At 34.0% G+C, this 72,089-nt stretch overlaps 2 protein-coding genes across 2 annotated transcripts; both read left to right on the plus strand.

The window, feature by feature from the left end:
* The first annotated feature begins 13,769 nt into the window (after positions 1–13,769).
* Positions 13,770–14,160, plus strand: LOC131076664 (glycine-rich protein 5-like). Its single transcript, XM_059212739.1, has 2 exons — positions 13,770–13,820; positions 13,906–14,160. The coding sequence occupies exons 1-2, from the start codon at positions 13,770–13,772 to the stop codon at positions 14,158–14,160; spliced, it is 306 nt and encodes a 101-aa protein (XP_059068722.1).
* A 20,783-nt stretch (positions 14,161–34,943) lies between these two features.
* On the plus strand, positions 34,944–35,321 carry LOC131076673 (glycine-rich protein 5-like). Its single transcript, XM_058013975.2, has one exon. The coding sequence runs from the start codon at positions 34,944–34,946 to the stop codon at positions 35,319–35,321; it is 378 nt and encodes a 125-aa protein (XP_057869958.2).
* The last annotated feature ends 36,768 nt before the right edge of the window (positions 35,322–72,089 follow it).

Raw genomic sequence — 72,089 nt, forward strand, 5'->3', positions numbered from 1 at the left:
TTTCGCCTGCTCAAAAAACCGTCAATTGCTTGCAAGGAAAAGTTGCAAGATTGGCTAGAATTGATTATGTTCCTTGTGTGCACAAACCGATGTCGTGAGCATGTTCGGGTGGGCAGGTTTACGCTAGGCATGGACCTTTCATGCATCCCAAAGCACCAAAACGTCAAGAGTCATACCCTAACGACACAATGTAGAAGTTGCTTGACAACTTTTTTGACAATTTTTTTGACAACAATGACAATTTTTGCTCAAATTGTATCTAGTCTCAATCTATCACCCCTATGACCCGATAATGACTCAAATAATTATCCATGATTATACAAGAATCAAAATATTCACAAAACATTGTCACATATTATTAAAAAATTTGCCTCTAAATATTGTCAAATCAACTCTTGGCTATTTGATTATACAAAAAATTGTCTTACAAATAATCTCATGGGCTTTTATACAAAATTTGGCATTACAATATATGCGATTCAGCTCATCGCCATTTTAATATACAAATCATCTCATGGGCTTTTATACAAAATTTGGCATTACAATATATGCGATTCAACTCATCGCCATTTTAATATACAAAATTTGGCATGTACATATGTACAAATCAGCTCATTGCCACTTAAATATACAAAATTATGCCCCTAAACATATAAAAATCAGCTCATGGGCATTTATATATACAAAAAATGAATATAGAACAAGTCGTCGATGATTTATACAAAATTATCAAAATCATTCTACTCTAAACCGTAGAATCAATCAAGTGAGCCTTCAGGATCGACTCTAACCCGTATTGTGTCAAGTATTGCCTCGTGGTCAGATTCACCAACTTTCCATAATACTTGTTATGAGGTCTACCACGATACTTCATCAAATGAATATTTGTTGCAACAACAAGGTTAGAGAAATGAAGAATATGTTTGTGTGTTTCAAATTCCTCGAACAACCAAACATCATAATTCTTGATAGGGTATCTCTGAAGCCATGTTCCTGTCACGACAACAGACCCTATTGGGTACTCAATACCCTCTCCGTCAATGATTGTGGTTGTCAATTTTCTTTTAGGCTCAACACAACGACACAAATAGTAATTTGTTCCTTCTGCATTGTTCTCTTCTGCAAGAACTGCATACACATGACCTGCATTTTATAAAGTGTTAATTAATACCAAAAATAAAGTATGATGTACAACAAAATGAACCAAAAAGAATAATTGCAAAAAAATTAACTCAAAAAATCACCTGAATCCACTAGGCCGGATACATGGTCAAAATCCACTGATGTCTCCATCTAGCTCAATTGTAGTGCTTTGGGAATTTGATATGAATCAATGGGAACCAACGGTCTACAAGACCATTTGTCAACCCACTCTTTTGATTCAGATTCTTCCCACAAACAAAACATGCATGAAGAGCAAAAACATACCATCTGTGTCATATAAATTACTAGTGAACTTGAATTTGAACTCATAAATGAGTGCATATCACTCGATCCCGCAACTGTACAACAATCTAGATAGTTTTCAATGTTATATTCAGTAATCAACCAAAAATATCTACAAACCAATGATGTACCTGGATTACCTGGACCCATCATAGACTTACACCATTGCACAATTGTTTCTGCATCTACCAACTCAGCACCACCTTCATACTTCAATTCTTCCCTTGCTAGGGCTCTTTTCACACATGCTCCTACACCATCGTGCTCTCCCTTACCATGTCCAGCCTCAGTGAAATTCCAAAAATGTTGTACACCGCTTGTCACATGCATCCTTGTCAGCCAATAAAACATCCTTCCATTCTTGAATTGTGCAATGCAATTATCTGACCATATTAAGTGTTGGTTGTATCGTATGTTCCTTTCCCTTAAACTATCATAGAAAACTTTAAAGCATCCTTGTACAAACTCCGATGAATGAGTACGATCATCACTTATATAGAAGTGATACTCTCTTACAACATTTCTATCCTCCTCTGTGCTATCATCTGCTATGGGCATTAGGTTCAAATGGTAAATTATCAAATGTTTCTTCTTCAATTGTATTAGGTGCATTACATTCGTTTGGTAAATCGAATTGAGATGTTGAGGTTGACATACCTTCTTCTCCCATTGTTCTTATGTCACGCAATTTCTTCATGTACGCTGCCTTTGTCTTTCCTTTTGAGCCTCTCATTGTTCCATCGTTCCTCGCCTGTTCTTTCCCATGGTTGAGATCGGTTGACCTAAATAGAATCATATTACATATATATGTAAAGAAAAGTTCATAAATAAACAAACAACCATAAATATGCATCTTATCACTATTTTTTGGAATCAAACTATTAAACAATCACAATTCAATCATTTGAAACCATGCAAAAACAAAAAAATACTTAAAACAACAATTCAATCATTTGAAATCATGCAAAAACAAAAAATTCACTTACTTTTATGTATACAATAGTGATAGAAGTGTAGACATAGTTCCAATGGGGCCTTCAACGACCTCAAAAACTTCTTTTGAGGCCGTTGAGGCTCTTGGGCAACTAAAAATATGTCTATAAACCACATATGCGCTACATTGATAACCACATACGCGCTATTAGACCATAAAATGTTGACAAGCCCAACGATATTCTTTTTTCCCATTATTGGCTGATAAGTAGCACATACGCGCTAATAAGCCTAAAAATGTTATCGCAGGGTATCGAATAATGTGAATAGTACCCCGTACGTGCTTATGAGTAATAAGTACCACGTACGCACTACTAAGCCTTAAAAAATTTATGGCAGGGCAGGGAACTAATAGTTTCAGTACCTCGTACGCACTCTTGAGAGAGGTAGAGGGAGGGAGAGAGACACAGAGAGAGAGAAGAAGGGGTATGGAGGAAGGGAGAGGGTGAGAGAGAGAGAGAGAGAGAGAGAGAGAGAGAGAGAGAGAGAGAGAGAGAGAGAGAGAGAGAGAGGAGAGAGAGAGAGAGAGAGAGAGAGAGAGAGAGAGAAGAGGGGGGTGGGAGAGGGAGAGGAGAGGGGAGAGAGAGAGAGAGGGAGAGGAGAGGGGAGAGGGAGAGAGAGGGAGAGAGGGAGAGAAGGAAGGAGGGAGAGAGAGAGAGAGAGAGAGAGAGAGAGAGAGAGAGAGAGAGAGAGAGAGAGAGAGAGAGAGAGAGGGAGAGGAGAGGGGAGAGGGGGAGAGAGAGAGAGAGAGAGAGAGAGAGAGAGAGAGAGAGAGAGAGAGAGAGAGAGGGGGGGGGGGAGAGTAGGGGGAGGGAGGGAGAGAGGGAGAGAAGAGGGAGAGAGGTAGAGGAGGAGGGAGAGAGAGAGGGAGAGGGGGAGAGTAGGGGAGAGGGAAAGAGGAAGTGTCTTAAGGGGTCACAGGATACCATATGACCTCTTAGGAAACAATACGACCTCTAATGACACCTAAGGGAGAGAACATGGGGGGAAGGGAGAGAGAGAGAGAGAGAGAGAGAGAGAGAGAGAGAGAGAGAGAGAGAGAGAGAGAGAGAGAGGAGAGAGAGAGAGAGAGAGAGAGAGAGAGAAGGGAGAGGTAGAGGGAGGGAGAGAGGGAGACAAGAGGGGGGAGGGAAGGTGGAGAGAGGGAAGGAGGGAGAAGGAGAGAGAGAGGGAGAGAGAGAGGGAGAGAGAGAGAGAGAGGGGGGGGGGAGATTAGGGGGAGGGAAAGAGGAGGGGTCTTAAGGGATCACATGATACCATATGACCTCTTAGGAAACAATACGACCTCTAATGACACCTCTAATTTCTTTAGGTGACAGGCGTTGTGTAACAACATGGGAACTCTCGCATACCCACCACTATCATTCTACATGACATTATTTGTGTTACTCTCCCTCTTTCTCTTCCTACCTATTGTTTTCTTCTGAAAAACATATTGCAGGTAGAGAGAGAGGGAGAGAGAGAGACGGGGGAGGGAAGGTAGAGAGAGGGAGAGAGGTAGAGGGAGGGAGAGGGAGAGAGAAGAGGGGGGGGTGGGAGAGAAGAAGGGGTATGGAGAGAGAGAGAGAGAGAGAGAGAGAGAGAGAGAGAGAGAGAGAGAGAGGGAGAGGGGGAGAGTAGGGAGGAGGGAAAGAGGAGGGGTCTTAAGGGGTCATAGGATACCATATGACCTCTTAGGAAACAATACGACCTCTAATGACACCTAAGGGGTCATATGGTGGGCTAATAAAATGATATATTAAATTTAAAGTTATGAATAGAACATCATACAATGAGACTCCAAGCGAACAAACAACGAGGATTCACTAAAAAGCAAGTGTAAGAGCTTGACCTAACCCTAAGAGTACTGCCTAAGTTCTAAAACATATGATGATATTAAATTTGCAAGGTTATAAGACTGATCTTGATTGTGACTATAGGAATTACACACTTGATTTCTTTCATCGGTATGTACCATTCCAAGCTGTTTGACAAGTGATGATCATCATATACTACCACTGCCATGCATAAAACAAACTTTAATTTCTTTAGGTGACAGGCGTTGTGTAACAACATGGGAACTCTCGCATACCCACCACTATCATTCTATAGGAGGACATCTGTGTTACTCTCCCTCTTTCTCTTCCTACCTGTTGTTTTCTTTTGAACAACATATTGTAGGTACTCTGACTCATCATGTTGCTTTGTTGACACTATTTTCCACATCTACTCTGCTCATTAAAAACACATTCAAGAAGAATATTGCTATAGGTTTCCTTATTTGTCACAGTAATACACCTGTGGTTCAATTTCAAACCCTATTCATCCTATTCAATATACACACAAAAATCCACGAGTCAATTTGTTTAGGAGAGGATACATGATAAAAATCAAAGAGGAAGTTGCAGATAAGAAATAAATTCACTTACTTCTATAGAAGTGTAGACACAGTTGCAGTGGGGTATGGAGGGAGAGAAGAAGAGAAAGAGGGATGGGGTATGGAGAGAGAGAGAGAGAGAGAGAGAGAGAGAGAGAGAGAGAGAGAGAGAGAGAGAGAGAGAGAGAGAGAGAGAGGGAGAGACAATACACTTACATGTGTATATATATGTTTAATATATTATATGTATATAAACATATTATATATACAATGTCATATTATACACATATAATATATTACATATATTATATGTATATACACATATAATACATAGAATATCATATTATACAATAGTGCGTATGTGGTGTTTATATTAAAGATAGCGCATACGTGCTGCTTACACTATACATACCCCGTACGTGCTTTTGATTGTTTAGGCTTGGAAATAGGCCTGGATGACAAAGCTACAGATTGGAAGTTTGATTTCCCTCTATTTCTCTCAGTTTTGACATGTTTTATTTTATCAACTTGGTTTATCGACTTTGTCATCATCAGGTTTACACTTCGTAAAGTGGGTATTTCTAAAATTGCCACCATATTTTCACCCATCTTCTGAGCTTTCTAACCATATAATTTGTTTTCAATTTGAACAACAATAACATATTATTATTGAATTTCTTTTACTAGTGTCTCCATAGTTCTCATAGACATAGGTGCACCATTTTTTGAATAACTTTTGATATACGTATCCAAATTTAAAAAACTTTATATATTATTGTATAAAAATTGTATTTTCGATTTGTTTAATGCAACTTATGCTTCGCGCACGAACAGGTACCAAATTTTCAGGTTGTGCTCGATTGGAAAAATCATAAAAAAAACAAATACTCAACCAAAAATTATAAACAAATACACATCTTCTAGTGCTCACTCTTAGCTATCTTTCTACCAAAGTATTTGTCAAAATAATAAATCTAACTATGACTTTTTTGATGCACATGTTAGACACTATGTTATGTTTTTCAGAAAAAAATAGGGTCATTTTTTTCGTGCGCGAAGGATTTGACCCCCTTAATCTTATCTAATTTTGAAAAAGTTTAGTAGTTTGGAAACTAGATTCACAGTACTACAATATTTGTTCTTTGATTATTTTCATATCTTGAGTGGATGACTTTCAAATTTTACCTCTAAGTTCAGGTTCACCTGATTTCAGGAAAAAGTGTCCACTTATACCCCCCCTTTTGACCACCATCTTTGTGCACTTACCCACATAATTTTGTACCAAAAACAGAAACCAAAACCAAAATACATCTCTCCCCAAGTATAATGTTTTTTCATAGATATCTCTCCCCCTTTGACATCAAATGCCAAAGTAGTCAAGAATCAAAATTAGAGCATGACATACAACTAACTACTCCCCCTGAGAAGTAGCTCTCCTTCATCAAAGCCGGAAAAAGATTTTTTTGTTAGTTCCTACCGGTTTGATGCCAATCTTCATCATTCAAGTCTCTGTCGGTGGGGAAATTACTCCAAATTGCTCTCTGAGATATTCAAATGTTTCCTTAGGCAAAGGTTTTGTAAAGATATCTGCAATTTTCTCTTTAGTGTTCACATAAACCAATCTCACTTCATTTGCTTCAACATTCTATTTCATAAAATTTTACTTAATAGAAACATGCTTTGTTTTAGAGTGAAATACCAGATTCTTTGTGATGCCCTCCTAAATGGACAAGGTTAGTCTAAGATAAACAACACAAGAAACACAAGAAAATCGTTCGTGTTAGTCAATCAAAAACTAATCTAAAAGGCATACCAAGAGAGACACTAAAAACATGCTAATGTATCTAACAAATGAAACAAAGATTATGAGGCATCTTCAACTGCCTCTTAGCATGGTCTTAGCTCCTTTCTCCCTTGTTCCTCTCCTCTCCAAGTTCCAAAATAGTGTAGCTCTCAACAGCTTTTTGCACTATGGATGCTTATGGAGGATTGAGATTGTAGTATTGTGCTCCAAATGTGAAATGAAAAGCCAATACTATGCTATTGATACTAAAAATGATTTATTTTATCCAAAATAAAAGGTATTAGTTGATTATGCTAAAATGCTCTCTTAAAATGCCTATAGCTTAAATGCATACAAGTTTTCAGGATCTGGATTATGAAGGAATGAGCTCTATTTATAGGAAAAATGGAGCAATGGATGGTTGAGATTGAGTAATCTCAACAAGGGTCACGATTGAATGATTTCAAATCCATGTGAGGGCTTTCAACCCAATCCCATGATGATAAGTGTCAATGTGAGATAGGTTGAGAGGAGAGGGAATAAGCATTTAATGCTTGACATGACCTTGGGAGTTAAAGTCAAGGTTGGTTGAATGAATAAAACTCTTTATTCCAAGAATAAAGCTTTTATCCAATGGATAAACTCTTGTGCAAATGTGAAATGGATTAATATGGTCAAAACAATAAATGTTTGAGGAGACAAGTTTGAAATAACCATAAATGGTTATGTAAGAGCCATAAATGGTCATGTAAGAGCCATTAGTGGTCTTGGAAGACTTTGGGGGTTAATTTGTTGAACACACAAAGCATTAAATGATTTTCAAAGACTTTGGAGTCTTTGAGAAGTGACTCCATTTTGCTTAGGAATGTGACAATAATTAAGGGATGGATTAGGCTAATTAGGAAGGGGTTAGAAAAATCTAGAAGGGGATTAGATTTTGCAAGTGGATTTGGTGGGTGAGGGAAAATATGATTTTATTAAAATAAAAATTTATTTATTTCAATAAATATGTGCAAGTTGCATTTGTAGGAAAATGCAAGTGGGGGGGGGGGGATAATGATTTAAATAAATGTTTTATTTAATTTATTTAAAAGAGGAAAAGGGGATTTAATTAAATAAATAGATTTTATTCATTTAATTGAATGGAATTTGATTTAATGAATTAATTAAAATAAATTGAATAATTTATTTAATTAATAGAAGAATGTTTGGAGATGAATTAATTAAATATTAATTTAATTAACTAATGGCTATTGGATTTTTAATCAAATAAATAGCAAATATTTATTTAATTAAGCTGAACAGATTTGTGTGACTACACTTTGATATATCAATTGCTGTTGAGTTGTCACAGTAAATAATTACCGGTTCTTTGCATTTTACCAAGTTATATTCTTCAGCATTTGTTTGATCCATAATACCTAAGTGCAATTAGTCAAGTTGCTGCAACATATTTTGCTTCCATTCTCGTCATAGAATGCATTGAATTCCCTAGATGTAAATTCTCCTCCTTGATCAGATCTCAAGCATTTGATTTTCTTGTTGGTTTCATTCTCTACCATTGCCTTGTGTATCTTGAATCTTCCAAACGCTTCTGATTTCTCCCTGAGAAAAGTAACTCAACACATTCTAGAATAATCATCAATTATTAGCATAAAGTATCTATCACCCTAAAGACTTGTTGTTCTTGCTGGACCACATAAATCAATATGAATTAAATCAAGAATATTAATGGATTTCGCATAAATGCTCTTAAATGTTGTTCTAACTTGCTTTCCCATTTGAAATTCCTTACATATCAGATTATGAGGTTTCACAATCTTAAGTAAATCCCTTACTGCCTTAGTTGAACTAATCTTTACAATGCAATCAAAATTCACATGATAGAGTCTTTTATGCCATAACCAACTTTCATCAATGTGAGAAATCAAACATGTCTTATCACTGGTATTCAAATGAAAGATATTACCTTTAGTCTGATTACCAGTTGCAATCTCCAATCCAGTTCTATTCATGATTTTGCATTTTTCATTCTTGAGTTGTAATTGAAATCCTTTTTCTACTAATTGACCAACACTCAAAAGATTATGTTTTAAACCTTCAACATAATAAATATTGTCAGTATTGTGCTTACCATCCAAAGATATAGTGCATCTTCCTTTGATTAAACAAGCTTTGTCATCTCCAAATCTTACTAGACCTCCATGACATTCCCGAAATGATAAGAATTTTCTTTTATCACCAATCATATGATATGAGCAACCACTATCAATGATCCATTCATCCTTTTCTTCAATTTTTGTTGCCAATGCCTACTCTACCGATTTGACAATAGGTGTCGATTGATCTTCTTTTATTGCAACACATGCCCATCCACTATCTGTTGGATCTTCATCTGAATCATCTGTAACACCTTCATCTGCATAGTAACATGACTTATCTTTGTTTTTCTTAAATGTGTATCTCTCATATTTGAGGTTAGGTTTGTATGTTCTCTTAGCTTCATCTCTTAGTCTTGCATGTCTATCAGGACACCTAGATGCCATATGACCAACTTTATTGCTGTTAAAACATTTGAAAGGTGCTTTACCTTCATGCTTACTTCCTACTAGACCTTTAGGCATCTTCCTTGCAAATAGTGCTTCAAGTTCTTCATTTTCTCTCCTGATATCTTCAAGTTCTTTTGCATAAAGTGCTTTCCAATCATATTTGTCCGATGATGATGATGATGATGCTTTGAAAGCTATATCAGTTTTGATTGTAGCAACAAGACCAAATTCTTCAAGCTCAAATGCTGAAAGTTTTCCAGCCAAAGTATCTCTAGATACTTATGTATTAGGCATTGTTCTCAACTTATTAATAGTAGTCACTTTCATTTTGTAAGCCAGTGGAAAAGCTCTTAAAACTTTAGAAACAATTTCATCTTCACTTAAAGACCCTCCACAACATTGTATTCCTAAAACAATTTCATTAACTCTTTCCATAAATGCAAAAATTCTTTCATCTTCTTCCATTTTTACATTTTCATACCTGACCCGGTAACATTCCAATTTTGCAATCTTGACAGTGGTATCTCCTTCATTCAATGTTTCCAGTTTATCCCAAATAGCTTTTGCAGTAGTTATCAACAATATGCTATATTCTATTCTTATCATCAATATATCTAATATAGTCTGAGTTAGCATATCTTTGCAAGAAGAATTTGTTGTTCTTGTATTCTTTATCAAAATCAAGTGTACCTTGGACAAATTGAAAAACATGCTTACTGCAATCTAATGAAACTTATTTCACTACTATATAATCTTGGATAGATAACTAACAACAAAGCATATATGTGGTCTGGTATAAGTCAAGTAAATGAGACTCCCAACAAGTTCATTATAGAGAGTCATGCCAACTTGAGGTGAATCCTAGAAGTGAGAGAGTTGCAAACCTTTCTCCTTTGGAGTGGACCTAGGTTAACAATCAGACATTCCAAACCTTTCTAGGTACGTCTTGGCATATTTCATTGGGAGATAAAAATATGATGCTTCTTTTATCATATATCCAAGCCAAGACAATAATAAAGTAGTCCCAAATCTATCATATTAAAGGATTTATTCATAGCATTCTTGACAATATCAATGAGATTGTCTGAAATCCTTGTGATCACAAGATTATCCACATACAATACAAGAATGGAAATCTTTGTCCTTACCTTGTTAATCTACAAAGTAGGATCAAAGGGGCTAGGAGTGAAACCATGTTGTAACAATGACAATCAATTTTTATGTACCATGCCCAGGGGGCCTTTTTTAAGCCCATAAAGTGACTTAATTAAACGACCTACCTTGTTAGGATTATGTTCATCAATGAAGCATTCAAGTTGGATCATGTAGACTTCTTCTTCAAGATCACCATTCAAGAAAACACTCTTGACATCCATTTGGTCAAGCTTCCATACTTTCTATGTGACTAATGCATGGACAAATATGATGGTTTTCAACTTTGCAATGGGTGAAAAGGGTCTCCTAATCTTTCACATTTACTTGAGTCGAGAATCTTCCATGCCAAGGAGAAAATTGAGGTTGTTGGTATTGATCTATGAGGAATACTTCCTACTTTCACTCAAGGATGTAGCACTTCTTTTTTTTATGGATGACTTCTCTCACAAGACATGGGTGTATTTTCACATGAGGAGGAGTGAAGAATTTTCATGCTTTCAAGACTTCTACTATCGAGTTGTACACAAGACAAATAAGTCTCTTCTTATCTCCAGCTCAGATCAAGGGGGGTAATTCACCTCTAAGGAGTTCATGGAGTTCTTGAAGTGTCATGGCATCAAACAATATTGGACTACTCCCTATACACACTAGTAAAATGGTATTGCAAAGCATCACAATTGAACTATCATGGAGGTGACTCAGTGCATGCTGACCACAACCAACTTGGAGGATCAATTTTGGACAAAAGCTATTTGAATAATTGTTTATTTGGTCAATAGAGCTCTCACCAATATTTTATATGATTAAACACTAAAAGGGTATGGAGTGGTTATAAATCTTCAATCTCTCATATCAAATCATTTGGTTGTACTACATAAATGCATGTCCCAATGATATTGATTCTAAGACACTCAAGTGTATCTTTTTGAGGTACAAAATTACCTCAAAATCTTATCATCTCATAGATCTTAAGAGACATAATATTTATGAGTTGAGATGTGGTCTATGATGAGTCATCTTTTGACTCCTTGGAACATAAGGAAGATCCATCCACCTCCCATAGATTGCTCTTATATTAAGGTGATGAGATAGAGGACTATTCTCGGGAAGAAGATTAGTTAGAAGGAGAATTGTTTGTTGATATTCAAAATTTGGAGAATCATTCTTCAGAGAAGTAGAAATGATTGCATACAAAATATGTTCAAGCCACCATTAGGGACTCCCATTTAAATTTTGTTATATACCTCTCCTATGAATAAGGATAATAAACCATGCAAGAAAAGAGGTGAATCTTGCATTGATGATTTTAGTTATGAATAGTACTAACCTTGATACAACTCAAGAGGCCCTCAGTCAGACACGTTGGAAGAAAGTCATGGATGTTGAGTATGAATCTTTGATGAAGAATCAAACATTTGAGCATATTGATCTACCCACTTGAAAAAAACCCATAGGCAGCAAACGGGTTTTCAAAACAAAATACAAGGTAGATGGATCAATTGATAAATATAAAGAGTGACTTGTTTCAAAGGGATATGCTCAACAAGATGACAGTGATTATGAGGAGACCTTTGTATCCACTACAAAACTTTGATAGAAATGAAAGCAGATATGAAGAAAGAAAAACCCAATGTCATCCATTGAATCAGAGTGTAGGAGAATAAACCAAATGCATAAATAGGTGTACGATTGAGAAACAAGTATACAATTGAGAAATGGTAAGGAATGAGATATGAACAATGTACTATGCTAATAACAACTTCAAGAATTTGTTCTAGCTTGATAATTACCCGTTTCTATGTTTTCCTCTGGGGAATATCTATTTTGAGCTTATTTTGAGTATGGAATTGAATCTAAGACGACACAAAATAAAATTATAGGTTTCAAGAAAAGAAATAGAATAATTAAAATGCTTAAATTTGGAAGTCTTAGGTAGAGGCAAATACTCAAATTTTAGCCTAGGTTATCTTGCATCACAAGCTACCTATGGAGGATAAATTAAAATATTTGAAGATAAAATCAGCCAAGTGCCTTTATTGTCAATGCAATGAAAGCTTAAAACATATTTTTTGAGAGAAAATGAAATATTATATTTAATATTTTTTTCAACTATTTTTTATCATTGTTATGATAGAAAGGAGTGATTTTTTGTATTAGACTTACTAAGAATGTGATTGCTAATAGTATGAGATAGTTTATTCTCTTGCATATGTGAAAAACTAGATGTTTAGCAATGTTTTCTAACGATATTTTGCATCAAGAAGTAGATCTTCTAAAAATTTATTTTGACATCATATTTCAATTCATCTTTTTATGTTAGGTAAGAAAAGACATAAAAAGAGGTTAAATACAATAAACATCTTGATGTGATTAAACGCCAATTTTTGCAGCTCCATCAAGGAGAGACCTGACGTGTCAGTCAAATCGAAAACATTTTCAAATTTTAAAGTTTGATTAGTCGTTTTATACTATTTGTGGACTATGTTGGATGTATTAGTTAGTTGATACTTGTGATATGATGTTCTCACACTGTCTTTAATTATGTTCATCTCTATTTTCTATGTAGCATTCTCTTTAGACAACCATTTATTTTCATTGTAATTCTTTCAGCTTTGACCAATAATAAAAAAATGCTAGTTTTACATTCTTGCAGTTATATCTTCATAAAAACACCAAATTTTGTTGCTTTACTTTCTTATCATTGATGTAAACCTTGGGAAAGAGGCACCGTCTATGCAGCACCTAAAACGCACCACATTTTATTTGACAATGTACAGGGTGCATTTTAGGTGACTGCATAGCCATTTCCTTGATAAAGAGATGAGATATATGAAATCAGTTTGAAATGACTATTCAGCTGACAAAATGAACCATTTCTTAATTATTAAAAGTGCTCATAACTATCCACCCTTGTCGTTATAGACATCGTCAACTCTGTGTGCATTTAATTCTAAGTTTTGAAACTTCAATTTACCATTCAATACTTGAAATCAATAAATGAAGATAACAGAGTCCATACCGTACTCAGCGCACGTTTTATAGCTGTACGCTCCATCTAGATGTTCTGTATTAATGGTTTTGCGTGGGGAAATTATGCGCTTAGGTGGCAAACCAAAAATAAACTGATTAGAGCACAGATTTTCAATGAACCATTAAAACTTGAGTCAGAGACCGCTATTTGAGGATTAAAAAAGGAAAAAAATATGTTATGTTCAAATCCTTTGCCTGATTGGAGACAGCTACAGCCCTATAATGATCCCGCTATTATGACGCGGCACTCGTTGGTTTTAGCATTAATGGAAATCAGAATGCATAATAATGACATTGACTACAAGATTGTAGGGTGAGGCATTAAATGCAATATGGTAGGTTAAGTTGTGTCACCGTTTAAGACTTCGATTTCTCTCCATCGGATTAACTATATAATGGCAATCTACCACGTTCATAGACATTGTGATTAGTATTAGTGCCGAAGCAAGTAGGAAAGATGGCTTCCAAGCTCAAGCAATGTGGATTGCTTGTTACTGCAATGCTTGTGGTGAGTGTAATAGTTGGTTGTGAAGGCAGAAGTCCGAAGACGACTGTATATGAAACGGATAACTTTGGTGGTGGTGGAGGGTTAGGCGGCGGTGGCGGAGCCGGAGGAGGTTTTGGTGGAGGTGTCGGTGGTGGAGCTGGAGGAGGCCTCGGTGGTGGTGCTGGAGGAGGCTTTTGGTGGGGGAGCTGGTGGCGGAGCTGGAGGAGGGTTTGGAGGAGGTGCTGGAGGAGGCGTTGGCGGTGGCTTTGGAGGAGGAGCAGGAGCAGGAGGCGGGTTTGGAGGAGGAGCTGGTGGAGGCGGCGGCTTCGGCGGTGGAGCTGGTGGAGGTGGAGGATTTTAACTCCCTTAACTTTCCTGTTTTGGAAATAATGAACGTGGTCTTGGTTACGATAAGCATGTTTTATAAATTCTATGGTTGTCCAAAGATTCATCCTTTCTGAACACTGTTAGCAGGATTATATGTTTTCACTGAACTGAAATTAGTTACGACAAGCACGTTTTATCAATTGTATGGTTGTCCAACGATTCATCCATTCTGAACACTATTAGCAGGATTATATGTTTTCAATGAACTGAAATTGTTTTACTAGAATACAAGGTATAATGGAGCCCAAGCACCCTTTTCATTTCTCTCACTGTTAATTTCAATTTTTTTCTGATATTTAAATTGAATATCATGATACACTACAAGTTGCAGGATAAGCATAGGAAGAATTAAAAATAGCAGGAAAAAATAATCTAAAATGAGTGATACGAATAATGAATCCTTAATTAAATTTATCGGATTTCTACAGTCTGTTGTTGATTGTTGTTAAGTTTTGGTATAACTGCTGTTTTGTATCGTTAAATTAAAATTAATACAGTTTTTAGGCATGCGGAATTCTCATAATTATAATAGGAGAATGAGATGATATTTTCGTTTCATGCAACATCGTAGTTACTTAGAGGATTATGTCATGGTAACGCATCAACCATTACTGTTCTCACATATGCAATAGAAGAGGATTGTTGGAAAACTGAAACCTATTTGTTGTGCATGGTGGGCGATCGTGAATAACGTCTCTCAAAATGTTTCTTTATTGTTTGCGTATTCCAGTATGAATAAACTTGTGTCTCAAATCAAATCAGAAAATTAATAGCAGATGGGATCCATGAAGTGAAGTTTGTGAAGTTGTAATCTGCACAATATATTAGTAAATTTGGCATGCAAAAGTCTTCATACTACATAGAGCCTTAGCTATTTTAGTAAGTTATTTATCTTAAGATCAAGCTCGTCTTGAACAGTACTATATTTATTTGGGTTATACCCTAATAAGATTATGGTGGAGGCAAATTATTGATTTCCTCTGCTTCTAAAGATCACTCTTCATATATCCATTATTCAGATCGTAAGCTGCTATGGTAACTCCAAATATTTGATCACTGGTTACTCTCATGAATTATTACTGTTATTCTATGCACCATGTAAGCTGCTATGGTTTCCTAGGCCATTATAATGAATTATTAACGATCAATTATAAAAATGTTAAATAAACCAAGGAAATCGCATTAAGTAGAATAAGATTTTAATGGAAGGGTTAGGTGTTTAAGTCATTAAGTATTTGTTATTGTTCATTTAAATGATATATAGAAAGTATTATTGAAACAAAAGCGTAAACAAGTAAATATTAATCTTAAAATGATTCTTTTATCCTCCAACTTCGATCATTCCAAGGTCATCTATAAGCTAAAGAGAGAAAAGAGGGCCTCCCATATCAGTTGATTTTGTTGCAATTGATTTAAGAGATTCAACATAAGTATATTGTATCATTTATTTTGATTCATGTCCTTGTTTCCTAATCTTTATGTTTATGTTAATGGATGTTCTTTCATGTTTTCTTTGAGCTTCATGATTATTCTCATGGTAGTCAATTTTTGTCCTTGGGCTCAGTGATTTTTTCCCTTAGACATTGCATCTTAATTTCTTGGCATTAAAATTGTGAAGGTAACTTTTTGTCATAAATATTATAAAACTGAAAAATCCTTTGTCTATATACATTTGTATCACATTGTCATCAATGACAGATAGAAGCAAACAAAAGTAAACAATTATAATGTTACAAAAAAGGACAATGTATTCAACTTGATGATTTGATTAAATATAATAAAACATTAACACATTGCCTTAATATATTAAACTCTTAAGAGTAGAATGAATTTTATAGAACATAACCAGCATGTAATATTAGGAAACTTACTAAACAATTATTTAATATCTTTTCCTTCCTAGAAACATCTTTAAATAAAATATTTACAACATACTCTTTCTAATGTGGGAGAAATTATATTACTCGAACACTCCTTAATTTCTACTACCAATTGCTTCAACATCCACAACGCTCAAATTTCTTTTTAGTGGTGCTCAAAGTTCTTCTTTTCCAATGCCTTTTTCAATATATTTTTCTATTGATCTTTAGATCTACAAAACTTCAAACAAATTTGTCCGTTTACTAATTTTTTGATGAAATGATATATGTACATGATGTACTCACTTCATTAATAACATATAACATGAAAATGACTTCTTTTTGGTGATAACAAATAATCATCAATTACCCAACTCAAACATTCAAACATTATTTGATTTCTATTTGCTCACCACGTGATCATTGAAAAAACTACATTGAACTCACTTGAATGTATATAGTACCATCAACATTATTTATATTTTTTAACTTTTAACATATAAAGCTTTCAGTTTTTAGACTATCATGTAGTTCAATAGAGACCCTAATTCTTTGTGTGCACACTTTCAAGAACCTTTTTCATCACATTCCATTCTATTTATAGGCTTAAGATTAGTATTCTTTAAGAAAATCTTTTGTTATTATCATCACTAACAATATTTGTAAATTCAAACATACTCATTATTCAACTAAAAAAAAAAAAAAAACCTTTCCATCATATTCCATTCTTTTAGTAAGCTTAAAATTAATATTCTTTAAATAAAATCTTTTGTTATTATCATCACTAACATTATTTGAAACTTCAAACACACTCGTTATAATACATGTCAAATGATATAACAAATGAATAAAATAAATCGTTTGTATCAAATGAGGCAACACTCAGTGAAGGCTTAGATTTTAATTATTTTAGTTTCATATTTCATCATTAATATTGAAAATTATTTTCTTTTGCAAAGATTTTTGAATTCTTCATTGTCAAAAATCTGTATCTTCATCTTCTTGGACTTCACCTTTATATCGCGTACATATCTATGCTTCCTGATCATAGCCAAAAAAAGATAAATATTTCCACTTAAAACAGAGACTCCATCTTTGGATATTTATAATTGACAGAGCTACCGTAATCATTCTGAGTTGTGCATATTTTTTCTTACAGAAAGGCATTTCATTGGAGATTTGTATTTGATAACGTTGCCACCATTGTCCCAAGACATTGGTATTTTTCCTGCAAAAGGGCGATTCATTAGCTTTTGCTCATAAAGATTATACATTGCATGGATTTTATCTACCAAAGTGAAAAAATATTGGACTTCATCTTCATTATTTTAGTTCCATATTTCATCATTAATTTTGAAATTTATTCTCTTCTGCAAAGATTTTTGAATTCTTTATTGTCAAAAATCTGTATCTTCATCTTCTTTGGACTTCACCTTTATTTCGCGTACATATCTATGCTTCCTGACCATAACGAAAAAAAATAGTCTTTCCACTCAAAATAGACTCCATCTTTGGATATTTATGTTTGACAGAACTACCGCAATCATTGGAGATTTGTATTTGATAACGTTGCCACCATTGTCCCAAGACGTTGGTATTTTTCCTGCAAAAGGGCATGGATTTTATCTACCAAAGTGAAAAAATATTGGACTTCATCTTCGATATTGTCTACAGTTTAATTAATCATGGAATGCTATGATTATAGGATATGCTTAAAACATGTTTGTTGAAAAGGATTTATAAACTTTCAACCAATGTGATTGTTAGGTGTAAAGACAGGCTCCATAAAGTTTTCCAACTTATCCTAACCTATGCATAAATGGGATCTCTCGAATAGGGTATGGACATCCATCATAGGGTATGGACATCCATAAACTGCTCTAAGAGGCATATATGCAAACAAGAAGACCCAAAACTTTAAATGGATGTTTTTTTTTTCTCAATTTGGATTAGTATTCTACTCATCATTCAAATGATACATCTCAATATACAACCATATTTTTTCAATGTCAAAACAAGGACATTGTTAACCCTTTACAATTAATTCATGGTTTGTGTATTCACAAAGATGTTAAATTTATCTAGCATTATATTTTAGGATGTCTTATCATATCTTTTTATTTTCTTTTATATTTCTTTTGTTTTTATGTGTAACTGTAGGTTGATATTTATTTTAGTTTTATATTAATTTGGGTTAATCATTTGAATTGTATTATTTAAATAATGTATTTAATAATCTAAGTTTTAGTATATTAAAGTAACATGTTTTGTTTTCTTGTTTAGAATCTTGTTTCTTCTCATCTAAATAAATTAATCACCTTCAATAAAATTGCAACCTTGTGATTTGTTACATTGTTTGAAAATTCAAAATTTTACATTTCAAAATATAACAATCTATGGATCTAACATTTTTTTTTTGATTGGAGCACAATTTCTCTACCACTAGGCCAACTCAGATTATACAATCTATGAATCTAACATTACATATTTAAGTGCCAAAATTTTAATTCCATATATCTAGGGTGTGTATTTAAAAATGTCATCCTAAGACATTTGCACATTTTAGAGAGTATCATTACAAAAATATTATTTGACAAAGCATTGAAAATATTCTTCTTCTTTTTTACATATGCATAATTCAATCACATCATAAATCAATGAAAACTCGACCTTTATTCTATCAATTTTCATCCATGATCAAGCTAACACATGAAGGTACAATCTAATAGAAAATTTGATGCTTACATAAGCAAGGTTAGCACTTGATATAGTGACATTCATTTTCCTATTAGTCCAATGGCATATGTTTTGAAAGTGGAATTATACAAGTCATCGAATTTTGTGAGTAAAATTTAAAATGATTGTGTAAGGAGGAAAATAATATAATAATATGCATTGTTCCATAAGAACTCCATATTGATAAACCCACATTGTGTGTGTATAACAGAAAGAAGATTGAATATAAATTATGATAGTCAATGTAATTTCCACATGGTGATTATGCATGAGTGATAGATGGTAGTTGAACAATACCAATGGCTAATTGTTGCATGTGATTAGATGCTCCAATCAATATTAACTACTACATTTCTTTTTAATATTAGGAATGTATTTTGTTAGGAAAATGGGGTGTCAACCTTGCATTTGCATAAGGTTACTATTTATTGTAGATTTACATTTGCACATAGATTGGTTTTAAATATTTACAAAGATACAGATTGGATAAAGAAGCATGTTGGTAAATTTTCACTGCAATATCATGTCTAGATTTAAAGATATTAATTTTTTTGTTTTAAAAAATTTATTTAAAGTTTCAAAGTCAATTTTAACGGTCTCAGAAGCATTTTTTGAGCCTGAAAGTGGTAGTAACTAGCATATCCAATTGTTAATTAATAGATAACTTCATGGTATTTCTAATGCTTCAGATAGTTCATCAATCATACTCTTGGATCAAAAGTTATGACCTCTAGAAGTTGGGCCTCCTAAAATGAGAAACATAAAAATGTGTTGGACACATAAATGAGTTGTAAAAGGGAGTTACATGTGTTAATGTGTGCTTTGACACATCATAGGGTCTCTATATTAGGGATAAGTTTGATGCCATATTGTTTTGGTGGTTTTAGCTCATAGTTTTGTAATATTGTTTGACAATTTCATGTATTGTATCTCCTATATATTAGCTATGTGAGATGGAGGTTGTGTGTAAGAGTCATAACTATGAATTACCTTCAAATATTTGGTTGGTGATACTCTTAAATGAGAAGATTTCTTTATAAGTATATTGTATTATGTTGTTAATTTTTAAATAATATATTTGTTGGCTTTCAAAGTATGGTGTTTTTATCCTAAAAGAGTTTTTCCAAAGTAAATCATCGTGTTGTATGCAAGCTATATAATTTTAAAATTGTTATTTTTTTGTAACTATTGTAAAGATCTAAAAAGTTTTGCATTACTCTCTTCTCAAAGTTAGTGTACATAGGAAGCTTTGCTACCTTAATTTCCTTACAAGTGATATTAGAACTTGATCACCTTTGGTTTACATTGTGAGTTGTTTTTTTTAACTAATCCAAAATTGAGTTGAAACCTGTGCAAAATATATTTTGTCATCTTGTTACAAGAAATTTTAGTTAGAAAATTCATAAAATAGAGGTAGAGAAATTTTCTAGAAATAATTTTGATATGTGGAAGCTAAAGATGGAGGATCTATTAATAGATCGATATCTATGGGATGCTATTGATGAGAATGTTTGTAAACCTACAAATCCAACTTTGGCTACTCAATATGAGGTTATGGGCCATAAAGTTAAGGATCTAGTAAGGTTATTCTTGGTAGACTATTATTTAATCAATGTACATGAAGAGTCCTTCACAAATAAACTTTCGAAGAAACTTGGTGACATGTATCAAGCCAAATATTTTCTTGAGGAAGAAATTGTGTTCCTTAAGAATGGAAGAGGGTGGATGAATTACAAACTGCCTAAAATAATTCAATATGTTGGTGACTCAATTGGTATCTGTTGGTGTCAAGATGGGTGAGGAGGAGAAATATCAAATATTGCTTTGATGTTTGCTTGATTTGTGAGATTCTCTTGTTATGGCTATGAGTAGTACTTATATTTTATTAAATATTGAATATTTGGTGGATTCTTTTCTTTCTAAAGAGATTAGAAGGAAGGTATCCATCAATGTTAGGGAGGCACTAAATGTTTATGAAATACCTAGGAAAAAAGGCAAGCATAATGAGAATCATAATAAATCCAATTTCGGGCAGGGGATAGCTTAATTGGCGAGAGATTCTAGTGGTGAAGAAAAAGGTCACAACGTATAGTCTCCCCCTAGCCCATGCAGTATTAGAGGACGTGTCATGCCAGAATCATCGGTCACATTAAAATGTTTTCCTGGTGCACTATAGTTTATAGGGGGTGCTATACCCAATTCCTGTAATAAAAAATAAATGAAATAATAATAAATACAATTCCAAGGGGCGTCTAAATATCTTGAAAAGTCTAATGTCATTTGATAGAATTGTGATAAGCTTAGACATTTCAATAAGGAGTGAAAAGAAGAAAAGAAGAAGAAAAAGAAGAACTTTGATCCTAATTCTAATTCTAGGAAGGAATATTGGTGATGCATTCATTGCATCCTTGGCCACTCATGTAGCTAATGATGAATGTTTAATTGACTAAGTGCACCTTTTCATATGACCTCTAATAGAGATTTTTTTTTTTCAATATGAAGAATTTGATGGCGATAAGGTGTAGTTGGGTGATCATTCTCATTTAGATTTTTTGGTTGTGGTAAAGTTACAATTAGGTTTTTTATGGTAGAATAAAAATTATTAATGATGTGTTTCATATCCCTAGACTAGAAAGAAATCTGTTATATTTGAGCAAACTAATAGATGAGAGTGTGCAAATAGTCTTTTCTAATGTAGGATGCAAAATGGTCAAAGGTGCATTATATAAGTTGGATGCATACACTATTGAGGGCAATATTATTTTTGTAAAAAAAATATTTATGGATACTTCATTAGAAGAGGTGAGGGTTTCAACTTCAGCAGGTGGTCATGGCTTTTGGGTACCTAAGGGTTCTCTTTCTTTTGAATAAAAGTTACCTACACATATGTTATGGCACTAGAGACTTGGACACTTTGGAGAAAAGGGTCTAAGGACCTTAAAAATAAAACCAATGTTGAAGGTTTAAATAATTTTAATCCAGATTTGTTTCTTTTTGTGATCATTGTATTTCTGAAAAATAAAAACTGCATTTAGTTTTACTTGAATTCTCATAAATCTTGTGATATTTTGGATCTTATTAATTTCAATGTGTTTGGTTTTATAGATGTGCTTACATTATAAATCCATGTATTATGTTTATTTATTAATGATTATAGTAGAAGGAGAAATATTTTTTTTACAGAATAAATCTAAAGTTTTTAGTAGATTTAAGAATTTAAATAAATAGTTGAGTTGTAGATTGGAAAGAAAATAAAAAATTTCAGCATTGATAATGGCAATGAATTTTCTCTAATGGTTTTGATAGATTCTATAAATACTATGGTATTCCTAGATAAAAGACAACTCCATATTATCCAAAACACAATGGAATTTCAAAGAGAATGAATAGGAAATCGATGGAGAAGGCTAGGAGTTTGCTGAGTGGTTTTGGTCTAGAGAAAAAGTTTTAGGCTACAACTATTGTCACTTCTTGTTGCCTGATTAAAAGGTTTCTTACATCAACTCTTGTTGATAAAATGCCTATGGAGGCATCATCGGGTCATAAGCCTTCATTGAGACATCTTAGAGTTTTTAGTTGTGAAGAAGATGCACATGTACCAAAGGAGAAGGAAATAAAGTTAGAGAACAAGGCTCTAAAATGTATCTTCATTGGGTACAATTATGTTGTGAAAGGATACAAGATTTGAGATCATGTTACATAGAAGGTAATGTATAGTAGAAATGTTATTTTTAGAGAAACTAACTGCTCTTTTGTTACATTGTAGCTAAAACATACTAAATAGGAATATGTTATTCAACTTCCCTCTATGCCTTAGAAGACATTTGAATTGAGACCCCTAGATAGACAAGAAGTTGAAGAGAGCTTATCTATCTCTGAATCTTTAAAAAGGGAGGAAGAACCTCCATCTTAGCTTTTTTGAAGGTCTACAAGACATAAACAACCACATGAAAGGTAGTTGACTGATGATTGGAGATATATTTTTTCTTTGAGAACTAACATGGATGAACCTAGATCTCCAAAAGAGGAATTAGATATGAATGATGCAGAATATTGGAAGATTTTTATGGATAAATAAATGGAAACTTAGAAAAATAATGATACATGAAATCTTGTACCATTTCCTAAAGGATGAAAATTTTGTTGGTTTAAAATGGGTGTTTAATAAAAATATTGGTTTAGATGGAGGTATTGAAAAGTATACAACAAGGTTAGTTGCAAAGGGCTATTATTAGGTTTAGTGTATTGATTATGGTGAGATATTTTCTTCTATTTAAAAAATGACATCCATTAGATTTTTTTTCCTATTGTTAATGCTTATTATTTAGATGTTGAGCAAATGGATGTGAAAATTGATTTCCTTCAAGCTGGTTTAGGGAAGTATATTTATATGAAGTCAGTCCCACAATATTGGGTTACACTTTTTGGTACATCCTAATTTTTTGTTGAAATCACATATTTTTTAGAAAATATAATGATTTAATCCTTGAGAGGTCTCATTTGAAGGAATTTATTGGATAGGGTTAGATAAAATCCTCTTAGATGAAAATCCTTTTGATATAACCTTTCTACTCTTAAATCATACTTGCAATGGAGTCTCGTTTGCACCTATCAAAATATTGATAAAAAATTCCTTTTATGTTAGCTTTTGGGAGGTCAAATAAATTCATTTAGAAGTTTTGTTTTGTATGTATGTAGTCCTTATTATAAGCTTTCCAAAAAGTATATTTTGAGTATATTGAATTTTATTAATGTATTTATTTTTTATTTCTTATGAATATAGGTTTTTCATCAAGCATTAAGGTCTTTGTTTCACACATGTGAAAAAATAGGAAAATAAAGAAAATAAATTATAAAAAACATCTTTTCTCTAGGTATCGATATCCTCATGTCAACACAAAAAGAATAAGTTAATTCAAATGAATACAAAAAAAGTTATGCATGACATCATACACCTCTCTCCAACTTATAATTACATTGATTTAAAAAACTAACTTAAAAAAATATATGCAACAAAAAAATATGAAAAAAAAATATATACACTAGATATTAGTGTGAAAAATATATATTTTATTCTTTTAATAAAAAATGTTATGCATGACATCATAAACCTCACTTCTGAAAAATGTTGATTACTGTAAAAATTAAGTTATTAAACGTTGCATAAAAATATCCACAATTTATTTTTAATTTTATATATATATATATATATACAAAAAATATCACAAATTAGTTGTCTACTTCATCTTCAAATTATTAATGGTTTAGTTGTTATAAGTGTTAGGAAGTGAAGATCTAGTGCAAAATGTTGATTTCAATGTCAATTTTGGCCAATAAGTGTAGCCCAATATTGTGGTATCTATAAATCTTGTATGTCATCAAATGTAGTCCTAGGATGTTATACCATAAATTTGATACATGTGTTGAGTTTGGGATCTAAGTATTATAAATCAGATCATTATATTTATTATAAATATGATGGTGATCATTTCCTATACATTGCATTATATGTTGATGAATGTTATTTATTGGTAAAGGGAAATGAATGATTTCAAAACTAAAATCTTGACTTGTAGATAAATTTAAAATGAAATATTTTGGTGTAGCTAAACACATTCTTGGGATGGAAATTAGAAGAGATAAAGTGAACAGAAAGCTATGGATAGGCTAGAGTAAGTGTATGAATTCAATCTTATAGAGGTATAACATGCACAATTGTATACCACTATGTGTTTCTTTTATAGTTGGGATGAATTTATCTACTTAAGGTTGTCCTACATCCCCATAGAAGATCAAAGACATGGAGAGATTTCCTTGACAAAGTGTAGTTGGATGTTTTATGTATGTTATGGTCTGCACTAGACTAGATATTGCCCAAGCAATGGGATTTCTTTCCAAATATATGTCTAATCCTAGTAGAGTTCATTGGGATGAAATTAAAAGAGTCTTCAAATAATTGAAGGGTACCTCACAGTATTCTTTGTGTTAACATGGTAATTTGATAGGATATGAGATTTCCCTTGATATTCATAGTTATATGGATTCAAAATAGGTATGTATATTGATAGCAGGAAATCCACTAGTTCTTATGTGTATACTCTATTTGGTGGTGTAGTCAATTGGATGAGTAAGTGATAGGTTGGAGATACAGATTTTCACTTTTGGTCTCATGTTATAAGATTATGACGCTTGTCATAATCTTATGCATTTCTATGTTCTCACCTTGGCTATATAACCAAGGGGTCTCCTATGTAATATTCATTCATGAAATCTAGTTGATTCTATTGCACCATTGATAGGAATACAATATATTCTTATCATATTCTATCTCTCTTGCTCTTGTACTTTCCATCTGGTCTCTAGATCTTGGGTGGATATAGCCTAATCTTACACCATCCTTTATAAAATTTGAGGATAAGAAGAAGGTATTGTAGATGTATTCTAATATATTGTCTATTATGTAGAAGGTGTTGTGTATATTTTTATATAAGTGTAGTGTCATAAAATTGCACCCCTTTCAATTTTGACCATGTTTTAGGCCCCTTACCTTGGATATATCATCTCCCATGCTTGATAGAGATCCATCTATGCCTCCACCATGGAACTAGGCCTCATTTCCACACTTTACAACTTGTTTAGACCATGTTTCAGGCCCTGAAAAAATGGGCAGGACCATGGTGTGTCACCCTTGTCCCCTTAGGACACGGGCGTGGTGCCCTTGTCCTCCCTCTTTATGTGGCCCCAAAATGGGTCCATCTAACCCTTGAACCTAAATTATCTTTTGGGAATTAAATTCCCCCCTATGTTGGCCTTTGGTGAAGGGATAATTAACGCTCCAAGGCAAGAATAAAAGGGGATCTAGTCCTCTCATTTGCATAGGTGAAAATTGGGAAAACAAGTGGAAGGTCTCCATTACTGCCATCAAGCGTTCAAGTGTTCAAGTCTTCAAGCATCCATCAAGTCTTCTTCTTCATGTGTCTTCTTAATTCATCCATTGGAGCAACATTACAAAATTCATTTGCAAGCATGTGTGTATGTTAGGGTTTTGTCATGTTACATGTCATTTCATGCAACACTTATGATTACATTCAGGAAGCAAAGCAACCATCATCAACAAATTGCAAATCTACAAGGTATATATTTTCATTATTTACATTTAAGCATTTGCCATTAATTTCTTTCAAGGTTTATTTCTCAACCGGGGTTTGACTAAGGCAAACCCCTATCCATAATCCTTCTTTTCTGTGTGCAGGTTGTAGGTGCACAACTATAATTACATATTTAGGATTCATTTGCAAAGATGGAAAAACCCTTTTCGACTCACGGATTTTTCGGAGGACCGTGCATAACTTACGCATGGTCCCGACATTTTTTCTCTAAATTTGCAAGTAAGGTGTGTATCAGTCTAAATACCTCAGATCTGAAGTTACAACATGATCCTGAATTGTTAGCTCCTTATTTCACCCATTTTGTCTTCATTTTCTACGTAGTCAACAAGTCAACTCTTCTACTTACAAAAGAGGATAAATTGCATTGCACCCTTGTAATTCACTTAGTATTTGGATCCTTATTCACTGTATGGTTTGGAGCTAGTGAACTTAACCCCTCTTTTGAATGTAAAGTATCTCCCAAGTGAAAATCATCCTAACGATTTCCTTTCTCTCTCCTAGGTGGGGAATCACCAAGGTTCAATTTTCCACTTTACAATAAGAAGAGTAATAAATAAGGAAATTATAAAAAACGATGAGTTATTGTTAATAGATGAGGAAGGAACTAAGAAAAAGAATCAAGAAAATGACTAAATACTTGTTGAGCATACCTTTATATGAACACATGAGAGTTTATCAATGGCGCATTAAAAATTTAGATACATTCATATTAGCATGTGTTACAAATCCTCTTAGTTCCCTCAATAAAGATTGTAACTATAAATACTTTAATGTTGTATTAATAATATATGAGGAAGGAACTAAGCAAAGGAATCAAGAAAATGACCAGATACTTGTTGAGAAAACCTTTATATGAACACATGAGAGTTTATCAATGGTGCATTAAAAACATAGATGCATTCATATTAGCATGTGTTACAAATTCTCTTTTTCCTTCTATAAATATTGTAACAGTTCAATTTAATGTTGTATTAATAAAATAATATTTTCATTGAATCCTAATACTACTCATTGTAATTTTCAATGGGTAAAATTAATTTAATTGTATAACGAGGGAAAATTTATGGAAGGTGAGATGAATGGTTGATGTAATCTTGATTTGACACAAAAGGATCTTTCCCCTTAAGCATGTGATAGCCCTTAAACTATCTATCTCAAAATAATATCTTTTTAGTTATAATTTTAAGGAATTTTCTTTTTCTTCAAGAAAATAATCTTGTATGTCCCACCAATGCGAATAAATTTATGTAGGCCATATACAATTTTTTTTTTTTTTTTTTGTATAAATAACCAGTAGCACATTAGTAGATAAACTATTTAAAAATTATTATATGATTGAATGAGTTGTACTATTCCATGTATTCTTGTTACATGGCCAATTCTATACCAAAAAATTTGAGAATTCTAACACTTTAATTGTTAGAAATGTAACACAATATTCCAACACAATCACAGATGAAAAGGCTCCACAATTTTTAAATAACATTATTATGCATGTATTCTCAAGACCATTATGGTACTTAGAAAAATAAGAAATCCTATAGATTCCACTAAGTTCCCACAATATTATATGGAAGGTGTCACACCACAAAGGTTTATGACTATGAACTATCCAATGGTACATTTATAATACCGAAAATTTTGAAAACAACTATAGAGTACAAGAAGTTATAATTTTTTCTTCAATGTCACCATCCACTACTATCATAAGAGAAAATAACCCATTATACCTGATATGTAATACTATCAACCAATATAAAAATATTATTTAGACATTCTTTATGGAGCCTCATTGAGTACAAACAACATTAGATCATATTTTTTTGAAAAGATTGGTGTGTCACTTGGAGGAACAATCACAAATAATCCAGTAATCTAATGTAATCATTGCTAGCATCTACATACTTAAAATAATAAAAGTGGGGTTCATCCAATGGTGCATGAGTTCCCTAGAACATTTCATGGGGTTTCTTAGCATCTATATGACTAATGTAGATCATGACTAGGGGTTCTTACGAAACCAACTTATCATGCATCTACATGCTCACTTCCATAAATACTGAAAAAAATTTAAAACACCTATAGAGTAAAAGAAGTTATATTTTTTTCTTCAATGTCATCATCCACTACTATCATAAGAGAAAATAACCCATTATGCCTGATATGTAATACTATCAACCAATAGAAAAATATTATTTAGACATTCTTTATGGAGCCTCATTGAGTAAAAACAACATTAGATCATTTTTTTTTTAAAGATTAGTGTGTCACTTGGAGGAACAATCACAAATAATCTGGTAATCTAATGTAATCATTGCTAGCATCTACATACTTAAAATAATAAAAGTGGGCTTCATCCAATGGTGCATGAGTTCCCTAGAACATTTATTGGGGTTTCTTAGCATCTATATGACAGATGTAGATCATGACTAGGGGTTCTTACCAAACCAACTTATCATGCATCTACATGCTCACTTCCACAAATATTATCAATCTTCTAAAGAACACAATATGTAAGCAATTTTTTTCTCTTTTATCCTAAAAATAATAAAAAAAGTATAGAATCACAACCATATAAGGGCCTCATGACCTATTATTATAGCAACATGGACTAAAATAATTCTCTCTTAAAATTATATAAAGTTAGATTGGGATAATAAGCACTCAACTATGTAGCAACACTGTAACTTAGAACTTTAAATCTTTAAATCAAGAGATCTTCTTCATGTAATACTTTCTTTCGCCACCATAAACTTAAATAAACTCACAATATAATTATTAACCTACAAATATTATTTTTTAATATTCATACTTTGCTAATTAATCCTTTTTGTGCTTCTCTACATCTTCATTTCATCCTACAAAATTTCAAACTTGTATGAAATCAACTTTTCTTCAACCATTGATGGAATTATATAGTTTTTTGGTAATTTATGGAATTTTACCATCCAAATAAACATCCAGGTCTAAATATTCCTATAATATCACCCTAAATCAAATGCTCTTTGAAGATATTAAAATATGGAGTCATAACTCCTCTTTGATTCTTGAATGGTCCTAGATTTATTTAAATTATGATACTATCCTAAATATAAATTAAATAATATTTTATAAGCCTATACAATTATACCATGACTTGGTATCCCCTTCTCCATGTTGGCTCAAGATAAATTGTGATGGCTCTTATTTTGGTAATCTAGGGTAGGTGGGAGGTGTGGAGTGCTAAGAGGCTTCAAAGGAATTTTTATTTTTCCTATAAAATCAACTTGGGGTCCAAATCTCCCATCATGTTGAGATATGATGCAACCATGACTGGTGGATCCTCAATGAGAACTGATCAACTCATGCAAAAGGAGTAACACAACGGAAGCTATAGGAAAACATAGAAAAAATATAAATTTAGGTCATATTATCATCATGGAACCTCCAATGACAATCGTTTATCATCATACATACATCACATAACATCCGATAAATAACTGATTGCATGCAGGCTAACCTGCCAGTTTACAACCCCACCGGAACTCTCAAATTCATTTGAATCGCTAATCATGAATCTAAAATTACATCTTCCTTGACTTTCCTATAAATGATCACATAATAACATATATATACCCTTCGAAACATATCCGAGTTGGCCACAAAAGATTACATTTACCAATGCAGGAAAATGAAACGTGTAAATAGGTCAGCCCTAAGAATGAAGAAATTAATCCGAAAAATAACAACCAAGAACTACGGATCAACAGGAAGGTCAACCACATACCAAAGAACATCAGACAAGACCCCAAATAGATCCACACACCAAGACATCACTCCTAAAATGAAGGAAAACCAACCGGTAAGCTCAAGAATTGTCCTAGAACATAGAAACAGTCAAACCGGGAGCGATAACTAGCCAGAAAAGAACACAAATAAGTTGAGAATCTGAAATTAAGCACATGAACCAGCTTGAAAACCAAAAATATGATCTACAATGAAAATAAATCAACTACCGACATCTATCAATAGGAACACAGAAACATTGAACTTAAACAAAAAGGAAATATTTTTGGTTGATGCAAGATTGCTCATGGACCAGAGATGCTCTTGCATCAAGATGGTGACCATGTATCATGGGATTCAAATTTTTAAACATAAATGCCTAGATAATATCATTATTAAGGGGTACTATTGGTATATTGTCATCAAAATAATTTTAAGTGAAGCCTTGCCTAATTGATCACTTCTCAAAATGATTAGAATGTCTTGAATCAATCAGTCATCCCTACAAAATCACAAGATCAGTCACACATACAAAGAAGTTAATTAGGGAGTGGACTTGCTATCCAAGATGGCCACACAAGTGAAAAACACCTTGATTTAGGATGATGAAACATTACTCCTTGATCAAGTGAGGCTGAAATTAAAAAGAAAGGCCAATTTATTGGCACATATGATATTTGTTTTCCTTTTCTTTTTTATGGCTCTCATATATCAAAGTACCTCTAATTATGGTAACTTATGAAAAGGGTTACATTCTCATCCCTTGCATCTAAATTGAAACATACCCTGAATGCTCAAATATTTTGTTTTTGATTAAATTTAGTAGGGAAGGGCCCCAACCCATTACAAGTCCAACTAAAAAAACCATAAAAAAGGCTTAAAGATCAAGCTAGTAGAGCACCAAAATAAAAGGTTGTTACAAAAATAGGACAACATTTACCCAAGAGGTAAATTAAGTTAGGACTAAGAAAAGCCTTTACATCTTTCTTCTTTTTTAGAAGTGGGAGCAAACTTAGCTAACTTTATCTTTCTTCCTTCTTTGAACTATTGTCTAACTAGATTTATCATCAAATGGTGAAACTTCACTAACAACCCCAAAAAAGGAAACAACGAAATAAAGTGGGGAAATATAAGTATAATGAGAAAGAATGACATCAATAGGGATAATGTAACTTTATCAAAAGAAACAATAGAAGAATCCTTAACCTTAACATGAACCTTAGAAGTAGCCACTTTTTGGTATTTATGGGATATGATTTAATTTTCCCTTCAATTTTTTCTCTATAATCCCATATGAAGGTAGCCATTAATCTATAAGTTATCGTTAAGTTGTACTGGTATTTATTTTAGTAAAATCTAAAGTACTAGTTATGTATGATTATAAATTTCTACACAACAATACTAGATTTATAAACTCTAGTAGTAAAATTAACCTATGAATATAATATTATTAAATCTCTAATAATATAATTAACAATACCATGGGTAACCTTCATTTATAGTATTATCCAAATTCCATAAAAATAATTATCAATGTTATTAGTGCTATCCATTATACATAGCATACTAATTTTTTTTAATAGTTATCTCATAAATACTACTATATTTTAAATCAAAAAGATTTTATCAGTGCCAAACATGTCTAGAAAAAAATCACAAGATAAAAAAATTCCATACAATATGGCTTTAAATAATTTATAATAAAAAATATTGTTTTAACATATATAAAGATTCAAGCCTGTAAAACATGGCCTTCAAAAGCCCTAAAGTGATAAACATACAAAAGCCTTAAGCTGGATATTTTTATATATTGAAAGCATGCAGATTTCAGCAATTGTAATTCTACTTTGCATAATCTATATATGTCATGTTCATAATCTATTTTATACAACTAAATGATTTTAGGACATATAGATTAGTCTCTAAATCTTGGCTTAAAATTTTTTAAATGAAAGAATGCCTTTATAATAAATTAATATAACTAAAATAATTTTTTCAAAATAAACTTTTTAAATTTAAGATCACCATTTAACATAACTTAAAAATTAAAACAATGACCTCTGAAACCTGGGTAACATATTCATTGGTTGAATTCGATATATGAAAAGCATGCTTACTTTAGCTAGCTCTATAAATGATGCTTATTAGAGTTGTTAAAGTATATAAATCTAGAGAATTTGGATAGTTTTGTTGCTAAATTTCTATGTCATATTGGAAAAAAACCAAGACGCATTTTCCCTTCTAGAGCTTATTTAAAGGAGGCATCAAACCACTTTGGAAATCACAATGAGAATTTAAGGTCCGATTTGATTTTCTTTTAATGGATAAATATTATTCAAGTAAAAATAAATAAACTAGGTGTCATACAACATCAATTTTTTAATCTTATTGGAATAGTAATTATATATATTGTTAAATTTGGGATTCTATATCAATATTCATAAACAATAATTGGTACAATGAAATACCTTTTATTTATTTTTATTTCCATACAAAAATGTTGATTGTATTGAATCTAGACAAAGGTTAAAAAGAAATTGGCTAAAGAAACACTAGTTGAGGTGAAAATTCAAAGAATTCTATTTTTTTTAATAAACCACAAATGCATTTCTTCACTTTGCACATTGCAACTAATAATTTTTTTTCACGGAGGAGAACAAGAGGTGTTACTAAATGCCTAAAGAAACTAAGAAGAAAACTACAAACTTTGCAAGTGGAGAGAAAGAACTTATGTTTTGTCATGGTCTTCTGACATTAGATTTATTCATTTGGAGAGAAATAGATGACTATAAATTATTATATTTAGCTTCTCCCCTCAATTGGTATCTAGATCTTCTTGCATCATTACTTTTAAATTCTTATGATCAATTTATTTTTAATTTCTTAATAAATATTTCTTAGATCATTTTCTAGATTACAATAATACTAGAAAATTATTTTTAAAGGATATGTATATGAATTGAAAATATTTCGTAGTTTGTTTCAAGCTCAACATATTATTAAACTCAAATAATGCATAGAAAGGCACATGATGCCAATTTGTTGTTCATAGAGAATGTACAACCCTTAGGGCTTTAGAAATACTTCATTCTTTACATTTCCTATCATGTAGAAATGGAAAAACTTGTGCCTGTGGAAGCAATGCTTAACCTTCATATTTGGTGCATTGATAGAGTGGCATTAGTGTACAATAGTTATACTAATTTTCTTACTTAGATATGAAGTATTATTGACATGCAATGACAAAATCCAATATAGGAGTGTTATTTGGTGGTATTATATTATGTCCACATCTATATCCTAGCATCAATTTTGAAAATTCTAGCAAATCATGGGTTCATATATGGCTCAAATTGTTAGAGTGACCATTCTTCAGGAATAGACTTAGCTAGGAATAGACTTAGCTGGTAGATTGATTCATCATTCAAGTGATTTATTATAAATGTGCCACAACATACACTTTTGTATATGTTGTTATTACACTTGATATAGAGGGATTTGCAGTATTAATCAGCAACCAAAGTTATGTGCCATGATTTCTCTATCATTTCCCTTTATCACCACCCAAAGTGTAGACAAATACATCGAGCTTCTAATGTGTATTGATCAATCCACTAATGAGCTTCAAGATAGAATACTTGTGCAATCAAAATTTTTACATCACGATTAGAAACCATTACTACCTTCTTTCAACAAGTAACAAAAAATTGTGTTTCTTTTATCTTCATGTCCGTAATAGATCTCCAATAAAATTTTATTTTTAATTTTATATCGATATATGACTTGAACCTCCTGTGGATGCAAGTGCTAGTTATACCCATTTTCTAAGCCAACATAAAGTAATAGATATAGCTCAATATAGATCTCCAACTTAAGAGATAAATAAGTTGAAAGGTAGTAAATTTTAAACTTTTGTCAATCTTGAATGCAAATTAAGCTCACATTAGAACATCCTTTTTTTTTAACAAAAATCCAAAATGAATATAGAACTATAAAAGACAATTGATATTAATGAACACAAATACATCTAAAGTTTTAAGTGTGTCAAACTTTATCTTAAATAAGATTTCTTGATTTACTTTTGTATCATAGATGTATGGGTTTGGGAATGGTTGCACCTGGTTGGACTTTTTTTTAAATTTATTAAATAATTTAAAATTTGTATTAATTTTTAATTTATTTAATAAATACAAAAAATTAGGTTCATTCTTTCCATGGCTATCGAATGGAAGAATGGATATTTATTTGGCAATGGTTATTCTCCATACAAAACAACACTTGATCAAAAACACAAATTCGTATAACACAATTGTTTTTAGCAGATTTTTTAGTGTAAAACAGCATTGAAAAGACAGATTAAGAGGATCAAATCAATAGAAATCACGTAAAAATTTATTCTGATTTGCAAATTGTGTATTTTTAATCAAATGTTGTTTTATATAGAGAATAGACGGCTCCTATTAATTTACTATTTGTTAATTAAATTAAAAATCACAAAACAATTATATTATATTTTTTAATTTAATTAATAAATAACAAATAAATGTTGCTCAGACCATTCTGTCGGCTGGATAGACGTGTACAATTCGAGAAAGATATGCGAGCCCGACCCCTGCATGTCAACCATACATTCAATTCTGCGAGCCCATAGCCTACTTTACTCAGCACGCCTTTTATAAAGGTATGTTCCATCTAGATGTTCTTTAGGTATTAATTGTTTTGCGTGGGGAAATTATGAGTTTGGGTGGCAAACCACACCAGAACAAATTGATTGCAGCACAGATTTTCAGTGACCCATTAAAACTAGACTCAGAGACAGCTGTTCATTCAATTAGATTTGAGAGGCGGATATTTGTTGAAGATTTAAAAAGGAAACAAATATGATACGTTCAAATTCCTGTGACTGATTGGAGACAGCTACAGCCATACAATCATCTACATAAAGTGATGTCATTTCGATGTACCGCCATTGTGCCTCTTCACTTCAATGCAATTTTCCAAATTGACGCGACAGTGGACGATAACAGCCTTAATGGAATCCAGAATGAATAATAATGGACGTTGACTGAAACATGATTTGGTGAGGAATTAAATGCAATATACTAGGCTACGTTGCTCACTCTTTTAGACTTGAATTTTATACTCTATATTTCGTGTATATATATGGGGAAATCTACAAGATTTAGAGACATCGAGAAAGAGTATAATTTTTGAGGCAAGAGAAAAAGATGGCTTCTAAGCTCAAACAATGTGGAATGCTGGTTACTGCAATGCTTATGGTGGGAGTAATAGTTGGTTGTGAGGGCAGAAGTCTAAAGACGACAGTATATGAAACGGATAACTTTGGTGGTGGTGGAGGGTTTGGCGGCGGTGGTGGAGCCGGAGGAGGCTTCGGTGGCGGAGCTGGAGGAGGATTCGGTGGTGGAGCTGGAGGAGGATTTGGTGGAGGAGCTGGTGGCGGAGCTGGTGGAGGCTTTGGAGGAGGTGCTGGAGGAGGCGCTGGTGGTGGCTTTGGGGGAGGCGCAGGAAGAGGAGGCGGTTTTGGCGGAGGGGCTGGTGGAGGTGGCGGCTTCGGCGGTGGAGCTAGTGGAGGCGGGGGATTTTAGCTCGTTTAACTTTCTTGTTTTGGAAATAATGAGCGTGGTCTTATTGAAGCTGTGATAGTAGTTACGATAATCTTGTTCTTTAATTTCTATGGATCTCATATGAACTGAGCGTGGTCTTATTCTGATCAATTTTAGCATCATTATATGTTTTCAATGAACTGAAATTGTTCTATTACAATATAATGTATAATGGAGCCCGATAACCCTCTTCGTTTCCGTCACTGCTGTCCATTTTCTTTCTGATGTTTAACAAATTGAATATAGTGATATACAAGCGGCAGGATAAGCATTGAAAGAATTAAAAATAATCGGAAAAAAATAATCCAAAATGAGCTAGATACTAATAATGAATCCTTACATTAAAATTAGCGAAGTTCTATCTCAAATTAAGAGAATTGAATTTAATTAACATCATTTTCAAAGTATTTTCAAGAGGAATAACAATATCTGAGTAGTTCCATGTAGTGAAATTCTAACATGCACAATATATTATTAAATTTGGTATGCACAATATAATATTAAATTTAACATGCAAGAGTCCTCTTTAATCAGGAAATAAGGTCATCTTTAGCTATTTTAGTAACTTAGTTAATCTCTGTCTAGATACGTCTCGACTGCTTTATTTTCTGAACGTTACTCTACTTATTTTGACTGTGCCATATTAAGCTTATGGAAGAGGATTATTTAGTTAATAGGTCGGCCCATGATATTTTGTTTCCTCCACTTCCAAAAATCTTTCTCTAAAATTGCAGCTTTACCTGCAAAGAAAAAATAAAATTGTAGATAAAACACAGAAGAACAGAGCAGTAAAGGAAAAAAAACAGAGCATGCAGAATCAGAATGTTAATATTCACTACTGCAGATTACACTACAATACTTGCTATCTAATATGAAAAGCATCGTATAGAACAATCAGATATGATGAAGATTCTAGCCGACAGTCAGAGTTACCAGCCAAAACAATAGGCGAAGGAAACACAGATCACAATCAAGATCCACAATCTGTGTGGTATCTGAAGTCAAATGCAATCAAGATCACAATCAACAGCAGAGAATTTTGATTTTAGACCAGTTGCGGTGAATGTATACATGAGCGGTGATCCACAATCAGTGGCGAACATGTTGGAATTAACCACCACTAACACCCCCCTTAATTCTAAGGGAAAACCCAGTGGGAACAAAACCCCCCCCTCAAAATAGAGGCTAACATAATGAGAAAATTACTGTGGTGCAGTTTCTTTCACCTCAAGAAGATTTCGGAGAAAGTGAAACTTCTGCTAAGTGAATGTCTTTGTGAAGATGTCAGCAATCTGTTGAGACGTGAGACAATACTGCAAATCAATGATGCCATCATGGATCAGATCTCGGATAAAGTGCATGTGGATCTCGATTTGCTTTGTCCGTTGTCGTTGTACTAGATCTCCACAAACCTTCAATGTAATTTAGTCGTCACACAAAATGATGGTTGGTTGATGAAAACAGATACCGAACTCAGTGAGAAAATTTTGTAGCCAAAGAACTTGAATGGTAGCATTGACTGCACCTCGATATTCAGCCTTTGCGGATGATAGAGCAATGGAAGATTGCTTTTTACTTGACCAACAAATGGGACCAAAGCCCAAATTGAGAACATATCCTGAAGTGGACTTGTGATCAATGCTATCACCAGCCCAATCAGAATCAGTATAGCCAATGAGATCCAAAGTACATCCAACTGAATAATGAATCTCATAGCTAATGGTTCCCTGAACATAGTGAAGTATACGCTTGGCAGCTTTCCAATGCAGTTCATAAGGCTCCTGCATGTATCTGGAAACAACACCCACTACATATGATAGATCTAGATGAAAGTGAGTGACATAAAGAAGACTCCCCACAAGTTGACGATAAAGTGTGCAATCAACCAATGGTGTATCTTGGTCATCCTCAAGCTTTACCCCCGACAAGAAAGGTGTGGATGTTGGCTGATAGTCACTAATGTGAAATCGAGCTAGGAGGTCCCTTGCATACTTGGATTGAGAAACTTGGACACCTTATTCATTCTGGCTGATTTCAAGACCAAGAAAAAAGTTGAGACCCATGTCTGCCATGACAAATCTATCATACAAAGTTGTTTTGGTTGCAGCAATGGCTTTGACTAAATCACCTGTTATTAGCAGATCATCTACATAGAGTACTATGAGCAACAAGGAGTTAGATGTTCTCATCATATAAACATTTAGATTAGATTTGCATCGTATGAAATTTTGAGATAGAAGATAAGAATCCATTTTGGCATACCAAGATCTAGGTGCTTGTTTGAGGCCATAAAGTGACTTCTTGAGTTTGCATGCCAATGAAGAATTTTGAACATACCCTTGTAGTTGTTGCATGTAGATCTCCTCCTTATGATCACCATGAAGAAATGTATTCTTCACGTCCATGTGATGAAACTCCCACCTTCTTGTTGCTGCAATGGCAAGAGCCAATCGTATGGAGTCCATTTTTTACCACTGGAGCAAAAGTCTCATCCTAGTCAATGCCATGAACTTGCTGAAAACCTTTGGCTACCAACCATGATTTGTATCTTCTCACTTGACCATCTGGTGATTTCTTTGTTCTGTAGATCCACTTACACTTTACAAGCTTGCAATTGGATGGAAATGGGAACCAAGTCCCAAGTTTGATTCACAATGAGAGAATTGTACTCCTCATCCATGGTTGCCTCTCGATGAGGATTCCCTATAGCTTATGCATAGGTTTGAGGATCAAATGCTTGAGTCACATAGGCATGCATTGGCATAATGATGGGATCAGTAGCTAAAAAATGCATGAGGGGCATCATAAACATCAGCGAAGCTCCTTGTTCTTTGATTTCTCATAGGAGATACTGAATCATCACTAGAAGCCCAACCAGGAACTGCATCTGGATCTACACATGAATGCTCAGGTTCATGTGGATCAGATTCAGATGTATCAGAAATCATATCTGAATGATTGCATGTATCATCTTTGAGATATATAAGAGGAGAAAGGAAAGAAGTATTGGAATGTGGCTCCTAAGATGAATGCATGAGACTTTCATCAAAGTAGACACTCCTCTCAATGGGTATGTGCAAGCTAATGAGTCACAAATTCGCGGAAGTCTACGTGTTGGAAAACGCGCTCCACAAAATGGGCCCTCGTTTCTAAAAAAATGGGGCCTGTTAATGGTTCGGCCTCCCGAGCCGAAAGGTGACGGGGGGCCGAAGCTAAATAAAACGGGCCCCCGTTTTTAAATTCTGTTTTTACCCTTTTTTTGGGCAAATTTTTCATTTTCACCGTGACAGTGAATTGACAAGAGGAGATCAAAAACGGGTCCCCGTGCTGTGGTTTCCATTTCAAGCCTCCACCTCTATCCCAGGTACACATTTAGTCATCTATTTTCACATTTCATAATTTTCTTGTATATTTTTCTTGTTTTTTTGTGTATTATTTAGTTTTTCTTGTATTATTTTAGAACTTTTTTTATAGTAGCCTATAAATAAATTATTTTTTATATTTGTAAATTCTTGATTTTGATCTAAAATATTTTTGAATAGTTAACCCTAAACCCTAATCAACAAATTTAGAAATCAAAACCAAACCTAGATAATTAACAAAACAAAATCGACACAAACAAAAAAACGAAAATGAAATGGAAACAAAAACAAAAACGTTCGAAAAGGAAATTGAAATAAAACCGAACATATGTACCTAAATTGTTCTTAATCCTCATTAGGCAATACAAAAGTTACCACTAAATTAGTATAACCTTAAAAGTAATTAACATTACTCTTCAAATTTTAGATATCAAAGTTTAGGCTTGGGTTTATGCCATGAAGGTCCTATTATGGTCCTATTATGTCATGTGATGGTATAAAAGGATCAATTATGGACACATTATGTCATGTCATGGCATAATGTGCCATGATGACATAATATGTCCTATTATGCCATGACATTGCATAATGGGTTCATAGTTGGTCCTATTATATCATGTCATGGCATAATAGGACCTATTATGCCATCATGGCATAATAGGTCATATTATGCCATGACATTGCATAATAGTCCACCTATTATGCCATCATGGCATAACAGGTCCATAATAGGACTTATTAAGCCACAATATGACATGATTTTCTCAAAAATTGCCAACTTCATCATCTAATTCATCTCCAACACTGAAACTATGCTAATTCGACATGTTTACTTAGTATGATAGGACCAATTATGGACCTATTATGACATGATGGCATAATATGTCCTATTATGCCATGACATTGCATAATGGATCCATAGTTGGTCCTATTATGTCATGTCATGGCATAATAGGACCTATTATGCCATCATGGCATAATAGGTCCTATTATTCCATGACATTGCATAATAGTCCACCTATTATGCCATAATAGGACCTACTAAGCCACAACATGACATGATTTTCTCAAAAATTGCCAACTTCATCATCTAATTCATCTCCAACACTAAAACTATGCTAATTCGACATGTTTACTTAGTATGATAGGACCAATTATGGACCTATTATGCCATGACATTGCATAATAGGTCCATAGTTAGGTCCATAGTTGGTCCTATTATTAGATTTTTAAAAACTTATAAATATCCTGTGTATCATTTAACATATCCACACCTAAAGGATTTGGTTTTGCATAAAAATTAAAAAAGAGAGAAAAGTAAACATAATTTTTTTATTCATGGGTGAAAACCATTCTTATGACACCTTGGACAAGTACCTTGGCATCATGTATAATTTTTTTTGAAAGTACCCTACACTTGGAGCATACCACAATCCATTCAAATTCTCTTTATTCTCAACCATCCTTGTCATCATCCATATCATGCATCTCACATTCCTAGTTTTTGACCTTGATTCAAGTCTTTTAATCATCTTGAGACATGTTTTAGGAAAATTCTAATATATAAAATCCTATTTACAGAGAACTGTTACAAAAAAATTGAGAAGATGAGTAACATATATCCACATCTCTACCAAAGTAGGGAGTATGAGTTGAACATGTGATGCCTACCTAGGTAGATATCTACCCAAGTAATCTTATCCTATCCTCTAGGTGCAAATATGCAATACAATAGTTAGGTAAATGCAAGAAAATAATGATGCACCAACAAAGTGAATGTACACATTGAGGTGACACATAACATAAAAGAGAAACCACTAGATATCACATGATTTAATATTTTATGTTTACTTCATATTCTATTACTTCATGTGTTTTATCTCCTATTTTTACATTAAATCTAATCTTTATTAGTAACTACTAATTTCCCATAATGATTGATGTCTTATACTTTAATCTTTGTTCTAGCTTATGATCTTCAAGACTATTTGCTTCACATGTATGTTCATATAGTGTTTTTTTAATCTTATTAAAGCATTATCTTATGTTTGTATATTGGTTAATCTATCTTCTTAAAGTATTATCTTATGTTCATACATTGGCCTATTATTATAGAGAATATAATAGATTATCACTATTTGATCATGCATTTTTGCATCTTAATATCATATGATTGTGCCTCACATGATGATCTTATGATCATATCTTGGTTTATAGAGCATAATGATCTTACATTTCAATATCTTATTTTAAGCACTTATCAACAATCCTTATATATTCTTACACTAGAAGGAGGATCATCTTATTTCTCACTTCTTTATTGATCTTATGTATGAAATATTTTATATTGATTTTAATAGTTGATGCATTTTACAAGAAATGAATTTATTAAATTGAATATATAATAGATTTATGATGTTTCATTGAAAGTTTTTATTAAGTTTTGTGCGCAAATTTTATATTTAAAGATTCAATAGTATGTACATGTATATTTTTTTAAGTTCAATATTATATTATATATTTCATGTGTATCTCATTCAACAACATAGAAATGTTACTATTTATAAATGTTTTTTTTTTAATTTAGTAAAATAGATTCTTCTTTGACATAGAGTTGTATATAATTCATGTATATCTTTATATATGCAGGAGCTCTTTGTTATCATGGATGTCTTTGACATAGATGAACTATTAGGTGAAAATCCCCCACCACAACCCCCTCCTCCTCCTCGTCCTCCACCTCCACCACCACCACCACCTCCACCTCCACCTCCACCCCCCAGATTGGATGAAATTCATTTAAGAGAACAAATTAATGAAAACCTACAAGTGATTGAACAAAACATTGCTGCTATCCAAAATGAGAAAATCACGCCACCCCATCTTGTAGAGTTTGCAAAATCAATGCAAACTATTGTCAAGTCAATTAGATCTGTTGATTCTCAATTAGATCAATTTCATAGACGATGACAAGAGTTGCATGATTTTTATGCCGATGGTTTAACTTATAGGAAAATCATTGATTTGAAAATAACCAAAGCTCATTTATGTCCATATTTTACCAACCCAAAAACAAGAGAACCAATGCAACCTAACCAGAAAAGAATTTCAATTAGGTGGTGTGTGCATCTAAAAATGGCTAGATACTTTTGGGATAGATGGTGGATGGTTTTTGATTATCCACCACATCGTAATTATGAGGTCCCTTTTTATTTTTTGAAGAAATTATACTGTGAGTTTGTAATGAACCAAAAACCAAATTATTTTGACATTAAGTCATTCCAGGGTGTTGGTCGTGGAATGCCATAGCATAGATTAGGGGCACGGAGTAATGATCCCCTACTAGATCCAACCATAGTTCCACTTGTTGCTCCATCGATTCCTGCAGATGTCCAAAATACATCATTCATTTTGACATTAGATGCTTTGACTTCCCTCACAGGTAACCTGAGTGAGCATGCTGCTCACATGGCATCTGCTCCTCGATGGATGCCACATATGTGTTCGAGTTGTCATGAGACGTGTGTAGGTCCTACTGCTGCTGCAAGATCTACTTCAGTTCCAGCTGAGCATGATGCAGCAGATGATAGTATGATGACATCTTATATGGATTTTCTTTGCTCGGATGTTCATCTTGACCAGGTATACATATATATACATGTACATGTCAATCTTTTTATACTTCATTAAATATAGGTATAAACTAAGTGCATCTCTTTTTTTTATACAATCTAATACTTCATTGAATTTTTTTTGTTTATGTAGATAAAGACTACACCTAATATTAGAGTCAATATTGCATCTACTGGAACACAACTCGGCACACCTTATGGGGTATAGTATAAATTTCTATCTAGACATTGTACTATCTTTTTAAGTTAATATGTTATCATCGTATACTATATAAATTTTCATGTTGATACATTGAATGCTTCTTTCTCCAGGATTCAGGTCAAGAGGGACCCTCTACATCACATTGAGAAGAGGGTCTAACTACTGTGACACCATCTATGGTATGTATCTTATAATTCTTAAATTAAATATGAACTCTTACAATATTGTAACTTAACTTGAAATTATTTAGTACACATATATATGTTCACTAAATATGATTTCATTAAATGCATGTATGCAGGTGGACACTACCATTAGGTTAGGTTATCCTCATAATTTTGATCAGAGCCAATTTGAACGTACATCGACATCCTTTGAGGTATTAATATGTAATACTTAATTTGATCTTATTTTGACTCTTTGAATTGGACACTTTGAATTTAATATGTGATACTTAATTTAATTGGACACTTTGAATTTGACCTTGTATAGGAGTTAGCTAGCACTACATTTGGTGTTGATACTGCACAAGATACTGCTAGAGGATCTGATGAGCATATGGTAAGTTTGTAACTTAATTTATGAATTCTACTATATTTGATAAATAATTATTTTAATAGTTACTTTCAAGTAATATTTTAATATTATTTTTTTATCATACAGCATGAGATAGGTGGATCTGGACCACGTCCCGGGGACAAGAGAGATACTGCTAGAGGATCTGATGAGCATATGGTAAGTTTGTAACTTAATTTATGAATTCTACTATATTTGATAAATGATTCTTTTAATATTTAATTTCAAGTAATATTTTAATATTATTTTTTTCTTGTACAGCATGAGACAGGTGGATCTGGACCATGTCCCAGGGACAAGAGACCACAGGATGTTATTGATGATAGCACTTAGATTTTACTGTTTATTTGGCTTTGATATGTACTGTTTTATGGACTTTACACATTTGTTTACACGTGCACATACTTTATATATATGGATAGTTGCATAATAGGATTAGATCATATATATTTTGTGCATACTTTATATATTTTGTGCACATTAGATATTATGTGGAGTGAACATCATGTTACCATCTAGATATATATATGGATTAGATATTATATGGATTATGTGGACTTGAAATTTTACTGTTTATTTGGCTCTGATATGTACTATTCTATGGGCTTTACATATTTGTTTACACGTGCACACATACTTTATATATATGGATAGTTGCATAATAGGATTAGATCATATATATTATGTGCATACTTTATGTGTATTGTGCCCATTACATATTATGTGGACTTGAAATTATGTGCACATTAGATCATATATATTGACTTGAAATTATGTGGACTTGAAATTATGTGCATACTTTATATATTATGTGGACTTGAAATTTTATTTACGGAAGTTGTGCTTAAACAACTTTATAGGCATTATGTGGACTTGTAATTTTATTTTTGGAATTTCATTTAAATAGTTCTTGTGATTAGATAAACTAAAGGTGCATACATCATGAACTAAGTATCGAAACATATCTTATAATTATAACATATTCTAAATTAAAAAGTATCAAAACAAATATAATGAATAGAACTTGATTAAAACATAATTATCTCATTCATAAATTTGACCAATAGTCTCTCATTTATGTATATTGTACACAAAATGTAATCAAGAAGACATATCTAAAATAAAATAAATAGTCTATTTAAATTATAATAATAAGTATTTATATCTCTCAAAATACAACATAAAGTATGCACAAACAATAGTAGTCATTGAGACCAAGTCTACTCTGAGAGACCTGGAAAAAATAAATACATATGATTAATTTTTATAATCAAGATGCATTGAATTTAAAATACAAAGGGATTTGCCTTAAGGGTACCAAAATTTAACTTACTTGTAATTATTCAAAATGAAACATAAAGTATGCACAAATAACTTTGTTTTCATTGATGCCTTCTACTCAAGTGGTAGACCTGAAACAAAATTTTACTAGATTAGATTTTATAATTATGATGCATGATATAAAATGCTATATATAATATGCATCATGACTTTTAAAAGGGAGGTGGATTAAGGGTTTAAATTATAACTTACTTGATATTCATTTCGTTATACCATCTGCATCCTCTCTCTTTTGCAAAGCATCTATAATTGTCTCGTGCTCTTCCATAGAGAGAGTCCATAATTGTTTATTAGTAGGCCTACCACGATATCTATCCCATTTTATATTAGTTGCCACTACCAAATGCGAGTAATGTATAATCTTCTTCTCTAATTCATAATCTTCAAATGCGAGCAATCCATTCTTTCTTGTTAGATATTTGCGTAGCCAAGTGCCAACAACAACCACAGATCCTGTTGGATAGTCATAACCATCATCATCTACTCGAGGAGTGGTTAGCTTATGTTTTGGCTCTACACATCGAGCCAACCAATACTCTATCCCCTCTTCATTGTCCTCTAGTGCAACAACAACATAGATATGTCTTGTGCACAAAACAATTTTATTTTAATATTTAATGAGAAATAAAAACAAAAATATACACTGTAAGATTTCATAAATATGTACTATTTAATAAATCAAAACAAATTTCAAAAATAATTTTACCTTGTTGTATAAGATCTGAAATGCGATCATAGTCATTTGATGCAAACATTTGATCCATATCTTCATCAGTTCTTTCATGTGGATCATTTGCATCTATGGGTGTCAATGATCTTTGTTGCCATTCTTCAACCCATTCTTTATTCTCACAAAATTCCCAATCTCCGAAAACACAAAACTGACAAAAGCAAGCAAGTTCCCTTGTGAATATAGTCCATGTGTTTGAATTAGAACTCTTAAACAAATGCCATTTAGCTGATCCAATGATGGTATTATAGTCATGTCGAATAGGAATACTATCTTCCTCTATCAACCAGAAGAAACGTCGAATTGCAGAGTTTTCAGTTGATCCTTTTGACAACTTTGAATTGCACCAATCTACAACTGCATGAGCATCTCTGAAGCTCACTGCATCCTCAAATTTCAATTGTTCTCTAGCAAGAGCTCTTTTTATATAGACACCGGCTCCATCGTGTTCCCCCTTACCATGTCCCACTTCAAAAAAACTCCATAAATGTTGGACATTGGTTATCTTGTGAACTTTGCATAGCCAATAAAACATTCTTGCATTTTTGAATTGTCCAGTGCAGTTATTTGACCATATCATATGTTGTTTCATGTCAATTTCTCTTTCCTTAAGATTATCATAAAATACCTCGAAGCAATGTTGAACAAACTCTAAAGAGTGTAATCGATTATCACTAACATAGAAATGATACTCCCTCAAAAAATTTCTGTTATCTTCTGTACTGTCATGGTCATGTCTATATATAATGTGCACAAATATGGCCACTTGCACTGAGTTGTAGTATTGTGATTGAGTTTCCTCTTGTGGTTTTAGAGTATAATTTTCTGCAAAATCCACAACTGATACTATTGTTCCAACTGGAAATGTGTTCTTGCATATGCGAAACTGTCCATCAAGCCATCAGGCATGTTGGGAATGTTTCACATATTTTGGAACAATATGAGTTTTAAACTCACTAATAAATGCATTCACACTATTCTGTTCTGTAATCAATTCTAAACGTTTCCCCATCTTTCCATCCTTTAGAGGGTATTCTATATTTTTAAATCTCCTAACATCAACCATTTTTTGTCCAAACTCAGATGAAACATGTTCATGCAAACATTCACCTATCAAAGAATAGTTCCCACATAAATTGCAAAGGCCATAAATGCATGAATTGGAAAGAAATAATTGTTCATTAGGTGGTTTACAAAATAAACTTCCAATAAAATCTTTTATAGTTTCAGGTGGAACATAAACACCACAATCCTGCACAAGATCATTACCATGCAACATACAACGTATATATCGAAAAACATCATAATAGCAACGAAACTGAACATGAGTTTTACAACAACAAGATATTCTTTGTTTATTGATTTTAACATACAAGGGTTTGCATTTTTCAAATGATCTTTGACTAATTCGTAAATTCATTAACACAGATTCATCACTAAATTTTTTAAAGAATTCAGTTTGAGTGATGTCAAGAAGATGTTTTGGATGAGGATCATGAATTTTTGATCCCACCCTTAACTTTAAAACATCTCTAGCATTTGATGAAACTCTAGTGTTATCATGCCAAAATTTTACAATTAATTGTTTAGTTTCATCATTTAATTTCATGTCCGACCTTTGAAGTCTACCACTAAAACTCCAACAATGGTTTAGTGGATCAATTTCAATTGTGTCTTTTCTTTTGGCTGCTCTTGACAAGGTTCTACGATGTAAGTTCAAATAGCCACTTATATCACTTAACATTCTTTTACTAACAATCATTTTGTCAACTATAGCAGTCGTTATAACTCTACGTGCTGCATTCTTATCTTTAGATCGACTTGTTTTTCCTATAGAATCGATGGCACTGGCAACAATAGATACAACTTGCTTATATGATTCATCTTTTCTTTTTGGTTTTGCATAAATACCTATTTTTTTCATGACTTTACTCATTTTTAACATTTTTATTAATTGTAGCATTAATTGACATTGGAATCCTAACTTTTTATTATAGAGAAATTGTTTATATAATCTGTTCGCATGTGTTCTGATTTGTCTCCAAGAAACTAACCCATTAAGATTATCTAGCACATTGCTATCAATAGTAAACAAATTACATTCATTTTCTTTCAGAGAGGGTGGTGTAATATTTTCACTTTTTATTTCTTTTCGTATTGGTGTATGAAATTTATATCCAGCTTCATTTAAATCAGCAATTTGATTGGCATCATAGTCATCAGGATTTAAAAACATACCAGGATTCACATCCACATCAACATTTGCACTAACAGTCATACCAGTGTATGGTTCTACATTTCTTGCATCCATCATGATGTCTTCAATGGTCTCATCTACAATGGGCACTGAACTAGATGCTTCAGAAGTGTTATTCAATTGTCGTTGTTGTGATCATCGATCTCTTTGGTGTTTTGCCTCCTCTCTTTGTGCTTGAATTTCGTCTGTTGTCATTGTCCTCTTTTTTTTCTTTTGACGTTGCTTAGAACCCATTTTTACAAACTCGTCTTCAAAAAATAATATCTTTTTACTGAGTTCTTCAAAAAATCATGTAAAATATATTAAAAAGTACTACCAAATGATGTAAAAAATCTTTGTCAGTACAGATTTCAATGATAGTGTGGTAAATCGATGCAATCTATCTTTTTTTTTACAGTAATGGTTATTTAGAAATGGGGACCCATTATTAAATCCAACGGGCAAAAAATGGAATGGGCCCCCGTTTATAAAACAGGGGCCCATCATTTAAAATTTGAATTCACAACCCACCACTTGCCTCGGGATTAGGCCCGAGATAGGCCTGGGATGGTCACACCTGAGACATGAACCTGCAAATTCAAAGCTCCATGAATGAAAGCACAAATATGAACTTCTGAAATAGTTTACGTGCCTCTAATTAGAGAATTTTTATACGAAATTGAAACCCATTTCAGATTATACTGTCTAGATTCTAAATATGTAAATTAATTTAAAAATTGATTATTTTAACTATTTTTCATTTAATTTATAATAAATCAGGTCCATAAATTTGAAATATTAACTAATTTTCTTAATTTAATAACTTTTGAAAAAAAAATTATATGTCATCAATCTACACAAAATTATTTTCTATTTAAAAAAAAAAATTCAAAAAATGCTAAGTTTACGTCAAATTATGTGGGTTGTACAAGTCAAATTTTTAAAAAGATAATTACGGCCATTAAAAAATTAATTAAAAAAAAATATTTGAAAAAAAAATAAAGAAAAATATGCTCATCAATCTTCAGTGTATTACAAACCATTTCCCAAAATATTTTGAGAAAATAATTTTAATTGTGTCAAAAAGTGTGGGTCGTACACATGCATGGTATGGTCCTGAAACAGGCATTTTTAAAACATAGTTTTTAGAACTCCATTCAAAAAGTTATTTTTTATTATGTGGGTATTAAAATAAATTACATATTTGAAAAGTAAACTCAAAGAGCTATCTTTTATATTACTGACTTTTTCCAAGATTCAATCTCTAAGTGTTTCAAAATTTAAGCTCAAATGAGACAAAATCTGAAAAGCAGGGAAAACACTTCCACTTTTTGGCCAAAAAGTGGACTCATCTTCTTGCACTGACCCCAATGAAGAGTGTTTCTTTTGAAAGATCTAACAATCTGTAGCCCTTTACACCATCTAGGTATCCAACAAAGATGCATTCTTTTCTTTGAGGCCCCAAAGCCTTCATCTTCTCTGCAAGAATGCGAGCCCATGCACATGATCCAAAAATTTAGAAATGCATGACTTCTGGTTGCATGCCACCCCATGCTTCAAAAGGTGTCTTTTATGTGACATATTTGTGAGGAGATCTATTTTGTATGTATGAAGCACTATTGATTTCTCTAGTCCACAATTTTGAGGGAAGAGATCTAGCATGCAACATACAACTAGCCATCTCCTTAAAGGATCGGTTCTTCCTCTCAACTACCCCATTCTACTATGGAGTGTAAGGAATTGTGTTCTGCAATTGTATTCCTATTTCATCACAAAGATGTTGAACATCATTGTTGACATAGTCCCCCCCATTATATGTGTGAAGGATCTTGATCATTTTTCTTGATCGATTCTCCACATGGGCTTTGAAAATCTTGAGATTCTCAAACACCTCAGATTTGAATTTGAGAAAATAAACCCATGTGTATCTTGTGTAATCATTAATTAATGTTAGGACATATCTAGCTTTACTCATGGAAAGATCAAGAAATTGACCCATCAGATCACTGTGAACAAGCTCTAGAGGAGAGGAATCTCTCCATGCAATCCCCTTTCATGGAAACTTTTCTTATGGATACTTTCCAAGAGCACAACCTTCACAAACTCCATCATAGAATTATATGGTAGGCAAGCCTTTCACCATCCCTTCTTTTCTCAATTGTTGTGTGTATCTAAAATTCATATGTGGGTATGTGCACAAAGACGATGGTCAGAAAAGTGGACACCACCCAAAAAAAACATGGAAAAACAAGCAACGTGTACGCGGTTCTAAAATTTGAAATGACCGTGTACGCGCTTAGGTTTGTTGTTCCCAAGCCTAGAGAAGGTAGCCCGTATGCGCTACTTTTAGGGAAAGTAGAGCGTACGCGCTAACTCTAGGAAAATGAGCATGTACGCGCTACTTATAGGAAAATGAGCGTGTACGCACTAATAATCCCAAAAGAACCGCTTACACGGTGCCTGTCAAGAAAAGTTTTTAAAAAAAAACAGGTCTTATTTTCCTATGAATAGCGCGTTTTTAGTTTGTTTTTCTTCATTTTCTCTCCTAAACCACGAATGAGGTGCTATATTTCTCCTCCAGACACTATGGATCAAGGTTAGTTTTTGTTTATTTTTGTCTTTCTTTCCCGTTTGTTCAATTTGTTTTACATTTTGAATTTAATTTCATTAATTTTGTTTCAAAAACCAGATTCTTCTAATCCACAACAAGAACAACCAAATGCACCTCATGAAAACCCACAATATACACCCCCAATTCCTCCTTTTGACCGCACACCTGAAACACAGGAGCAATTAATTAATCAGTTAGGACAAAATACATCTAAAATCAATAGACTGATTGTTAAATTGAAAACATACAAACTTGAGCATCATCAATCCCTCGCCACTAGCCTAGAAACATTAGCTAGTGGTGCCATAGTTGTTTCCACCCAAATTACCAAATGGGGAAGCTTTAGGGATAGGTGTCGTCAATTCTATGTTGATGGGTTGTCATACGAGGGAGTAAAAAACAAAAATATTAGTAAACAAAAAATATGTGCCCTTTTCATTGATCCCAAAACTGGTTAGTCATTACCTCTTAATGCAAAGAGATTTCCTATACATTGGTGTACCAATGTGCAAATGAAGAATCTTTTTTGGTAGAAGTGGTGGATGGTCTTTGATGATCCACCTTGTAATAATTCTGAGGTGCCATTATATATTTTGAGAAAAGTATATTGTGAGTTCGTGCTCAATGTGCGCCCAAACTATTTTGACATGAGAGAGTTCCATGGTAGAGGTGGTGGCTCTGCCCAAGATAGACCTGGAGCCCGTAGGTGATTACCCGCGAAGAGTCCTTGTCCCCTAGCACCCAAACCCAAGTTGCATCAGGCTGTCCTAGTAGAGCTGAAAGAGTCAATGGAGCAACAAACTCTTCAGGCGGCCACAACGTTGACTGGTGCCATCATCCAGCATGGGACGTCGTTAGCACACCCTATTGTATTCGATGATGAGCCATTAGTTTCTCCAGATGGCGACAGAGAGCCCACCCAGTATATGTGTGCTAGTTGCTCGAGGATATGCTCGGGGAGAGATGATGTAGCCAGTGCAGATGGATCCACATCTCATCTATGCATGATTTGCGGAAGTAGATGTCAGGTCCGCACGATAGAGGATTTCGCACTGACAAATGAGTTGATGGACATGGTGTTTGCCCATGAGCGGCAAAAACGGGTGTGTTGATTTGAATTCATAGCATTTTATTTATCAGTCACTTTAAATTTGTAATTACATAAATGAATTTTTATTTATACAACGATTTAAATTCAGATAAATAATATGCATTTCAGGATGCAGCAATGGTATCCCATACTCCTCCCCCAGTTACTACAGTTGCAACTTCGATGCCTGAGGTATAAGTTTTGTAACACGTTCGAATAGAAAAGTACACTTTGAATTCAAAAAAATACAAGATATACTAACTATCTTTAATGCTTGGTCCAATTTTTGGTTTGTAGGTGTTGACAGGGGACCAAATGTCCCAGATTGATGACATCACACTCTTAGCAATCAATTTTGGCCTACAAGGCTATACGGTATCATATTTTGTACAACTCTTTTTATGTACTGTTTTGATGGAATATGCAAGTCATTTCATTTTAGATTTTTAAAATTATGTTTAATTTATTATCTATACTAATATCTCATGTTAATTTTGTTTTTTTAGGGTACCCCCTTCGCATCTAAGGCTCGTCCTAAGAAAAAGAATTCCTCAAAGATGCCAAAACATGGGAAGAAGGTAATTGAACATATTTTTAGTTGTACAATTGTTTTAAAATGTTGAAATCAAGTATTAGTTGGGGTTTGTAGATTGATTAGTGTTTTTTGTCTATTTTACATGTACAGCGGCCATTGAGCTATGTGGATTTGTTGAATGCACTTGATTCACCCGTGGATCAAGAGAGGGCGGAGGTATGTATCTCTACTTTATTTTCTTGATTTCATGATTATATGCACGTGTACACGTGAACTTGTGATATATTATAATCTTATAATGTTTTCATACAGAAAATATCCATACCTATTTCATCAATGGTGAACCCTCCTCCGTGCACTGGAGAAGCATCTCAAGATTCGGTAAACTTTTGTTTGACATGTAAAATTAATTGTTTTTAACCTACAATACTTATCATTATATTAATTGTATTTAATCTTTGAACATTTTTTGTATAGGTAATAGCGACAGTTTCTCCATCGATGGTGAGCCATCCTTAGTCCATTGTAGAAGCATCTTAGGCACAGGTACATCATTGTTCTCTATATTATAGCTTTTAAGTGTTTTTTATATATTTATGTTAGTACATTGTATTAATTGTACATTTAATCTACAATAGACCCCTTTGCGGTATGGCCATAGCGTGGATCCATTTAAGTATGTCTTCAAGAAAACTCCTAAGAGTGACAAGGAGAGGAGAGAGAAGAAATTAGCTCCTAGATCAGCCGATGAGGTAATCTACATTTCAATTGCAAAGGAATTATAGTTAAATGCATAGTTATGTTGTTAATTGTGAACTATTTTCTACAAAAGAATTCTAACTTGGCTTTTGAATTGTGGTTTTGCAACCATCTACAGAGCCGCGTACTGCATTGAAGAGGCTTGATTTTGATGATCCACCACAAGTTTAGGATCATATAGTGTTAGTTTTGGTCATAGAATGACCAATACATGTAGATATATTCTACATTTTTATTGTATATCGATTTGAACATGGCATATGCCACATTTTTATAATACTTGTATTCACTTGGCAGACATGCCTTTTTTTATATATATAAATGTCGATATTCGATCCAATAAATGTGTACTGAGTTCATTATTTTGTATTCATTGTATTTTGTGGTTGTCCTTTTAGAAATTTAATTGACCATTTGCCTATGTAATCAACAATATGAATATAAACAACAAAAATATATGATATATGATGAATAATGATGAACAACAAATACCCTAATTGGTACTGAGAGGGGGGGGGGGTGGTGAATCAGTACATACAAAAACTTCTCAACAACTTATCAAGTTAAAACAATGCTAACTGGTTGTCTTCATCACTGAACTTAACCATGACAATACTGGTTAAACACAGTAAGACATTAGATAGCTAAACCAATAAAACTGAATACTTCAAATAACATTCAACACCTAATAACTACTTAACCAATATACTCATGCATGTGTTGTATCAGTAATACCATAACCATTAGCTTTACATGCATATTCACCTAAACAAAGACTTCTCAATCAACAAATAAAAAATGTATAACTCATGACACAGATTTGTCACGTGGAAACCCAAATGGGAAAAACCACGGTGGGGATGAATACCCACAAGCTTGTTTTTGAACTCTTTTGAAGCTCGCTTTATTAGGAGCCTAGTCTGGTTAAAGACTTTACAATAAGGTTACGTTAAGAACCTATCCTGTTAAAGATCACCCGGTTAAGGGATTGCTATATACCATGTTAAAGGTTGAAACCCTGTTAAAGGTTACCTCACTAGAGGATTTGAAGAACTCAATGATCTTGAGTCACCTGGTTAGAGGATTTGCAATAAGCTTGTTAGAGCTACCCGGCAAAGGGATTTTCCTACTGTTGAAATGGTTAGAAGAAAATAGGTAAAACTTTGATTTGATAACATCACTACATGCTAAGGCAGATCCTTTTAAGCTCCTCTACTTTGCAATCACACTCTGCAGTTTTCCACTCACTGGTCTAGCAAATATCTCATCACTCAGATACAAACACAACATTTGCCAACACAAACAATAACAAACATCATCGACCTTATAGACAACAATTAGGTTGGTAGCATAAACCCTAAACCCTAAACATTTTAGGTTTACAATTACAAGCGGTCCTATCCAAACCGTCAAATACTTTGCATAGAATAAAACAATCTCAAACAGATCACAAGTCATTTTGCATCATCCATTCTTCACTGCATTTGGAAATCAGTAACCCATCATGCTCTCTTCACATACCACTAAGAAGAATGTTCATTCCCGAGGTAGACATTTAATGCAATTGATCTTCACATGCAAGATCCTCAAGGAAATCCTTCATGTGCACAAAACTAACGTGGCATATCGATCTCATCCTTATCTCTTAGCTAACTCATCACATATGTCACCGGTTGCATTCGTACAAGCTATATTGCTAAACCGGAAACCCTAGAGTTGAGACTACTAACCGGTAGTCACACTTAGTGAAACCCTGACACCGATCCACTTCATCCCTTCATACCAGTTCTCCTACTTGAACATCAATAACAACTTCTTTCAATCTTCATATCGGTTCACCTACACTTATTGACATCAATGACAATATACATTATCATCATATTGGTTCATCATATGCCAACAGTCTCCCCCTTTGGCATTGATGGCAATACTCAGTGTAGCATTGCAACTATAAACAACATAGACCAATGCAACTATAATAGATATCTTCATCATCAGATATCTTCTCCCCCTTTGACAACAATACCAAAGTGGAGGCACAAGTTTTCAAGCTCCACTATGTTGCTCCCCCTATGGAGTAGCATCCTTCAATGCATAAATCCTGAAAGATTTGACACTGTAGTAATTGACTGATGTGGAGCACAAAAATTTAGTTTACTTCATGAAGAGGCAAAACCCCTAATTTACCTCTCAAATAGGTAAATGTAGTTTTCGTTAAGGGCTTAGTGAATATGTCTACTAGCTGCTCCTTACTGGACATGTTCTAATACAACCTCTTTGTTTTGAACCTTCTCTCTAAAGAAGTGATACTTGAGCTCAATGTGCTTAGTTCTAGCATGCAATACTAGATTATTGGAAATGTTTATTGCACTTGTGTTGTCACAAAATATACTCACCGATTCAGATATAGGTACTTTGAAACCATCCAATACATGTTTCATCTAGATTGCTTGAGTGCAGTTCATAAATTCTGCCACATACTCCGCTTTAGTTGTAGATTGGGAAATACAACTCTGGTTCTTACTCGTCCATGAGACTAGTTTTCCACCAAGAAAGAATGCTCCACCAGTTGTGCTCTTTCGGACATCCACATTACCTGCCCAATCTGCATCAGTAAATACTTTGAGATTAAAATCACCATTGTATGGATACCACAATCCATAATCAACTATCCCTTTCAGGTATCTAAGAATCCTCTTGACTGCTACCAAGTGGGATTCTCTTGGACTTTTTTGAAAACAGGCCACAATGCCCACTGCATGAGCAATATCCAGTCTGGTGTGTACCACATAGTGCAGCTTACCTATCATTGACCGGTATTCCTTCTCATTCACCAATGCTGAATCATCTTCCTTAGTCAATTTGCAGTCGATCACCATCGATGTACCAACCGGTTTGCTCTCCTCCATGTCAAAAGTCTTCAATACCTCTTTGACATACTTGGACTGGGTAATAAAGATACCCTCTTTTATCTATTGAATCTATAGACCAATGAAGAACTTTATCTCTCCAATCAAAGACATATCAAACTCTTTCTTCATTTCATCTGCAAATGCATGGCTCATTTCATCATCTCCTCTAAAGATTATGTCATCTACAAACACTTCACAGATTAGAATCTGATCACCTTCAGATTTTAGGTAGATGTTGTTGTCCTCACTTGTTGTCTAAAATCCTATCTTCACAAGATGAGAGCGTAACCATTCATACCATGTTACTATCTTCTGATAAGGCAAACTCATTCGGTTGCTCAATATACGTGCTTCCTCTTCTAGGATTCCATTCAAGAATGCAGACTTCACATCCATCTGGTATACCTTGAATCCCTTAAATGCTGAAAATGCAAGTAGCATTCGAACACCTTCCGATCTAGCCACTAGGGCAAAGGTTTCTCCATAGTCTTCTCCCTCTTCCTGAGCATATCCCTTGCATACAAGTCTTGCCTTGTTCCTTAAAATTGTGCCTTCTTCATTCGGCTTATTCTTGAAGACCCATTTGGTACCTATGACATTCTTGTGTTTTGGTCTAGCTCCTCTTCCATTGCCTTAATGCAATCTTCATCTGTAAGTGCCTCTCTAGTGGTCTTAGGCTCAAATTCAGAAATCATGCAAGAGTTTTCTTTCACCTTTCTTCTTGTGAGTATCCCTACATCTTTATCTCCTATGTTCTTCTTCGGATCATGATGTAGTTTCACATATCTAGGAATGACTCTAGTTGGTTCTGCTTGATTTTCCTCTTCTTCTTCTTCTCCATCTTCTTCTTCACCTACTACAACTTCTATTGGTATAGGAACACTGAGGTCTTTTCTTGTTTCTTTCTTAACCAATTCCTAGAAGGTTACACCCGGTTCATCTTCCACTTGCTTGTTGTAGGTTTCCTCAGTCTCCTCAAGGGATTCATCAACCCTGGCATTGATGCTCTCAACAATTTTCTAAGTCCTATTGTTGTCGCACTTGAGAGCTTTTCTTTTAGTGGAATATCCCAGAAATATTCCTTCATCACATTTAGCATCAAACTTTCTCAGATTCTCACCTCTCTTGATATAACACAGACTGCCAAATACTTTAAAACAACTCACAGTGGGAGTCTTCCTAGTCTAGTACTCATAAGGGGTTTTATCTTTACCTTTCTTGATGAGTACCTAGTTCATAGTATAGACTATAGTGCTCACCGCTTCTCTCCAAAAAGTGTGAGCAACCTTTCCTTGGATCAACATTGTTCTGGCTGCTTAAACTATAGTCCTTTTATTCCTTTCTGCTATCCCATTCTATTGTGGTGTCCTTGGGGTAGACGACTACCTCTTGATACCATTCTCTTCACAGTACTTGTTGAATTCATTAGAAGTGAATTCACCTCCTTGATCAGTTCTTAGGTATTTTATCCTTTGACCACTTTCCTTCTCTACCAATGCTCTAAAGGCTTTGAACTTTCCAAATGCCTTAGACTTGTCTTTCAAGAATGTGACCCATATCATTCTTGAGCAGTCATCAGTAAGAATCATGAAATACTTATCTCCTTGAATACTTCTAGTTTTTATTGGACCACACAGATCGGTGTGCACAAGATCAAGTAAGTTCTTTGCTGAAAAAGACTTCCCTTTGAAAGTTGAGGAAGACATCTTCCCAAGTTGGCATTCTCTGCACAAATAATTCTCTAGTTTGTTTAGCAAAGGCAATCCTCTTACTTCCTTGATCTTATTGGCTTTTATAATATTTTCAAAGTTTATATGACAAAGTCTCCTATGCCATATCCAACTGTCATCAAACTTCACCATCAGACACTGACTAATCTTGGCATTCAACTGAAACAAGCTACCTCTAGTCTGCTTACCGGTGGCAATAAGTTCACCACTCTTTCCAATTATACTGCAGACTCCACCTTTGAACTCCAAAATGAGTCCTTTGTTATTTAGTTGAGCAACACTCAAAAGGTTATGCTTAAGACCTTCTACCCATTAGACATCATTCACACTACTGTTTCCATTCAATGAGATGGATCCTTTACCTTTCACCAAGCATGGTTCATCGTTGCCAAACCGGACAACACCTCCATCATATTCTTCCAAAGATAGAAACTTTCTTCGATCACCAGTCATGTGGTGAGAACACCCACTATCAATAATCCACTCATTAGAGTTGTCAATACGAGAGACAAGGGATTTCTTGTCAGACACTTCTTCCTTTACAGCTACAAACACTATGTCCTCATTTTGTTCATCCTCAAATTCTTCATCAGTAACACCTTCATCCACTGCAACAAGACAATTTCTCCTACCTCCTCCTTTATACTTTCTAAACCTCTTTGGTTTATCCTTATTGTCATTGTTAGGACAATTAATAGCTATATGTCCTATCTTATTGTAGGAAAAACATTTTAAAGGAAGCTTACCTCTGTATTTTTCGGTGCCTTTTGGAAGTGTCTTGGAAAGAAGAGCTTCAAACTCCATCAGAGTCTCTTCATCATCCATATCTCTGCATTGCTTGGATTCATAACTGGTACTTACTTTTTTTCCTTTTCTGGTTGGTGTAGCAGATGCTCTAAAGGTTGACTCAGTCTTCTGAACACTGCGATCATAGCTATTCAACTCATATGCAACCAACTTTGCAATGATAGAGTCTAAGGATACCTTGGTTTTATCGATAGACCTTAGCTCCTAAATAGAAGCAACTCTGATTGCATAGATCGGTAACAATGATCTCAAGACTTTACTAACAATGGTGGCATCATTAATTGTTCCACCAGTGCTCTTGATATCTCCAACCACAGTCTTGATCCTTATGCCATATTGTTGAATGGTCTCTCCTTCAACCATCCTCATGTCTTCAAATTTTCCTCTAAGGCTCTCTTCCTTAGCTTGCTTGACATGCTCATCACCACCATAAATGGTTTCCAGAGTATCCCATATATCCTTATCTTGTACATCAATGAACTTAATATTAGACAGACTGCTAATAAGGGCTTCCATGACTTGCCCATTTTCTTGAATCTCTCTTTTTTGATCATCGGTTAGAGTGTTAGTGGGGATAACATAGACATTCTCAACATAGCTCCAGTGTTGAGTACCCAAACTCTTGATATAAATCTTCATTTTTTCCTTCCATATTTTGAAGTTATCTCTATTGAAATTAGGACCTTCCCTCTTCATCATTAAAGCAGGATCTTTTCCCTCAAGCGGTTAAGTTTATATCACTGAGGACCTGGAGTTGCTTTGATACCCATTTATGAATAATGATGAACAACAAATACCCTAATCGGTACTAAGAGGGGGGGGGTGGAATCAGTACATACAAAAACTTCTCAACAACTTATCAAGTTAAAACAATGCTAATCGGTTGTCTTCATCATTGAACTTAACCATGGCAATACTGGTTAAACACAGTAAGACATCAGACAGCTAAACCAATAAAATTGAATACTTCAAATAACATTCAACACTTCATAACTACTTCACCAATATACTCATGCATGTGTTGTATCAGTAATACCTTAACCATTAGATTTGCATGCATATTCACTTAAACAAAGACTGCTCAATCATCACATGAAAAATGTACAACTCATGACACACAAATTTTTCACATGGAAACCCAAATGGGAAAAACCATGGTGGGGATGAACACCCACAAGCATGTTTTTGAACTCTTTTGAAGCTCACTATGTTAGGAGCCTAGTCCGGTTAAATACTTTACAATAAGGTTTTGTTAGGAACTGATCCTATTAAAGATCACCCGGTTAAGGGATGGCTATATACCCTATTAAAGGTTACCTTGCTAGAGGATTTGAAGAACTCAATGATCTTGAGTCACCTGGTTAGAGGATTTGCAATAAGCATGTTAAAGCTACCCGGCAAAGGTATTTTCCTACTGTTGAAATGGTTAGAAGACAACAGATAAAGCTCTAATCTGATAACAACACTACATGCTAAGGCAAATCCTTTTCAGCTCCTCTACTCTGCAATCACACTCTGTAGTTTTCCACTCACTGGTCTAGCAAGTATCTCATCACTCGGATACAAACACAACATTTGCCAACACAAACAATAACAAACATCATCAAACTTATAGACAACAATTAGGTCAGTAGCATAAACCCTAAACCCTAAACATTTTAGGTTTACAATTATAAGCAGTCCAATCCAGACCGTTCAAACACTTTGCATAGAATAAAACAATCTCAAATAGATCACAAGTCATTCTGCATCATCCATTCTTCAACGCATATGTAAATCAGTAACCCATCACTCTCTCTTCACATATCGCTAAGAAGAATGTTCATTCCCGAGGTAGACATTTAATGCAATCAATCTTCACATGCAAGATCCTCAAGGAAATCCTTCATGTGCACAAAACTGACATGGCATCTTGTTATCATCCTTATCTCTTAGCTAACTCATCACAGAATGTTGCCGATTGCATCGCAAAAGCTAGATTGCCAAACCGAAAACCCTAGAGCTGAGACTACCAACCGGTAGTCACACTTAGTGAAACCCTAACACCGATCCACTTCATCCCTTCATACCAGTTCTCCTACTTGAACATCAATAACAACTTCTTATAATCTTCATACCAGTTCACCTGCACTTATTGACATCAATGACAACATACATTATCATCATATCGGTTCATCATATGCCAACAATATAAAACATATCAATCGTGGAATATGATTTGACAAAATTTCTAAAATGTTGAATTAACCCTACAAAACTCCTTGAATTCAATTCATTATTATGTATTCATTGTATTTGATGGCTTCCCTTTTATAAATTTAAATGAATATTTGCATATGTAATCAACAATATGAATGTAAACAACAAAAATCGACAATATGAATATAAACAACAATACATGTTTGGTGCGAGAGCACCCTCACGCTCGCAATGGTCAAATTTTATTCATTGTGTGCACCAACTGACATTGCGAGCACATCCAGGTGGGTAGGCTTATGCTAGGCATGCCCCTATCATGCATCCCAAAGCATCGGAACATTGAGAGTCATACCATACCTGTGCGATCTCTCAAGTGCCTTGAGTCCAAAAAATTGTCAAAATTTGATGGACTGTTTCTTCAAATCCAAGACACATATGGTTGATTCATTTGAACCCATGGGGTTGCATGAGGCTCCTCTACAATGGCCTATCTTGGTTTTTGAAGAGTCGGAGCCATTTTCAATTGGTAGCATTTTTTCGCCTGCTGCAAAAACCATCAGTTGCATGCAATGCAAAGTTGCAGGATTGGCTATAATTGATTCGGCTCATCATGTACACAAATCGACGTCACGAGCACATCTAGGTGGGTAGGTTTATACTAGGCATGCCCTTGTCATGCATCCCAAAATGTCAAAACATCGAGAGTCATACCGTACCAGTGCGATCTCTCAAGTGCCCTGAGTCTAAAAAATTATCAAAATTTGACAGACTGTTTCTTCAAATCCAGGACACGTATGGTCAATCTATTTGAATCCATGGGGTCATGTGAGGCTCCTCTACAATGGCCTATCTCAGGTTTTTACGACTCGGAGCCATTTTCAATTGGTAGCATTTTTTCGCCTGCTGCAAAAACCGTCAGTTGCATGCAATGCAAAGTTGAAAGATTGGCTAGAATTGATTCGGTTCGTCGTGTGCACAAACCGACATCACGAGCGTGTCCAGGTGGGAAATTTTACACTAGGCATACCCCTGTTGTGTATCCAAAAGTGCCAGAACGTCGAGAGTCATATTGTACCGAGATGATCTCTCAAGTGCCATGAGTCCAAAAAATTGTCAAAATTTGGTGGACTGTTTCTTCCAATCCAGGACACATATGGTCCGTTTGGACCCATGGGGTCACGTGAGGCTCCTCTACAATGGCCTATCTTGGTTTTTTACGAATCGTAGCCATTTTCAATTGGTAGCATTTTTTTGCCTACTGCAAAACCATAAGTTGCATGCAATGCAAAGTTGCAAGATTGGCTAGAATTGATTTAGTTCGTCATGTGCACAACCTGATGTCATGAGTGCATCTGAGTGGGAAGGTTTATGCTAGGCATGCCCCTCTTGTGCATCCCAAAGCGTTGAAACATTGAGAATCATGTCGTACTGGGGCGATCTCTCAAGTGCCATGAGTCCAAAAGATTGTCAAAATTTGACGAACTATTTCTTCCAATCCAGGACACATATGGTCGATCTGTTTGAACCTCTGGGGTCATGTGAGGCTCCTGTACAATGGCCTATCTCTATTTTTGACAACTTATAGATATTTTCAATTGGTATTATTTTTTCGCCTGCTGCAAAAACTGCCAGTTGCATGCAATGCAAAGTTGCAGGATTGGCTAGAATTGATTTGGTTTGTCATGTGCACAAACCAACATCACGAACGCGTCTGGGTGGGTAGTTTTACACTAGGCAAGCCCCTATTGTGCATCACAAAGTGTCAGAACATCTAGAGTCATACCCTACCGACGCAATGTAGAAGTTGCTTGACAACTCTTTTGATAATTTTTTGACAACAATGACAATTTTTCCTCAAATTGTATCTAGTCTCAATCTATGACCCCTATGACCCGATAATGACTCAAATAATTCTCCATGATTATACAAGAATCAAGAATGCTCATGATTGGCTAGGGGCACATCACATATACTCAAAACATAGTCACAAAACGTTGACACACAAAATAGTCACAAAACATTATCACATATTATTCAAAAATTTGCCTCTAAATATGGTCAAATCAGCTCTTGGCTATTTGATTATACAAAAAAATGTCTTACAAATCATCTCATGGGATTTAAACAAAATTTGGCATTACAATATGTGTGATTCAGCTCATCACCATTTTAATATACAAAATTTGGCATGTACATATGTACAAATCAGCTCATTTCCATTTAAATATAAAAAATTATGCCCCTAAACATGTAAAAATCAGCTCATGGGCATTTATATATACAAAAAATGAATATAGAACAATTTATAGATGATTTATACAAAATTCTCAAAATCATTCTACTCTGAACCGTAGAATCAATCAAGTGAGCCTTCAAGATTGGCTCTAACCCATATTGTGTCAAGTGTTTCTTCGTGGTCAGATTCATGAACTTTCCATAAAATCTTGTTATGAGGTCTACCACGATACTTCATAAAATGAATATTTGTTGCAACAACAAGGTTAGAGAAATGAAGAATATGTTTGTGTGTTTCAAAGTCCTCGAACAACCAAACATCAAAATTCTTGATAGGGTATCTCTGAAGCCATGTTCCTGTCACAACAACAAACCCTATTGGGTACTCAATACCCTCTTTGTCAATGATTGTAGTTGTCAATTTTCTTTTTGGCTCAACACAATGACACAAATAGTAATTTGGTCCTTCTTCATTGCTCTCTTCTGCAACAACTGCATACACATGACCTGCATTTTATAAAGTGTTAATTAATACCAAAAATTAAGTATGATGTACAACAAAATGAACCAAAAAGAATACTTGCAAAAAAATTAACTCAAAAAATCACCCGAATCCACTAGGTCAGATACATGGTCAAAATCCATTGATGTCTCCATCTAGCTCAATTGTAGTTCTTTGGGAATTTGATATGAATCAATGGGAACAAACAGTCTACAAGACCATTTGTCAACCCACTCTTGTGATTCACATTCTTCCCACAAACAATACATGCATGAAGAGAAAAAACATACGATCTATCTCGTATAAATTACCAGTGAAATTGAATTTGAACTCATAAATGAGTGCATGTTACTCGATCCTGCAACTGTACAATAATCTAGATAGTTTTTAATGTTAGATTTGGTGATCAACCAAAAATATCTATGAGCCATTGACATACCTAGACCCATCGTAGACTTACACCATCGCACAATTATTTCTACATCTATCAACTCAGCACCACCTTCGTACTTCAATTCTTCTCTAGCTAGGGTTCTTTTCACACATGCTCCTGCACCATTGTGCTATCCCTTACCATGTCCAGCCTTAGAGAAATTCCAATAATGTTTACATTGCTTGTCATATGCATCCTTTTCAACCAATAAAACATCCTTGCATTCTTGAATTGTGCAGTGCAATTATCTGACCATATTAAGTGTCAGTTGTATCGTATTTTTCTTTCCCTTAAACTATCATAGAAAACTTTAAAGCATCCTTGTACAAACTCTGATGAATGAGTACGATGATCACTTATGTAGAAGTGATACTCTCTTACAACCTTTCTATCCTCCTATGTTCTATCATCTACATGCATGAATGCTATGTGTACAAAAATAGAAACTTGTGTAGAGTGATAATACATAGATTGCACTTCATTTTGAGGTTGTAGTGTATAATTTTCAGCGAAATCAATGATAGAGACAATGGTGCCAAGAGGAAATGTGTCCTTACATAACTTGAATTTCTCATCTAACCATTGAGCTCTATGTGTATGTATTATGTACTCATAAACTAGTTTCTCTTGAAACATTTTCATAAATTCAGCTACACATATATCACTTTTCACTAGCTCATATCTCTTCAAATCTTTTCCATCTTTAACTCCATATGTGACTATCTTGTATTTTCTAAAAGAAACTAGTTTCATACCAATTTCATGTGTGCTCTTCAAATGTAGCATCTTGGTAAACGTTGCAAACCACCACATATAGCGCAAGAACATTCCAAACAAGACATCTTATAATAAATGCAACCATCATGTCTATTACATAGCACACTTGAAATAAATTCTCTTACTGACTTAGGAGGTGCTTGTATATTGCATTCCTACACAACATCGTTAGTGTGCAGAGTAGAACAAATATGACGAAAAATATCACAATGCATGGAAAATTCAATATGCATCCTACAACAACACATGGTGCGTACATGATTAATCTTAATATAAAAAGGTCAAAAAATCATTGAGAAATTCTTATTTGAGGAAACTTTTGAAGGAATCTTTCATAAAATTTAGTTTGAGTCATATCCAAATAGTGTTTGACATGTGGCTCATGATTTGTAGAACCAATTTGCCTTCTAAGAACATCTCTTTGGTTGGGTGAAACTCTTGTGTTGTCATGCCAAAAAATTTCAATTAATGTTCTTAGTGCATCAACAACAACCTTGTCTTTGCGTGGTAGTCTACCCGAGAATGCCCACATAGAATTATTGTTAGGTTCCTCTATATTTTCCCGCCTCTTTAATGCTTTACTTAATGTTGATCTACTAACGTTTAATGACTTGTTTTGATTATCAAATGATCTTTTTTTATTTTTTTGCTCATTATGGTTGATGTAATGACACATCGAGTAGCATTAGAATCTTTAGTACATGATTTTGAACCAATATCTTGATATAGATCAAATAGATTTCTCACAATAGTTTTTTCACTGTTACTTTCAGATGATCTTAGGCCTAGAATTTTCATTGTCTCTCTAAACTTCAAATTTTTAATCATTTGAACAATTAATTGACATCTTGCAGTTTGATTTAAGTTTTCAAAATAGTTTTGCCATATTATTTTAACCATTCTCCTACAAGTTCATTCATTCATTTTATTGGGCATTGGCTTCAATATATTCTCATCAATGTCAATTAGATACTTTGGTTTCCTACGAATGATTCTAGGAGGTGTTAACATTGGTGTATTATGTACATTCAATTCATCAAATAGAGAAAGTGTATGTTCATCATTTAATTGATTATTCAATGCGGTATCTTCTTCAATTGCATTAGGTTCATACGGTAAATCAAATGTCTACTCTTCAATTGCATTAGGTGCATTATGTTTGTTTGGTAAATAGAATTGAGATGTTGAGGATGACATACCTTCTTCTCCCATTGTTCTTATGTCACGTAATTTCTTCATGCGTTCCCTTTGTCTTTCCTTTTCAACCTCTCGTTGTTCCATCATTCCTCGCTTGTTCTTTCCCATGGTTGATATCAGTTGTCCTAAATAGAATCATATTACATATATATGTAAACAAAAGTTTATAAACAAATAAATAACCATAAATATGCATCGTATCACTATTTTTTGGAATCAACTATTAAAAAATCACAATACTATTGATAAAACTAATAAGAACAACAATTCAATTATTTGAAATCATGCAAAAACAAAAAATTCACTTACTTCTATGTGTCTCTGTAACAGTCATAACACTTAGTGCTTTCACATGTCTTGCTTCATATATTTCTATATCTTCCTTTCTGTCATGCTACATATATATTTCTGATCTTAATCCATGTTGTATAAATAGATCTCTTATGATGGTGATCCATTCATTGCTTCGATCTTACAAACATGTTTTATTGAATGAATAACCATGCAAAATATTTCATTGGTTAGATGACCTCAAAATCATACATAATCTTTAAGTGCAATTTCCAATGTGATAACGATTAAATGTTCCTCGATCTTGTAACACATTTCCATATGTATGTCCAGGTTCAATGAATCTGGTAACACGTTTCACTCGGTGTATATCAACTCGGTGTGTCATCTTTGCTGCTCGGTAGACATGGAATGATACTCGATAGATAGCTCGGTGCATACTAGGCTCTTGACTACTTTCTTCTATTACCTACTGGACTGTGCATGCCGACTAAATATTTTGGTAGAGATAACCAACTAGAGTATATTGAATAACTTTAAACATAAAACTAATGGCAACTTGATAAGTAGTAACAATCTCCCCTTTTGACATAAGTTGAGATGTTTGACAAAAACTTCTTTCAAAGTTATAACTCAATAATCTATATACTTGCAAAATTTGACTATATTGACAGTATATACAATAGTCAATGAAATAATATATCTAGATATACTCCCCTTATCAATATATTGTACAAAACTTTGATTGTGCAAGCTCGGTGATCAATGTTTTGTTCTATGCTCTGTTCACTGCACTTGGATACTCTGCTCACTCTGGGATAAGGTTATCAAGATTGTTTTGCTGAAGTCTTTGTGCCATGAGATCAATGGTATTCTTCATGCATGATGATTCTCGATGGTAACCACGGTTGCAATAGCTGCACTTTGATTTATCCTTTTTGTCCTTCTTTTCTTTTGAATTGGTAGATCCATCTAAAGGTTTGGGATTGCCTTCCTTTCTTGGATCTGTTTCCTTCTTCCCTTTGCCTTTGGATTGTTGAATGTATTTGGAGTTGTTCTTTCTGCTTCCACGCACAAAAAGTGCATGAGCATTGGAATTTTTTAATGTGCCCATTTTTATGAGCTTATCTTACTCATGTATCAAGGACTCAATGAAGGAATCAAGTATGGGCATCTTCCAAGGTGCTCTTGTTGCAAGCCTAACTGTGTGAAAAGTGGAGACAAATACAGTAAATTTTGGACCCAACTTTGACATAATAGGAAGGATTAATTTTCTTCCATCCTTGGATTCAATTGTGCATCCTTTCAGCTGGAGTAATAAGGCCTTGAACTTGGTGAATAAGTCTTGAATGTTATCAAAACTTTTTGGATCTAATGAGTTGATCTCATTTTCAAGAATATGACCTCACATCTCATCTTTATTTCCAAAAAGAGTATCCAATGTGGTCCAAACTTTATTTGGACTTTTGTTGTTGGCATTTGACTGAACCGGTAAAGATTGTTGGTGATTTGCAACCGGTAAATGATTAATTGGTGAATGTGATGAAGAGATTGAGATTCCTGTTTAATGACTAAGTCTTGTGTTGTCATTGATGGCAACAATGTTTTTATGGTCATCTAAGTCTTGGAATCCAACCAGTAAGGTCTAACCGGTACAAAATTCAACTTAGCAAATAACCAATAATTAGGATCTCAACCGGTAAATAGAGACAGAGTTGCATTTCGATAACCGGTACAGGCGATTCATGAAGAGTTGGATGATGCAGTTTTACAATGTTGATAGAGATAGGCATTTGGAGCTATGTTTATAATTGCATTGGCAAATTCAACTGGACAAGTGAGATTTGATGTACAGAGCTGACATTTTGATGAACACTTAATTGGTAGTGATATAGTCACTTAAATCGGTAAAATGACACAGGTTTTTTATTTCTTATGTCGGTGGTCGACATAAGTAAAATGTATATTGGATGAATGTCTAGATTAATTGAACCTAGGAAATTCTTCCAAGGTTGTAGCCGACTAAGTTGATGTCTATAAAAGTGTGATGAGTTATGAGATAGACATGAGTATGTTGATGAGATCGAAGACGAATATTGCAATTTTGATTTTGTGGAGATTAGAAGACAAAATCAAAGAGAAAGAACATGAGGAAAAAGAATTAAAAGGAGATAAAGGTAGAACTAGATATGGCAATGTCTCTTAGAGATATTCTCATGAAAAGGAATGAAGACCTTACAAAAGAATTTGTTGATGCTAATGAGAAGCTTGTAAAGTTTAACAAAAGTTCTACCATGCTTGATGAATAGATCCAATCTCAAAGCATATTGGATTGGGTTACAATACATTTGAGAAAGGTGAGCCTTCTGGTACTAAGGACAACATGCATGAAGGTAAACCTGCTCCTAAGATTCAGAAACCCATCGGTAAGAAATCCTATAAGAATGTTTGTTTCAATTGTCATAAGCCTGGACATACTACTAATATTTGTAGAAGCATATCTAATGTTTCTAATGGTTATAGACCCAATACTTATCAAGGATACAAGCCTAGAAACTTTAATTTTTATTGTTTCACTTGCAACATGCATGGACATAGAGTTGTTGAGTGCAGGTATGGAGAAAATAATCCGGCACCTCACATGAGTCAGAGGTCTCATGGTGGTTGGCAAAGAACCTTTGATGACCAGAGAAGTCTTAACTAGAAAAGACCCTATGCTATCCGGTCTAGTCCCTATGAGATGGAAAAGAAGATGAATGTGGTTTGCACAATCTGTCATAACTATGGTCATGTAGCTATGAACTATAGAAGAAGGACTGGTAGAGGCAAACCTAGACCTTGGAGAGCATCTAGTATGGCTTGTTATCATTGTCATAAACTAGGACATATTACAAAGTTTTACAGAGAAAAGGTGAATCAATCTACTAATCGGAAAGAGAAGATGAAAGTTGATGTGGAGGAGACCAGAGCTGAAATGAACAAAATCTGGAAAAATAAGGATTATGAGATAATTGAATTCAAGCCATCTGAATATCTTATTTCTTCACCTAGTTTGCAGAACCCTTCACCATCAAACTAAGTTGTTTAAAATCTTAGGGGGAACTTAATGTTAGATCCATTTCAGAACCTCCTGAAGGACCATGAGGTATGTTGAATCTGCATACTTTGATGTATTATCATATTAAGAAGTGATTATGTGATCAAACTGATAGGTTTGATGTGTTATGTGAATCGGTATTGTGTTATAAGACATTTTAGGGTTTTACTAGTAATGCCATTTAATGTGGTAGATAATGGGCAAATAAAAGGAAATTTTTGAATGTTATTTGTCACATTGCATACTTGAGAGCACAAGTAGAGAAAGCAAAGAAGATTTTGTGTTTACAGTATTTAACTTGTTTAACAGAGATTGAAATGTTTTGGTGTGATCTTCGATCGGGAATCAGTGAAGAAGTTTTGTTGGCGTTTGGAACCCTAGTGTAGAAGTGGTAAAAGGTATTTATCTAGATATCTTATTATCTACTTATCTTTCTGAATCATTAAAGATGGACATCCCACTTTTAGTTGATGTTACCGATAGACCCCATCTTGAATTTAAGAGGCACCAATTTAAATCTGAGGAAACTGATCCTGTCAAAGCCCTATCTGGAGTTCCTTATGGTGTCTTACATGTTGAAGATATTATATCTTTCTATCATTGCAAACTAGAGGATCTTGGTGTTGCTGCTATTTTTTATCAGTATAAAGCATTGTGTGATAAGAATGGTGTAATAAAGGAATAATTCAAAAGGGTTACCGAGAAAGGGTTGTTAGGACCCAGAAGGCAACTGAGAGGGGGGGGGTGAATCAGTTGACTATGAATTTCAACCCAAATACAAATTAATCAAACTTGATACTTAATATTGGTAAACCAAACTTAAGGTCGGTTGACAGATTAACAGTTAATATCAATACCTATGAAACTTAATGCATGAAACAGAAAGAGAAATAGCATCCACAACACATAACACAAACATTTTAACATGGAAACCCTGTAAGGGGAAAAACTACGGTGGGAAACCTTACCCATAATCAGATGATACTACTGCAGATAGTATGTGTATACAAATGGGCTCTACACATGCAGAAAGTCCAACCACCTAGAGCACACTTCTTAAATGGGAGTCGCAATAACTACAGTAGGATAATCAAATCCTAGAATAATGTACTACTCAAAATAGCATCTCCAATGTTGGATTGAGTACTGGTTAAGCTCTGATAATCACCTTCAAACCTTCCTTGAACCTTCTCTATGGTCTGCTCATATGATCTTCAATATTAGCACATACCATGTTACAATACCATAACCTTACATACCATATACCATCTTCTTACATCTCATCAATTGAGATCTTACATATATACAAAACCTAAGACCAAATGTGTAGGTCAGCTCACTAAGAATATACAACAAAATCAATAACAAACAAGTTAAGATGTGATACATCATGTTGGCTCAATATATTTACAACAATATCCAATCAATAAATCATCTCCATAACATGTCGTGCTGATCTGGAATAGATAATGCATACCAGTCCATAACCTAGACCAATTTGCCGGTAACAACAAATATGTCAACCTAATTAGACCGTTAACCAAAATACCAAAACCAAGTATCCAAACCATATCTTCAACATAACCAAGTGATCTCTAGATGATAACAAGTCATCCTTAGTGCTGGTGAACAATATACCAATGACTGTGCATAAGTCGCTGAACTTGTCGGTGAACACAATGTGTTTGTTCAACATAACCAAAGATCTCCAGAAGGATAAGTGTTGACATCAATGACAAAACTAATGCAACACATCCATTGTTGGCATATGTGCAGAGCATGATGACATGATGATATTGTATGTTGTCATTGATGTCAATATGCTAAAGTATGAACCGGTATATTGTAGTAAGCTAACTGGCAATAGAACTAGTATGATGATGTAAACCGGTATATGTGAAAAAGTGAAGCGGTATGTTTGTTCAAGGTGAACCAGTATGTTGGAATGAGAAGCGGTATATGGAAGTTTTGTATCGGGATTTCATTTGGTATGACTACCGGTTGGTAGTCTCAGCTTCAGGGTTTCCGGTTGATGCATTGCCCTGTGTGATTCAACCGATGATTTCTTGTGATGTGTTAGCATTGTAATGAAGATCATATCATGTTGTCACGTCAGCCTTGTGAGCGTGAAGGATTTTCTTGAGGATCTTGCATGAAGAAGATCAATCCTATGTACCTCAGGAATGTGTGAAGTCTCTGTAAATAGTAGAGAGCGCGTGATGGGTTATCAACTTCCTATGCTACCGACCTATCTGTTTCCTATAAGGTCATTGATGTTTTTCCTTTTTGAAGTTGTTGGCAAATGTTATGTGTGTATCCAAGTGAAGGGATGCTTGATTCTTGCCAGACCAGAGAAGTGTGTCGATACCTGCAGAGTGTGATTGCAGAAGCAAAGGAGCTAAAATGGATTTGCCTTGGCATTGTGTGTTGTTATTAGATCAATGTATTACCTATTGACTTCTAACCATTTCAACAGTTGGAAAATCTCTTAACTAGGTAGCTTTAATAGGATTTTGTGTAAATCCTTTAACAGGGTGACTCAATTCAATGAGTTCTTAAAATCCTCTTGCGAGGTAACCTCTAATAGGGTTTTAACCTCTAACCGGGTATTTATCCATCCCTTAACTGAGTGATCCCTAGCAGGATCGGTTCCTAGCAGAACCTATTGTAAAAGTCTTTAATCGAACAAGGCTCCTAATAGAGTGGACTTCAAAAGAGTTCAAAGAATAGCTTGTGGGTATTCATCCCCACCGTGGTTTTTCCCATTTGGGTTTCTACATGAAAAATCAGTGTGTCATGTGCAATGCTTTTCATGTGATGGTTTAGTGTTTTATGTTAAGTGATAAGGTATGTTGAACCAGTAGTCTTTATACCTCTGATGTATTACCTATTTATGCATATGAGTGAAGTGGAAAGGAGATGTTAGGTGAGGTAAAGATCTCAGTGATAATCGGTTTATACTTGTCATAGTCATTCTTGGTTTTACCGGTAGTACCCTATTTTGGATCAGTGTTACTGTTTACCAGTTAGGTGCAGTCTTTGTAGTCAAACTAGTTGAGGGAAAGTTTTTCATCTGTACTGATTCACCCCCCCCTCTCAGTACCAGTTTGGTACTAACTATTCATCATTATTCATCAATTGGTAATAGAGCATCTTCCAGGTCCTCTGTGTTGTAACTGCTTGAGGAAAAGATCCTGCTCTAATGATGAAGAGGGAAGGTCCAAATTTCAACAAAGATAACTTTAAGATATGGAAGGATAGAATGAAGATCTACATTAGAAGCATGGGTGCTCAAAACTGGAGCTATGTTGAGAATGCTTATGTTATTTCTACCAGTACTCTCACCAATGATCAAAGAAGAGAGATTCAGGAGAATGGGCAAGTCATGGAAGCCCTAATCAGCAATTTATCTGATATTGAGTTTATTGATGTTCAGGATAAAGACAATCCCAAAGAAGTATGGGATGCTCTGGATAATATCTATGGCGGTGATGAG

Source organism: Cryptomeria japonica, chromosome 10 (genome assembly GCF_030272615.1).
Source record: "Cryptomeria japonica chromosome 10, Sugi_1.0, whole genome shotgun sequence".
Taxonomy (NCBI): domain Eukaryota; kingdom Viridiplantae; phylum Streptophyta; class Pinopsida; order Cupressales; family Cupressaceae; genus Cryptomeria; species Cryptomeria japonica.

Bases quoted from the DNA above. Each gene is read 5' to 3' on its own strand.
- LOC131076664 (XM_059212739.1), top strand. From the start codon at position 13,770: ATGGCTTCCAAGCTCAAGCAATGTGGATTGCTTGTTACTGCAATGCTT. The intron at 13,821-13,905 runs GTGAGTGTAATA...GTGGAGGGTTAG, and splicing joins TTGTTACTGCAATGCTTGTG to GCGGCGGTGGCGGAGCCGGA.
- LOC131076673 (XM_058013975.2), top strand. From the start codon at position 34,944: ATGGCTTCTAAGCTCAAACAATGTGGAATGCTGGTTACTGCAATGCTT.